Source organism: Peromyscus maniculatus, chromosome 2, assembly GCF_049852395.1.
Source record: "Peromyscus maniculatus bairdii isolate BWxNUB_F1_BW_parent chromosome 2, HU_Pman_BW_mat_3.1, whole genome shotgun sequence".
In the NCBI taxonomy this organism is placed as follows: Eukaryota; Metazoa; Chordata; class Mammalia; order Rodentia; family Cricetidae; genus Peromyscus; species Peromyscus maniculatus.
Genome location: NC_134853.1, coordinates 164,808,957 through 164,878,972, shown reverse-complemented (window position 1 = coordinate 164,878,972; position 70,016 = coordinate 164,808,957). Strand labels below are relative to the sequence as shown.

The following is a 70,016-nucleotide window of genomic DNA, read 5'->3' as shown; positions in this document are numbered from 1 at the left end:
ACAGGGACAGGGGAAGCAGACATGGTCACTCAGACACGAGCACCCCAGACTGTCTCTGTAGTAAGTGTGCTTACACCAGAAAGTCTCTCATGTATTCATTCAATAAACATGTGTCAACACACTCTGTTGTTGGGGCTGTGGAGACAGCAGTGAACAAAAGAGATGAAATCCCTGTCTTTTTTTTTTTTTTTTAAGGTTTTTATTTATTTTTATGTGCTTTGGTATTTTGCCCGAATGTCAGTGTAAAGGTGCCAGATTCACTGGAATTGGAGCTGCAGATAACTGTGAGCTGCCATGTGGGTGCTGGGAATTGAACCTGGGTCCTCTGGAAGAGCAGCCAGTGCTCTTAACTGCTGAGCCCCAAATCCCTGTCTTTTTTGTTGTTGTTGTTGTTGTTGTTGTTGTTGTTGTTGTTGTTGTTTTTCCGAGACAGGTTTTCTCTGTGTAGCTTTGTGCCTTTCCTGGAACTCACTTGGTAACCTAGGCTGGCCTCGAACTCACAGAGATCGACCTGGCTCTGCCTCCCGAGGGCTGGGATTAAAGGCGTGTGCCACCACTGCCCGGCCCAAATCCCTGTCTTAGGAGTGGATTACATTTCAGGATCAAGGAGACAGGGATTAGCCAAATGCTGGAATTGGTTCATGTATTAGAAATAATGCCTCGAAGGAAGAAAATGAAGTTGCTGGGGACCGTGGTGATGTGAACAGGAAGACCAGACCACAGCTGACTAGGGCGGTGGGACCCGACACTTGGCGGAAAGGAGGAAAGAGTGTTGTAGGCAGAGGGAGTGGCCAGTGCAAAGGCCCTGTGCCAGAAACCCAAAGCCAAGGGTCAGCCTCCTGTCACCGCCAGCTCTGGAGAACGCTTCCATGCCTCTTCCGGGGTCTGGTGGCTCCAGGTGGTCCTTGGCTTGTAGACACCTCACCCCCATCTCTCTCATCTGTGCCCCAAACTCTCTTTGTTTCTTTCATAAGCATACTTGTCATCGAGCTAGGTATGGAGGCACATGCCTACAGTCTCAACGCTCAGGAGGCTGAGGCAGGGAGAGCGCTGCAAGTCTGAGGCAGCTAGGGCCACAAGGCAAGTTCAAGGTCAGCCTGGTCTACTCAGTAAGACTGTCTCAACTCCCTTTCCCCTTTAAGTGCTGGTGCTGCGGCTTAGTTGGTACTGTACTTGCTGAGTGCCGGAGGCACTGGATTTGGTCCCTAGTGAGCAAACTGGGAGTGGTAGCCAGTACCTGTTATCCCAGTACTTGGGGTACAGAGACAGGGCAGTCAGGAGTTCAGTCCTGTCTCGGGGGGTGGGGGGGGAGAAAAAGACACTCTCCATTGGATTTAGGGTCTTCGTGATGTTTTGTTTCATTATATATGCAAGAACATTTCTTTCAAATACAGTCCCATGTTCAAGTTCTATCGGTTAAGACACGACTGGCTCTCTGGAGGCTACCCCTCAATGTGAGTGTGAGCCCATGATGGCAAGCCAACCACGGGTGTTGGGGCTGGGGAGAAGAAAAGCAGAGAGGTGGTACAGGAGGAAAGGAGAGTGCCAGCCACACTGGGAGAGGCCGCGTTCATGAATCGCTTGGCCTAGGGGACACATGTGAGGACAGAGATGGTGAGTGGTTTACACATGAGGGATATTAATAGAGTCCTTGGAGGGAGGACACACTGTGCTGGAGAGGGATGCCATGGGAATGGGGCTGGGTGTACCGGAAGGAACCCTGTGACAGCCCCATCACGGGAAGGGGAGGTGCTGGCAGGGCTGCACAGGCCTTAGAGCTGGCTCTTCTCCTACAACCTTGCCCCCCCTGTGAAGGCAGAACTCATGGCTCAGACCCAGACTTCTAGTCTCTCTTCCCAAGCTGGCTGAATCTTCCTGGGCAGTTGATAACTGGACCAGCCCTCTCCCCATCTGAAGAGTCATGTGGGACAATGTCTTAAGAGGCTGGGAAAGCAAGGGGTGGCACAAGACCAGAAGGGCTGATGAGATGGCTGAGTGGGTAAAGGAGCTGGCTGCCAAGCCTAATAACCAGAGTTTCATTCCCCAGGACTCACATGGAGGAAGGATAGAACTGACCGCCACCCTTGTCCTCTGAGTTCCACATGTGACATGTACACACTCAAGATAAATGAATGTAATTAGAAGAAAAGAAAGGGGCCTCATACTAAGAAAAGTGATGACTCCCATTCATGTCCACCCAGAATCTCAGACTATCTCTTTGCTCAGAAATTGGATCTCTGCCATTAGCCAAGGTGAAGTCCCACTGAATGTGAGTGACCACTGCCCGGCCACCACCGCCTGGCCCCTGACCGTTGTTCTTTCTTGGTTTTCCTTCTAAGTGCTGTGCTGCACCCACACTATGCCTGTTTAAATATTTCTTAATTAAAATAATTTTATGTGTATTGGTGTTTTGTCCACATGTATACATGTGGACCATGTGGGTGCCTGGTGCCCACAGGGCCTGGAGATTCCTGGGACTGGAGTTACACAGTTGTAAGCTGCCCTTGGGGGCTGCTGGGAATCGAACTCAGGTCCTCTGGAAGAGCAGCCAGTGCTCTTAACTGCTGAGCCATCTCTACATTCCCCTATCTACACTTTTTTTTTAATAAAAGGAAAAATAAAAGGCAAAAGCAAACAAACAAAAAAGTGAAGGGGGTTTTAAAACTCCCTCAGAAAAAGAGCTCTTTACAGCCAAGGGAGGTGAACATCCGTCCCACATTGTGTAGCCTAATTGAACATCTTCCTCTCCACTTCCTTCTCATCCTTCCCTGCTGCAGACCCACACCAAGATCCTTTGAAAAGCTCTAGAAACGAGCCAATGCCCCTGATAGCTGGTGGGCACTCACATCCTATGAATGTGGAAGGGCCAGTGCCTAGAAATTGTTCTTAATTTTTATTATATTGGGACAGAGTAAAACATGTTCTTCCCCAAGGCCTCTAACAGGTGGCTTGGCACTCTGGTCAATTATCTGTCTTCAATGGTGCTGGGACATGTCAAGGAAACGGTCCTGACCTGGTAGGCTCTGCTAGTGTGTGTTTGCCGGGGGGGGGGGGGGGGGGGGGGGGGGGGGCTTTGACAATATTTCCTATCCAGGCATTCAGTGAAGCCTGGACACATGGTTTGAATGAGAATTACCCCTATAGGCTCTTATATTTGAATGCTTGGCCCAAAGTGGATGGAACTGTTTAGGAAGGATTAGGAGGCATGGACCTGTGGAGGAGGGACATCACTGAGAGTGGGCTTGGAGGCTTCAAAAGCCCACACCAGCCCCAGTCAGTTTTCTTTCTGCCTCATGGTTGTTGTCTCAACATGGAAGCTCTCAGCTGCTGCTCCAGCACCATGCCTGCCTGCCTGCTGCCATGCGCCCCACCATGGTGGTCATGGACTAAGTCTCTGAAACTATAAGCAAGCCCTCAGTTAAATGCCTTCCTTTATAAGTTGCCTTGGTCATGGTGTCTCTCCACAGCACTAGAGCAGTGACTGGGAGGTTAGCACCAGGAGTGGGATATTGCTGTTTTTTGAAGAAATGTGGAAAACTTTGGGACTCTGGACTAGGAAAACTGTTGATTGCTTTACGTGGGGATTAGTGGGCCATCTTAGTAGGAGCTTGAAGGACAGTGGTGCTGAGAGCAACGGACGCTATGGGGGCCCAGCTTAAGATGTTTCAGGGGGAACAGCATTAGCATCTGGGTTAGAGGTCATTCTTGTGACATTTTGGAAAAGAATTTGGCTGGTTTTTGTCCTTGTCTCAAGAATCTGCCTGGAGCTAAATTGCAGTTTGGGACAAATTTCATTGACAGAGGAGATTTCAAAAACATCTCAGCGTTGACTGTCTTGTGGCTGTTAGTCATCATTCTTATGCTGGTCTACAATGAAAAAAGAGCAAGTAGAGAAAAAAAGAAATATAAAACGTACATTTTGAGGAGAAAAAAGCACCAGGAAATATAGTGTTGGAGACAGGTCTTATGCTCAAAGAGATGAGACATTTGAAGGAAGGCCTGATGTGAAATGAAGTAAGGGAGTGGAGCACAAGATCTCAAGTTTCCAACTTGTAAAAAGGAAATGCTCGAGGAAGCTTTTGCTCCTAAATCAAAAGAAAACTTATTCAACAAAGGAAAGGTGTCAACAAATCAAAGTTTAAGCAAATATAAGTCAAGGCGGGGGTCAGGTTCCACCCCAACAGGCAAAGGCCTTGGCTGCATCATCCCTGTGGTTCTGATTTTAGAGTCACAAAAGATACAAGAGGAAAGGGTTTCAGTTAAAGAAAGATGTTGAGGCCAGGTGTGTGTGTGGCAGGGGAGTCCTTGCATCAGGGCCCCCAAAAGATTATTGCATGAAACTGTGAAGGTGAAGCCTGGATTGTGTTGGGCACCCCAGGATGTTGGAGGTGCCAGAAATGTGGTTTACCTGCCATGCTTTTAAATTAGTATTTCCTTACTATGCCCCTCTCTTCCCTTTTGGAGTGGTGATGCATATTCTGTTCCATTGTGTATTAGAAGTATGTGATTTGCTGTTTGATTTTACAGAGGACCGCAATAAAGAGATTGCCTTGAGTCAGACATGATGGTTCGTGCCTTTAATTCCAGCATTCAGGAGGAAGAGGTAGGTGGATCTCTGTTGAGTTCAAAACCAGCCTGGTCTATGTAGTGAGTTCTAGGAAAGACTGTGTAGAGAGACCCCCATCTCAGAAAAAAAGGGGGGTGGTGTGAGATTGTTTTGAGTCTCAGAGGAGACTTTGGACTGACTTTTAAACAGTCTTGAAAGACCATGGGGACTTTTGAAGTTGAACCAAATACATTTTGCATTATGATACAGCTACAAACCTGTGGGAGTCAGGGGGTGGAATATGGTGGTTTGAATGAGAAAGGCCCCCCAATGCCCAAATGTTTGTATGCTTGGTTTGAAGTTAGTGGAACTATTCGGGAAGGATTAGGAGGTATGGACCTGCTGGAGGAGGGACATCACTGAGAGTGGGCTTTGAGGTTTCAAAAGCCCACACCATTCCCAGTTAGCTCTCTCTTTCTCTCTGCCTTATGGTTTTTGTCTCAATGTGTAAACTCTCAGCTACTGCTCTGGCACCATGCCTGCCTGCCTGTTGCCATGCTCCTCACCACGAAGATCATGGACAAACCCCCTGAAACTATAAGCAAGTCCCCAATAATTTCTCTTTCATAAGTTGCCTTGTGTCATGGTGTCTCTTCACAGCAATAGAAAAGTAACTAAGACACACGTGGCTCTGACTGACCTTTCACCTCTTTGTCCAGACAGACACCCAGCCTCTGGCTTTAGTGGAGAAAAGGTCAATTGCTCTCCCTGGAGAGACACTAAGGCAGATGTGTACCTTGGCCTCTGCTCACATAAACAGTGTGTCATTGGTGTCTTGAAGGCTGGAGGCTATCTGTCCAGACGTGGAAGATTAAAATCAGAAAAGGACTCTGAGCATCTGTATCTCCTCAAGCCTGGCAGGGACTCAGAAGGGTCTTGCTCACCTTCCTAAGCCCTGTTGGGTAGACTCATTAAAGACAGCCACGGAGGCACCAAAATGCATCAGTGTCACCCAAGGAAAAACCCACAGGCTTGTACTTGGAGTCGTTTGACCAAGAGCTAGCCCAAGCTTGAATTCTCCACTTCTCTTCTGTTTGTTTGGGTCATATGGCTTCCGGCTCATTTGTAGTGTGTTGTATGAGTCTGAAATTGTGCCTGCCTGAATGCCATCTGGTCTGAATGCTGTCTATCCTTAACAAAGGGCTTTGCTCTCTATTTTTATTGAACAGCATAGAAAGTGTCACATGGGGGAAGGAATGGGGATGTTTTATAGAAGTCTTTGACAGTATTAGGAGGGCTGAAACTTACTGACTCCAACTGACTCAGATGACAAACAGTTCTGCAAACACACCATCTCCCTGCTGCTTTCCGCATTCGGGGTGGATATTTTTTGTACAAGGCTGCTCTCAACTTTTTTGATGTCTTCAGGGAATTATTGGCATAACACACGCATATCCACACATGCATTACTCTGGGTCAGGGCATGGAAGAGTGTACAACTGAAGATTAAAGCTATGCATTGGCTTAGGTTGTAAAAGCTGGTTGAACCGGCAAACCAAGGCAAGTAAGGTTGGTCGCTACATTGTTTTAAAGGCAGGTTAAACAAACAGGCTAAATATACAGCAGGGTATGTATCAGTCTTGAGTCTGCAGGGGCCTCCAGGTGTGTTACTAACTTGGCAGTGAGGTCCATCTTCTAGCCTATAAGAGAGGTCTTCATGATGATGGATAGCCATGTTTAGACAGGATAGAGACGGGGAAGATCGAAGAACCACGAGAAGGAAAAGAAACCCTTCCCTCTGGGTAACTAGGAGCAAAAAACATATTCCTACGATCCCAGCACTCAGGATGCTGAGACAAGAAAGTAGCTGCAAGTTCGAGGCCAGCCTAGACTACATAACAGGTTCAAGGCCAGCCAGGCTATAGAGTGAGATATTGTAAATAGATAAACACACAAAACAAATAAAAAGTTGTGATGCTTCAAACCACCACATTTTAGGCAATTAGTCACAGCAGCTACAAGACACTAACTAATCCAGACAGAGGGTGGACAAGACAGAGATGGAGAGGGCAGTGAGGAGTGTGTGTGTGTGTGTGTGTGTGTGTGTGAGAGAGAGAGAGAGAGAGAGAGAGAGAGAGAGAGAGAGAGAGAGAGAGAGAGAGTTTTATTCCTTCACCTATCTAGACACACCTCTTTTCTCTGCTCCCCAGCGGCCAGCAAGCATTCCTCACTGGTTTTTGGTTTGTTTGCTTGCTTATGAGAAAGGGTCTCATGTAGCCCAGGCTGGCCTTGAACTCCCTATGTAGTCCAGGATGACCTCCTGATTCCACCTCCTGAGTGCTGGGATCACTGAAGTGTGCTACTATGTCTGGGTTTAAATCCTGCAGCTTCGTGAAACTGTGAACGTATTCTAAAATCTTCGAAAGGAAAAAGAAAAGAAAAATCAGGCCCTCAGCTCAGGATCACAGCCTCTGTCCCACTTCCACCTTGTGAACACCAGCTCTTCTCCTCCAGTGTCCCTGGGGTATGCCCCTCCCGCTTGGGCCCGGCTCAGCTTGCCTCCCCAGTGGCTGGGAGCTGGTGGTGTGGAGAAGCTGCCTTCCCGGAGCTCCTGGCTGTCAGCACCTGTGGTAGCCACAGCACGGCTGTGAACTCTGTCACTCTGGCAGCTGATAAAGCCCCACGGTCTGCAGGTCTGGAGCCTGGGCCTCCCACCCTGATAAGTCTCGGCTGTCAGCAAGTGTCAGCTAATGTCCAAGCCGCTGTGTTCCTGCAGCCTCTGCCGCCACCCACTCTGGACTCCACGCTGCCTGTTTATGGCCACCGCTAGACACCTTGAGGTGACCCCAGGGAGCCAGGATGTAGCAACAGAAGCAGGAAGGAGAGGAGGAAGGTTTTTCAGCCCTTCCGCAAGGGGTACACAGTGGTGGAGAGGCAGGCATCCAGAGCCCCTGCCTCCTCTCATTTCCTCTGTTCTCAGCAGGCACTGTGCTGACTGTTGGGGATGCTCAGCAGCCTCAGGGCAGCATGTCCACACACTATTCCTATCAGGACCAAGGAGGGGGTGCTACCTACATCTAGTAGGTAGAGGCCAAGGAAATTTCTAAACACCTACTATGTACAGAGCAATCTTTCACTATAAAATAACTACCCAGCCCCAACTCTCCACTACGCTCAAATAGAAAGCCCCCTGAGCTGGATCACTCTCGAGGGCGGTGAGGAGGGCTGGCATGGACCAGGGACAGGCCCTTTCTCCACCTTTAGCAAATGCAGGAACTTCCTAACACTGCAGCTTCAAGGCCATGATTATTATGGGAAGGATGCCAATCACAGATGCTCCTATTTAGCACTCTGGGAGAAGAGGAGGGGTCCTCACCAACTCCATCTTAAAGGAAAGGAAAATGTGTCTCAAGCGGTTGCCTGGCTCCCCCAATCCCTATTACAGGCTGAACCATGTCCCTTAGAAAAAAAGCTTGTTCAAGTCCCAAGGTCCAGTCCCATAGGATTTGCTCTTATTTGGAGGCAGAGTGTTTTTTTTTTTTTGTTTGTTTGTTTGTTTTTGTTTTTCTTTTCTTTTTCTTTTTTTTTTCCCGAGACAAGGTTTCTCTGTGTAGTTTTGGTGCCTGTCCTGGATCTCTCTCTGTAGACCAGGCTGGCCTCGAACTCACAGAGATCTTCCTGGCTCTGCCTCTTGAGTGCTGGAATTAAAGGCGTGTGCCACCACCACCCAGCTTTAGAGAGGTCTTTAGAGAGTCAAGGTAAAGTGAAGTCATTAGAGGTAACCCTAATCCAATGTGACTGGCATTCCATAAGAGGGACATTTGGGCTCTGGGTATGGTGACACACACCTGTAGTCAAAAACCACTCCTCAGCCTTCCAAGGGTCAAAAAAGGCCAGCCAGCCCCCGTGGGACTTCAGTGTGCCAAGAACTGTGCCAAGCAATTTGCAGTTTTCGTCTTATTTAACTTTCATTAAAAAAACAAAACAATAACAAAAAACAAAAACCTATGACTTCAGGACTAGGGAGATGGCTCAGTGGGAAAAGTGTTTACTGCATGAGGACCTGAGTTCGGATCCCCAGAATGACTATAAAAAGCCAGGCACGGTGGTATGTGCCTATAACCCCAGTGCTGGGGGAGCTGGGACAGGTGGATCCCTAGCCTTTAAACCCAGCACTCAGGAGGCAGAGGCAGGCAGATCTCTGTGAGTTCGAGGCCAGCCTGGTCTATAGAGCAGAGTTCCAGGACAGCCAGGACTACATAGAGAAGCCCTGTCTGGAAAAAAAAAAAAAAAAAAAAAACAAACCAAACCAAACCCTGAAGAACAAGACTGTTCTGACTGCTCAGCAGTTACAAGCACATACTGTTATTATTATTATTATTATTATTATTATTATTATTATTTTGGTTTGGTTGTTTGAGATAGGGTTTCTCTGTGTAGTCCTGGCTGTCCTGGAACTTGCTCTGTAGACAGAGGTTGGCCTGAAACTCACAGAGATCCACCTGCCTCTGTCTCCTGAGTGCCGGGATTAAAGGCATGTACTACTGTAGTAGGATAGGCACATAGGGTTGAGGAAACTGGCTCAGACCAGTTGCTAAGGCATGCACATAGCATGCTCCTTATGCGCCAACCTGGAGTCTGTCTGAGGGCCTAGCAACAGGTGCTGTCGGAGTTTCTGGTCACTGTCAGAGTTCCTGATTGATGTCAGAGTTCTTGATCATGCCCAGCCAAAGAGGGACCACCACACAATGCCACCAGATTGTGACACAGACTGGGTGCTGGGAGGAGGGTATATAAGGCTTTCCCTGTTATTAAATAAACAAGTTTGTTGTTTGCCTTCTGCTGACTCCCGGTGTCTGTGCTGTTGACGCTGCATCTTCTCACCCCCTCCCCAGAGGGAGCCATTAGGGTCCATGCTACCACTGCCAGGCTTACAAACTGTTTTTGAGGAGGATCCCAGTTTGGTTCCCAGTACCCGGGTCAAGTGACTCACAACCACCTGTAACTCCAGCTCCAGGGGATCTATTGACCCCCCTTCTGGACCCCAAGAGCACCTGCATTCACACATGAGCAGAACTGCCTTCCCCACCCCATTCCCGACATCTAATTAAAAAAAAAAATTTAAACAATAAGGGACACTTATAAAAGACAAAAATAAAATAATTTAAAGGGGACATTTGGACATGAAGAAATCTAAGTAAACAAGGGGCAGCCTGTGGCAGTGACAGCAGAGGTATCAGAGCCACTGAAATGCTACTCCCTGATGTCACTGGGCAAACAGACTTCAGCCAGGCCCTGGGACTTCATCACAACACTGCTACCAACAACCCAACTGGACAGCTACCAGGCTGGCCCAAGGCACAACCAGATCGGTCTGATTCAGGGTCTCAGGCTCCCCAGGCATCTCTCATGCCTTCACATTTGGCAGGTCCCTTCAGGCAAGGCTGTGGCTTCCTGCTAAGGTTGTTGTGCATTTGTGGGGCCTTCCTCTATACCCACACAAATGTGTCCAATCATAAGCCAGGCCAGGGAAGCAAGCACCTGTCGAGGCAGGAGCAGGGGGCAACTCATGTGGCCCTGCAGCAGAAGCTGGCAAGCACATGGTCAGGCATAGGATTCATATTTTAAGTCCAGATTCAGATCCTGTCTCTAACACTCACCAGCTGTGTGATTTGGGGTAGATCACTCGGGGACTTCTTGTCTCAAGCATCCCAATTAGTAAAATGGGAACAAAAGCTATGGGTTTTTTAGGATTTATTTTGAGACAAGATTTTATGTAGTCCAGGCAGGCCTCAAACTTGATATGTACCTGAGGATGACCTTGAACTTCCGGCCCTACTGTCCCAACACCTTCCAAGTATTGGGGTTACAGGTGTGTACCATCACATCCAGTTTTACATTGAGGTGCTGAGGATGGAATCCAGAGCTTTGGGCATGACAGATGAGGTACACTTCTAGATCAAAGTCTTGGTTAGATGAGGTGAAACCTGTGAACATCTCAGATCAATTCCTGACATACTGAAGTTCTGTGTGCATTGCTATGTTGATGTCTTTACTGGTCACTGGAAGACTGGGGGGGGGGGGCTGGTTATCGATAGCCATCTGTGACCACTGGCTTTCAACTGTGCCCCCCCCCCCCCCACACACACACCATGTTGCTTCTCAGGACCACAGCTGGAGCCCAGAAGTCTTTAGATATTGAGTCAGGGTGCTGCTGCCCACCCACAACACTCCTCTTCCTACAGTTCTGGAGGAAGTCACATGGACAGGTCACCGGCAGAGTGAAGTGTTGTCAGCAGCTGTGACACGTTCCTGGAATTCTTCAGCCCACCGCCCACGTGGGACCCAGAGGAGCCTGCAAGTACTTGGACCAAAGCCAGAGTTGCGGCCACAGGCAGGCAGGCAGGAAGGAAAGAACGGCAAACTGCCCGGTGCAGGTGACAGGTACGTGTCCACACAGGCACCACCACTCTCCCATGCCTTGCCCAGGCAGGCACCACTCATCAAGCCTGGCGCGTTCCTGTATCCACTACACACCCCAGTGGATAGTGGGTGTGAGAAGTGGGAAGTGGGATAGTCAGAAGTGAGTGTGTTTCCCAGCCCTGCTAGGGAAAAAAGTGTCCCTGGGGACGAGGGTCCCTGGGAGACGCTAGGGAAGGGCTCATTCCTGCTCCCAGGGCTGAGCTCAGCAAAAACCTACCGACACCCACGTGAGTTCTGTACCCTTTTGAAAGAAGGGGACCCAAAAGGTCCCTGCCCTCCAGGAGTCTCTACGTCTCTAAAGACCACCAGGTATGGTGCCTCAAGCCCATGATGCCTGCACTCAGGAGTGTGAGGAGCAGTGGTTGGCCAGCTTGAGATACAGAGTGAGTTCAAGCATGGCTTACAGACCCTGTCTCTCCACCCCCCCACCCCCACACAGAAAAGACTAATAGTTTTTGTTGGTGGTGTTTTGTTACTGTGTTGATGATGAAGGTTGGCTCTCACAGTTAACCACCCAAACCCAGAAACCAGTGGTAAGAAAATAAAAAACAGTACAGTAAAAAGCCCTGAGGCATGTAGCAAAGACAACCTAAAGTTATGTCTAGAAGGGTGACAGCCAGCCACAGAGAGCTGGCTTCTATTTATTGTAATTTAAAAAAGGAACTTGAGCTTTAAAAACATAAACTTATTTTTGTTTTATGTGCATGAAGTGTTTTGCCTGCATGTATGGAAGTCCACACCATATGTATTCAGCGGCCATAGAGGCAGCAGGGGATACCAGATCCCTGGAACTGGATGAAACTGGAGCTACAGATAGTTACCAACTGCCATGCGGGTACTGGGAACCGAACCCATGACCTCAGCAAGAGCAGCTGTCCTTGAGGAGGAGGTAATATAGTTGGGTGAGACAACTTAGGAGGGCTGAGGGGGAGCTCTGGGGACGGCCTGGTCACAGGTGGGCTGGTAATCAGAACTGCCCGTGGTTCTGGACCTGGGGCGGCTGAGAAGAGCTGCTTCAGGCAGCTCTTGTGTCTCCCCCTGGAACGTGGCTTCATCACGGTCCCTGAGGTGGCAGAGTGCCACGGGCCTGAATGGAGAGGAGATGAGCAAAGGACCCTTGTGTGACAGAGGTGAAAACCAAGGCCAGTCAGGCTGGGGATCCCAGGCCCCTCTTGGTCATCTCTCAGGCCAACACACCAGGTTCCAAGATGGCTGCCTCTTCCAAGCACGCGCCCCTCCTACTCCCGTCCCCAGAACGGAGCAGAAAGCGCAAAGGACAGTCAAAAAAGGAAAAGCGCAGCCCAGAAGGTCAGTCCTGCTCCGGCAGCTCTGCCCCCTCGCCTTTCCTGGCTTGGCGCACAGGGGAAGTGGTTGGAAGCAGCCCCGGGACTGGCCACGGGAGAGGTCCCCCGTGACTACCACGTGACCATAGGGCGGTGGATGGTCCCATTGGTCCTGCAGGCTGACCTCATTGCCCAGGATCGCCAGAGCGCTTCCTGGGGTCACATTCCGCACTGAAGAGCCCCCTTCTCAGACCTTGGTTGGCGCCAATGTCTTTTTAGGAACCAAGACTCTAATTTTAGTGTTCCGGCCTTTGACACCTTCTCGAAATAGCTCCCTGGTTTCGCTCCTAAACCTGCCCCTTCCTTGGAGGAGGTGAAGCCCCTGCATCCCCGTGATCCGAGCTGGTGCGCAGTCCCCAGGCCTTGTATGGGTTTCGGTGAAGCAGGCTCTGTCCCTGCCGTGTTTATGCAGCTGGATGAAGAGGGCCTGTCTTTGGCCAAGGGCAGCAACCGGCACCATCAGAAGATCTGCTTCGGCCATCTTGGCCCAGCCTCAGTGAGTGCTCCCTTCCTCCTCCCCTCCCTCCTCCTGCTCCCAGCCAATCTGCCACGGTCAGGCAAGACACAAATCCATGGCCCTAGACCCTGGACATCAGAGCTGCCTAGACAAACCCCTATCTACCTATAGGAGTTGGGGTGGAGGGACCACTTGCGCTAACAGAAAGTTCACCACCCCAATCACCTTTTTGTTCCTGTAGTTTTTTCTGTCACTCACACAGTGACTTACTGGCCTGAGCCCTTGCTTGAAAGTCCATTGCTTCCTGTACATGATTTAATTCCGTTCTCGCAACCACCTAGATTTGTCCCCAAGGGCACACAGCAGCCAGGGATGAAGCAGGAATCTGAATTCAGGAAATACGGCTGTCAGCCATTTTGGGGGAACTGATTTTTTTTTTTTAAATCCTTGCAATTTTCTTCCACCTTTGTCTCAGCACACACACACACACACACACACACACACACACACACACACACCCCGACCCACACACACACAAAGCACCTGACAGCACAAAGCAGCTCAGAAGGGTGGCCTGAGGTCACAGCCCAGACACTCCACTGCGCAGCTCTAAACTCTGGTGGTATTCCCAGAAGAAGGCTGTGGCTTAGCCAGGAAGAGGTCGGTCTGAGAGACTGTCATGTGCCAGAGCAGCCACATCCAGGCAAAGGAGGTGCTTCCCAGCCAGCAGCCTCATTCCCTAGGTAGTCAACATCAAGAACCCCCACCTCCCCACCCCTCTTTGGCAGTCCTGGGGATAGAAACAGACACCTTGAGCAGGCCAGCTACATGTGTAGCCCAGGAGAAGCTCCCTAAAGGGTGTCCAGCTAATGGAGGGATTGGTGGCAAGGACACATGGTGCAGCAGCTCCCAGGAGCGATCCCATTAGGACCCAAGTTCTTCTGGGCAATGGATACATCACAAAGAAGAAAAGCTGGACTGCATCTTCCAGGTTCTTTCTCCTGCAATCAGAGCCCAGACCCCACTTAGAAGAGCTCCCAGGACACAATGAGCAGTGGAGCACCCTCCCAGGGCCCCTCCAGTAGGGCTCCTGCCTTGCCACCCAGTAGGGCTCCTGCCCTGCCACCCAGGAGACAGGGTCAGGATAGGCAGGGTAAGGGAAAACAGCGTGGAAAGGGGTGAGAGGAAAGGCTAGGAAGGGTCAGTATCCTGTCCCTGCTAGCTAGCTTTACTCAGCTAGAGAAGAGAATGACTCGGGGCTTTGGGAAGCCTGGTCAAACCACGGGCCTAGTGGCATTTGCTTCCCAGAACAGACCATGCAGCTTATTGTGAGAATGGATAACAGCTCTTCTGCAAGAAGTCAGGGCCCAGCAGCTCCTCAAGTGCTCCAGTCTCCTGAGTTGGCTCTCAGCACCAGGAGGGTGGGAGCAAGCAAGCAAACAGAAGCCCAGAGAGAACAGAGCAGGATGGTCCGGGAACCACACTCCTAACTCTGTGGGATTGCAGCTCAAACATACCTATAGGGCTCCTGCAGTGAGTAATGCCAGCCAGTGACACATAGCGCCTGGCAGTCAGCTGGGGGTATGGCAGGCACATCCGGACAATGGGGGCCTGACGTGAGTAGCTCAGAGTGCTGGAGGAGTGTCTCTTAGGGGAATGGTCCCATTTTGCCAGATACAGAAGTAGAACAAAGATATTATGGAACACTTAAAACAGTTTTATGGAAAAATCTGATTTTGAAATGTTACTAAAAAGGTTGCGGTCTGGGCGTGGTTCCATGGGAGAGCACTTACCTAGCACACACAAGGCCCTAGATTCCATCTCCATCACTAGAAAGATGAAAACAACAATAAAAATTTCAGTGTTAAGTTTTCCAAACAAGTCATGTCTACAGCCATGGCGAGAGATGGGAAGCAGCCTAAATGAAAGTTATGCTTTTCTTGTTTAAAAAGTACATTGTCGCCGGGCGGTGGTGGCGCACACCTTTAATCCCAGCACTCGGGAGGCAGAGGCAGGCGGATCTCTGTGAGTTCGAGGCCAGCCTGGGCTACCAAGTGAGTCCCAGGAAAGGCGCAAAACTACACAGAGAAACCCTGTCTCGAAAAATCAAAAAAAAAAAAAAAAAAAAAAAGTACATTGTCAGCTCTGCAGTGGTGGCACACACCTTTAATCCTAGCACTCAGGAGGCAGAGGCAGGTGGATCTCTGTGAGTTCGAGGCCAGCCTGGGCTACAGAGTGAGTTCAAGACAGCAGGGTTACACAGAGAAACCCTGTCTCGAAAAAGACAAAACAAAGTACATTATCTCGGGCTTGGGATTTGGTTGGTAGAGTGCTTGCCCGGCACTCATGAAGCCCTTGAAGTCCCAACACTACATAAACCAGGTATGGTGGTGCACACCTGTAATCCACGACTTGGTGGGTGGAAACAGGAGAATCAGAAGTTCAAGGTTATTCTCAGCTACACAGTGAGTTTGAGACCAGCCTGGTATGCAGGAGACCTCTCCCTCCCAAAAAAGAAAGTATATTTTCTTATCTAACTCTCACCATGACCTTGTGAACCCATCTGGGCAGGTCAGCTGCACCCACCTAACAAGCTGGGGAGACTGAGGCCCAGCTAAGTGAGGCCCTTTGAAAGTGTCAGGTAGCATCAGCAGAGCTCAGATCTAAGCTAGGATGTCTTTTATTCCAGGGGATGCTCTCTCCAGTCTACCGCCAAAGCCAGGGGCTGAGGAGAGGAGCCGATTGGCCCACAGCACCAAACCTGCTTTTCCCAGGAGTGCTGAGCTACCACATCATCCTTTCTCCCTCTCCCAGCATCCTCAGAAAAGCTCAGAGTGGAGATCAAGTTACTGAGGTGCTGATGAGGCACATGACAGACATCTCTGGAGCTTTACAGATGCCCCCACCCTTCAGGGCCACTGTGGAATGCAGGAAGGAATGGCCAGCAGGTGTCAATGATGGGTAGATTCCAGAGTCCAGGCTGAGACTGCCCCTCCTCTGAGACCACACCCCATTCACAAGCTTCCTGTGGCCCCTTGTCCCATCTATGAGTTTCCTAACCCCCCAAACCATAATCTCACCACTGGAGCTTGCCTGCCCTTGGAGTCCTGACACATGGGACCTCCCCCAAAGGAAGGGGAGTTCAGAGGCCTCCCATTGGATCCCTCCCTTCCTGGACAGTAAGCTGGCTTGCTGCAGACCCTGTCTGTGAGCCAAATGGACCTCTTAATGTAGGCCCCCAAAGAAACTCAGGGAAACTAAAGACAGCCTTTGACCACTTTGCCATGGGCTGGGGCGGGATCTCACATCTGTATAACCAGGAAACTGGAACATCTGTTTAATTTTATTCGGCCAGGAACAGGCCGGGTCACCCAGGTAAGGAAAAGGCCTTCAGCGCCACCTGCTGGAGATACACTAGCAACATTTTATAGGGGATGTTCCAAGGATGTCTTGTGAGACTGAGGAGAGATGTGAGTAGGCACATGGTGGAGGCATACACAAAATTAGATCACATGACTTGTTTTGAATATGTTGGTAAATTTATCGGGCTTAGACTCTGCAAGGGGGTGTGGGAGGCAGCTGCTACAATCATCTGTACCCATAGAATTTTTTTTTGTTTGTTTGTTTTGTTTTTCGAGACAGGGTTTCTCGGTGTAATTTTGGTGCCTGTCCTGGATCTCGCTCTGTAGACCAGGTTGGCCTCGAACTCATAGAGATCCACCTGCCTCTGCCTCCTGAATGCTGGGATTAAAGGCGTGTTCCACTGTCGCCCGGCACCCGTAACATTTTTAATTATAAAGAGTATTAGGGGCTGAGGATCTAGCTGAGGTGGTAGTGTCTGCCCAGCATGCTGGAGGCCCTGAGTCCTAGTTTCACTTCCTGTTGCTGTGATAACTGCGGAGAAGGACTTGTCCTAGCTGACAATTCCAGTTTGCAGTCCACTGTTACAGGGAAGTCAAGGAAGGAAAACCAAGAGCAGAGAGAAACGGAGGCATGCATGCCTCGTGCTCGGCTCCCTTTCTCCACGCGTATAAAACCCAGCTCATCACACCAGGGAATGGTGCTGCCTACTTTCAAGCTCCGTCCTACCACATCAGTTAAGGTGGTCAAGAGTGTCCCCTTCAGCTGGGCAGTGGTGGCGCATACTTTTAATCCCAGCACTTGGAGGCAGAGGTAGGCAGATCTCTGTGAGTTCGAGGCCAGCCTGGTCTACAGAACAAGTTCCAGCACAGCCAGGGATACACAGAGAAACCCTATCTTGCAGGGGTGGGGGGGGGAGACTGTCCCTTACAGACATGCCACAGGCAACCTGGTCTAGACAGTTCCTCACCGAGACTCTTTTCCCAAATGGTTGGAGGTTGTGTGAAGTTAGTTTAGTTGACTAAACTAAACTAACATATCCTAGGACTGGAGACCACCAAATACAGCCCCCTCACTTTATATGACAGAAGACCCTCTACTTCCTACAGAAGACTTGGGTTTGATTCCCTGCACCCACATTATGGCTCACAACCATCCATAACCCAGCTCCAGGGTCTGAAACCCTTTTCTGAACTCTGCAGGTACCAGGCATGCACGTGGTACATAGATATACATGCAGGCAAAACACTCATACACATAAAATACAAATAAATCATTAAGAAAGAAAACTACACTTTGCTTTTCCTCCAAGCCCCCCCCCCCATTCTAGCTCCTGTGGTTTAAGTGTGTGGCCTCACCCACACCACAGCAATAGATGTTCTCTGGCTTCCTCTGGGATATGTGGGATCCAAGACTCTCTGGAAGCCATTTTCTTCTATTGTGGAGAGACTTGTAAAGTGAAAGTATATCCCTGAGATGGAGAGTGAGACATGCACTCCCACCGACAGCATTTGGGACCCTGGATCCAGCCATGCCTGGTGTTGCACAGCATTTTTCAGGGCAGGGCCCAAATTACCCTCTTTTCTACTTCAGCCACATTGATCTGGGGTCCTCTTACTAGAACTGTGGAGTCTATAAATGGCGTCACCCCTTCCTGCCCACAGCTTGGGGTTGCAATGTGTCTTACATTAATGTGGGCATTTCATTAATGCTTGCTTCTTTTTCTCAATGTCAAAGGCAGCTCCTACACCTCTCCACCTTCAGCCCATTCCACGGTGGCAGCTTCTAGCCTTCCCTCCAGGGCTTCCCTATCCTGACTTGCTGACCAAACACTGGATGCCCTGGAAGGGATAGAGTCTGGGCTTGGGCTGGTCACCTGCAGCCTACCAGGGTGTCCTTTGGACACCAGAGTACCTATTCTCAGGGAGCTGGAATGTTTCTCTAGTCCCTTCACCACTGAAGAAGGGGAAGTCTGTGCTACCCACTCCTGAGAGTGGAGATCTCTTAAGGGTCAGAATGGAGGGTTGTATTTCTGGAATCAATAAATGAGCCTTTTCGGGCACTTAGTGATCCCCATCCTACATAGGAACAGAAATCGAATAATCCAGGGCCACAGAGAACCCCAGAGTCTTTGAGATGCTTCTCTCTGGGAGCTACACTGGTTGGTGTGTAGCCAGTGACCCCATCTCAACAGTTCCCCATTTGGGCTTATGAGCCTGACATGGTTCATGTACATGTCTGAGGCTAAGCAGTTTGGAGGATGCCTTGGGTGGGAGATCAGGTTCTGTCCGAGGTGCTGAAGACCATTGTACATGACATGCTCAGCTCCCAGATCTGGGATACCCACGCCTTAGGGGAAGCTTCCTCTTGGCAAGATTTGTTCCAGTGGCTCAGTGAGCACAGCATCTCCACTTTGGTACTTTCATGTTCAAATACTACCTTCTGCCCATAAAATTGTCTCTAGTGCATTCTGGGTGCTTCTTTGAGTACACATCGGAGGATGTTTTGTTTTGTTTTGTTTGTTTTGCTAGACTGACCTCAAACTCACAGATCTTCCTGCTACTAGCTCCCAAGTACTGGATTAAAGGCACATGCCACCACACTCAGCCTACAGGATGGCACATTTGGTCACCATGTGTCTCCATGTCTTGTGCCCAGCCTCTGACTCTCACTGCATTATTTTTAAAGAGGTTGATCTCTCTCCACCCTCAGCCACATTTCAGAATTCCTGACTTTTCCTCTCCAATGTTCCTGGAAAATTGTTCCTTCCCTCCCTCCCACCCCTTTCCTTCCAATCAAGAACCGGCTACTGAGGCTGTGAAGAGTCACTTCAATGGCCCACATCTGGCAGGATGGAACTCAGGAGGAAAAAGAGCTAACCAACAGCCATGGGAAAGAGAACTGGAAGAGAAGTATGGTGCCCTGGGATCGAGGCATCTCCTTCCTCCCCAGTAACTACAAGACCACTGTCCCCAAGTTCCCAGGAGTGTCACACTCTCCATCTGCTCCTCCACCATCTCCAAGGGCCCAGGGGGTGTCATGTTCTCCATCTGGTCCTCTACCTTCTCCTCTAAGCTCTCAGCCCTCTGATGTGAGTTCTCCATGTCTCCTTTTCTCCCTCTTTCTCTCCATTGTCAGTATGAATATTCTCTTTCTTCTATAAAAATAACTGTTCAGGTGGGTGTGATGGCTCATGCCTGAATGTACTTGAGAGGCTGAGGCAGGAGGATCACTATAACTTTGAGGATAGCCTGGATTTCGATGTAAGACTTTGTCTCAGATAAATAAATAAAACAAAAACGGTTGAGCCAGGAGTTGTAGCTGGAAGTTTTCCTGTGTCCCTCCTGGTCCTGCAGCCACTGAGACCCAAGTAAACACACGGAGGCTTATATCAATTACGAATTGCATGGCCATGGCCTATGGCTCAATTTTCTTGCTAGCTAGCTCTTGTAACTAAATTCAGTCCATTTCTATTCATCTATATGTTGCCACATGTTCCGTGGCTTTACCTGTATGCCATTACATGCTGCTTTCTGGATGGCAGGATGGCATCTCCTCTGCCTCTGCCTTTCTTCTTCCTCTATCTCTCTTGGATTTTCCTGCCTGGCTCCACCCTGCTCTGCCATAGGGCAATGCAGCTTTATTTATTTATTTGTTTGTTTTATTTAACTTAAAGATTTATATACTTATTATGTATACAGTGTTCTGTTTGCATGTATCCCTGCAGGCCAGAAGAGGGAGCCAGATCTCATTACAGATGGTTGTCAGCCACCATGTGGGTGCTGGGAATTGAACTCAGGACCTCTGGAAGAACAGCCAGTGTTCTTAAACTCTGAGCTACCTCTCCAGCCGGCAGCTTTATTTATAATGTTATATTGACTGGACATGCAGGACCCATGGAAAAATGACCACTGAATTTGCTAAAACAAGGCGAAATGGTCCTTCAGGTTCCTGCTTCACAGAGGAGACTGCCAGATATTTTGCAGGACACAGAGAGAAGCGACTGAAAGACTCTAGGTCTATAGGCTGAAGATGGACGCCCCAACATTACAGAGGAACTTTGGATGACTGTCCAGGCAGGCAGTTGTCTCTGTCATTTCCAGAATTTTAGAAGTTGCTTACAATGCATTTCCTGTTTCCTTAGGTAATATTATATCCTTCTGGAGTCTTTGATGTAATTGAAGACTAGATAGTTATAATTTTCCTTGGTTATGATAAAAGATAAGTTAGATATGAAACCTTAGACTCACAAATATAGCATAGAAAGTATATTTTTTTTAATTCACCAAATACAAATAGACTAGATGTTATAACTGTAATTCTTGCTTGATAACTGTTTTGTTATATGTAATTACTATGTTAAAGTTAAAACCTTCCTTTTTGATTAGACAGAAAAGTGGAAGTGCTGTGGGATGTCTTTCTGTATACTGTGAATATGTGTTGCTCTGATTGGTTGATAAATAAAGCCATTTGGCCTATGGCAAGGTAGCTTAGAGGCAGGTGGGAAATACAAGCAGATAGACAGGAAAGGACAAAGGAGAGACAGGGAGAGGCCATTCCGCCATCCAGCAAGCAAGGCACACAGGTAAAGCCACGGAACATGTGGCAACACGGAGATGACTAGAAATGGGCTGAGTTTAGTTATAAGAGCTAGCTAGCAAGAAACTTGAGCCATAGGCTATGGCCATAATTAATATAAACCTCTGTATGTTTATTTGTGTCTGAGTGGCTACGGGACCAGGCGGGACACAGGAAAACTTGCAGCTACAAGGTGTGGTGGCTTATGCTTACAATCCCAGCACTCAGGAGGTGAAGCGGGAGCACTGCCAGAAGTTTAGGCTACAAGAGACTCTGTCTCAAAACCCATAACATCCCAACAGTAACAAGGACCAGTAAGGCGGTGCTTATCACTGAGCCCGGTGACCTGAATTTGATCCCCAGGAACACGTGGTAGGAGAGAACCAAGCCCTGCCACTTGGCCTCCACGTGTATATTATGGCATCTGTGGGCCAACATACACACATACAACAAGTAGACATAATTTTAAAAATTCCATTTCAGAGTTGTCCAAGAGAAAGCAGAAGTCACAAGCTCTCGGGGAATAATTCTTTGGGGCTGGAGAAATAGCTCAGTGGTTAAGAGCCCTTTCAGAGGGGTGAAATTTGGTTCCCAGTACCCATGTCAGGTGGCTTTCAGCTGCCTGAAACTTCAGATCCAGGGAATCCAATACCCTCTTCTGGTCTCCATGCTCACCTACACACACACACACACACACACACACACAAACACACACTCCACATAAAAATAAAGTATTTTTAAAACTCAAAAGAGAAAAACAAACAACAAAAAGAGAGAGAGAGAGAGAGAGAGAGAGAGAGAGAGAGAGAGAGAGAGAGAGAGGAGAGGAAGTGAGCTTCTTATAGATATCATTGGCTGGAGTTTAGTCCTGTGATCACAGAACTGCATGGAGAGCTGGAAAGGTATGTTGTTCAGGGAAGCCATAAGCCCCACTGTCGACAGGAAATCCTGTCAGGGAGAAGTTCAATACTGGGGAAGGAGTCAGTCTTGTCTGGCTGTCTAGTTACTTTTCTATTGGGATAAAAATCTGTCATGGCAGCTAGACCTGGTGGCTGAGGCAGTAGCTGGGAAGAGACATTGGACAACAGAAAAAACTCCCGAGCTAAACCAACCGGTTTACTTCAAAGATGTGTTGACCTTGGGATGGAAACCAGGATACACCTCACACTGGGCGCCATTTGCAGGCAGAAGTTTCTGTTCTGCCAACAACTCCCAAATTACCACACAGAAGCTTATGTTAATCATAACTGCTCAGCCGTTATCTCAGGTTTATTACTAACTTGCTCTTACACTTAAATTAACCCATCATTCTTATCTATGTTTAGCCACGTGGCTTGGCACTATTGTGCCCAGATCGCGACCCCCAGAGAGACCACCAAAGACGAGCATGCCGGAATGCAAAAGCAAGGTTTAATTCTGGATATCCAAAAGCAATACAAGCCTAGGCAGGGACTTCGTCCAATACATCCAACGCAGTGGAGGCTGGAGGAAGCGCCCACCTGTCTGCAAGCTCAGTTTTTAAAGGGAAAAGTCACAAGGTTACATCATTTAGGGGTGCTAGTACAGGTACAATTCTGATTGGCTCGCTTCTAGGGACTTCTAGAAATTACTTCTAAGGGAGTGGTTGCCCGCCACCATTTCTCATTGGCTGCCCTCAGGTGGGGGCATTTCTGTGGTTAGTTACCCTGGAAACCAGGGAGAGGACATTCCATAGTCTGGCAGGCATTACCTCGTGACTATCTTGTGGCTCTGTACTTTTACACTTCCTGGTTTCTGGAATCTGAACTGACTGGTTTCAGTAACTAATGGCCTATTCCTAAAACGAGAAATCTTAGGCCTTAGTTTTAGGGTGAAAGCATTTTGGTCTTATTTCTAAGATGGCTCATTTTGGTCTCACAGGCACCTTTTCTCAGTACAACATTCTCGTCTTGCTTCCCCTGAATCTGGCTGGTGACTCCGGACTCCGCCCTTCCTCTTCCCAGCATTCTTAGTCTGCTAGCCCCGCCTATACTTCCTGCCTGGCTCCTGGCCAATCAGCATTTCATTAAACCATTCAAGTGAGGAATCTTTACGGTGTACAGGAGCATTATCCCACAGCACATGGCAGCTAGACCTGGTGGCTGAGGCTGGGGGCTCACATCTCAAACTGCAAGCAGGAGGCAAAGATTGAATGAGGAGCAGAGTAAGGTCTTAAATTCTCGAAGACCACCCCCAGTGACATACTTCCTCCTAAACTTAACCGAACAATGCCGCCAACCAGAGACCCAGTATTCAAACATCTGAGCCTATGGGGGACATTCTCATTCAAACCACCACAGAAGGAGAGAGAAAAAAAACAAAAAGAAAAAACATTCCCGTTTACAGGGCTGAGGATGTAGCTCAGTTGGCAGAGTGCTTGCTGAACATGCAAGAAGCCCTGGGGCTTCTTCAGCCCCTTTGGACTGAACCCTGAGTTGGCTGCAACTGCCCGATAACTCCAGTGCCAGGGGACCCAATGCCCTCTTCTGGCTTATGCAGGTACCTGCATGCTTGTGGTGCTCAAACATATACTCAGCTCCACGCAATATACATAAAACAAAAAATAATAAAGTAATTGTTTACTTCAAGGTCACCTTTTGCTACATAGTGAGTTTATAGCCAATCTAGGAGACATGGGATCCTGTCTCAAAAAAAAAAAAAAAAAAAGATAATATAAAATAAAGAACAGGAGGGCTGGAGAGGTGGCTCAGAGGTTAAGAGCACTGGCTGTTTTTCCAGAGGTCCTAAGTTCAACCCCCAGTAACCACATGGTGGCTCACAATCATCTATAGTGAGATCTAGTGCCCTCTTCTGGCATGTAGACAGAACACTGTATGTATAATAAATAAGTAAATCTTAAAAAAAAAAAAAAAAAAAAAAGAACAGGAGGAAATGTTAAATTTCAGTTTGAAGTTAATAAATGAAACAAAAGATGGTTTTCAGACCTGAGTTCACAGAACTCCTGAGTTCTGTCCTTGGGCTTTGGGTAAAGAAATGGTATGTAAGACGACCACCCCAAGCGGGAGATACTTACAGAGCACACAAATCCCTCCAGTCATTTTTTTTTAGCAGCACTTCCAGCCATTCTGTGAAGTGGGGAGATGCTATTAGGCCCATTTGACAGGTGGAGTGTACAGCGTGAAAACTTAACTCACCTGTGTGGGGCCACGGGCAGGAGGTCACCCATGACAGAGCTGAAATGGGACCCAGGCTTCACTCTACCAGCTTACTGCCCTCCTATACACATTTGTTGGTGGAAGTTTCTGTCCTGCCAATAGCTCCCAAATAAACACACCAAAGCCTATATTAATTACAAACATTCACCCATTAGCTCAGGCTTATTATAACTAGCTCTTACAACTTAAGTGAACACATTTCTATTACTCTATGTATTGCCACGTGGCTTTTCCTGTCCTCCAGCATGTCTTGCTCTCTGTCTCCTGGCGACTCCACTGACTCCACCCTTCTTTGTCCCCTGCCTGCCCTTCTTCCTCCCAGCATTCTTAGTTCAGCTGTCCTGCCTATGCTTCCTGCCTGGCTACAGGCCAGTCAGTTCTTCACTAACCAATGAGAGTAATATATATGTTCACAATGCAGGATTATTTCCCTGAGAACGCAGCCTGGCGCCTCAGGTTTCATTCTGAGAAGCCACGGCCTCCTCTCCCAGCTGCTTGCCAGTCCTGTTTGCTATCCTGTTACCTCAGTGGTCAAGTTGATTCCTGCAGTTCCTGGGGGTGTCTGAGAGTCAGGGTTTATAGTGTTTCTCGTAAGAGCAAGACAATCATTAACATGAGCCTGCTAGGGAGCGCCTGCCTCCCAGCCCAGGCTCTTAGCCACCTCTCTGTGACCTTTGGCAAGTCACTCTTTTTTTCTTTTGGTCTTGGTCTTTTGCAGGTGGGATTAGTGGTGAGGCTGTCCTCCTTTGGTTTTGGAGGAAACTGAAGACTAAAAGTATGATGGTGATCAAGGCAGAGGTGATTAGCATCTCTCCTATCACAGTCCTGGACTAAGACCAGAGCCAACTCTCACCCTCTGAGGTCGATGGTGATGTAGGCAAACCCCAGCCTCTGTCTGTCAACTCCAGCATAGCAGGGTATTTCTGTTCTCTTGTACCTAAACCATCCCTGGATCTGTTGGTGTACTCACACCATTTCCACCCTGGATGGGCACGTTTAGGTGCCAACTCGAGGTCTTATCCTCCTCTGGTGAGCCCCCCTGGCCCTCTAAGGAGGTTAGAGACCTACATAGTGGGAGGAGGGAACCGAGGATACTGCAAGCTGTTCTGACTTCCGCACTGCTGTGGGATACATTCTAACACACACACACACATAAATGTATAAAAGGATAAAGGAACTTCTTTAAGAGGGAGGGAGGGAGACTAATTGTGCACCCTGGAAAGAGAAGAGGACAACATTGACACCTTCCCATCATAACATTTTTCAGGGGTGAAATGTACCCCCAAGTAGTGTTACCCTCACAGGGCTTCAAAGTTACATCTGAAGACAAGAGTTCCCAAAACAGGTACTGTGGGGTCACTCCCACCTGTACCACAGTAACGACAAGGACCAACGATGGCTGCAGGGCGAGGGACGGGGTACAAGAAGCCATGCAGTGGGTGAAACATTTCAGTTTTCTAGCTGTGGGGAAGATCTGGGTTGTGTAAGGAGCCAGCAAGGCCGAAACAGAAAGCAAACAGTCGGAGGTCACATCATGGGAATGGCAGAGGCCAGAGCCCGCCTTAGACACCTGGGTACGGGCTGTGCATTTATAACTGATGCTGAGGAAGACTCCTGAGAAACTCAAGCATGGCGGCTCATGTTTACAATCAGCACTTAGGAGGCTGAGGCAGGAGGTTAGCCTGAGCTACACAGAAAGACCATCTCAAAAAACAAAACCCAGGGCTGGAGAGATGGCTCAGTGGTTAAGAGCAGTGACTACTCTTCCAGAGGACCTGGGTTCCATTCCCAGCACCCACATGGCAGCTCACAACTGTCTGTAACTCCAGTTCCAGGGGACCCAACACCATGGCAAAACACAAAATGCACATAAAATAAAAGTAAAATTTAAAGAAAGGAATAAAGGAAAAACAAAATTCACAGGCTGGAGACATGGCTCAGCAGTTGAAAACATATACTGCTTTTGAGAAGACCCAGGTTTGATTCCCAGCACGTACATAAGCTGAGTAACAATTGCAGGAACTCCAGCTCCAGGGACTCGGATGCCTATAGTCTCTGGGGGCACCAGTACTTACAGGCACATATCCACACAGATACATACACATAATAAAAAATAATAAAAAAATATTTAAAGTCACAAGCCACGCTAGGCATAGTGGCACATGCCTACTGTCTTAGCAGGTGGGAGGTAGAAGCAGGAGGATTATGTGTCCAAAGCCATCCCTAGCTACATACCAAATCCAAGGCCAGGCTGGGTTACATGAAACCTGTCTCAAAAACAAAAGACAAACAACAAACAGACAAACAAAAAGGCCCAAGAAGGCAGCTCAGTGGGTAAAGTACTGGCCACGGAAGCGTGAGGACTTGAGTTCAAATCCCCAGCACCAATGTAACAAGCTGGGTGTTTCCTAGGACCCACAGGTAACCCCAGCTCTGAGGGTGGGAGACAGGGGCTTGCCGGCTTCTGGCCTCCCTGAGATGCAAGCCCCAGGCTTGGGAAGAAAGACTGAGAGGAACAGGCAAAGAGTGAGGGAGAGGGTATCCAGCGCCCTCTTCTGGCCTCTGTATGCACCTGCACATATTAAGTACACTGAGCCCTCCCCATCTGTCTGTCTGTCTGAGAGGTTTTTGTTGTTGTTTGAAACAGGGTCTTTCTATGTAGTCCTGGCTGTCCTTGAACTCGCTATGTACACCAGACTGCAACTGAGTTTAAAGACCACCTTGCTGTGTAGCCCACACTGGTCATGAACTACTGTCCATACTGAGTGTCAGGATTACAGATGGGCACTACCATACCTGGTTTGCATCTGAGATCTTAACCCCCTAGCAACCTCCCTCCCACATGAAACCACACTGATATAAAACTTCAAGCTTGCTTCAATCCTCCTGCCTCTGCATTCTCAATGCTGCAATTACAGGCATATGTCACCATCCCTGGTGTAAGAGCTTGTAAATGAGAGCTGTAATTTACAGGGCCTCATTTAATTTGAAGCCAATTTAACATTTTTATTGTGTATTATGTGTGTATGATGGTTCACATGGGCCACAATACCTATGTGGGGATTGGAGGATAACTTTTGAGAGTTGGTTCTCTCCGTCCACTGTGGGACTGAACTCATCATGAGGTTTGCAGGGCTGGCCTCAAACTATGTAGTCAGGAATGACCTTGAACTCCTGGGTTTCCTGCCACTGCTTTCTAAAGGATTCCAGGCCTGCAAATGGCTCCTAGCTACCAGCAGCTTCCAGTTTGATACAAGTGCAGCGTTTTTCACACTGTAAATGACACCCTTACCGTGCAGTTCCTGCTCTCTGGAAGAGGCAACCTGGCCTGTATCCGCGTCTCCACACCTCCCAGCGCTGTGGACTGAAGCAATTAAAACCAGGGCTGCCCACAACACAGCCCTGTTCCCCTGTTTACTCTTGAACAGCTGTTGTGGTAGACACACAGATCCTTGGCAAGCAGGCCAGGCTTTCTGGTGAGTCACAAACACAGGGAGCCCAGGGAACCCACTAAACCCAGAGGATGACAGCCCCCAGCAGAGGGCTACTACCCCTCATTCAGTCCCTTTCTCATCCCTGGAGATCTCTCTCTACAATGAGCAGAAGCGCCCAGCACTGTCTGCCACCCTCTTCGCTCCAGCCAGGAAAGCCCAGGGCTGGAGGGTCCAGACCCTTGGGATGGGTAAGGGAGGAGGAGCCTGCAGCACAGCAAGGAGGATGCTCCAGCCTTGCAGCAGCAGCCACATGAGAACACAGCCTGTCGAGGTGGTGTGCACCACTGAAGACCACCACCCTAAAATCTAGTAATGGGGGAGGGTGTGATGAATGTGTCCAAGGGTTCAACCACACACAAATCACTCATGGAAGTTTGAAAGATATTTATTTAAAAAAGAACAAAAAAGCTTTGGTATTTCAAAAGCCAACAACCATCCATCACTAGAAAGTTAAACACCTTTCCCAGGGACCCAAAGTACAAAAGGACAGATCCCTCTGGCTCAAGGTGAGAAAGAGGCAATGTGCAAACCAGCCACGGCCAGGGGAAGCACACCTGCCCCAGGCAGGGTGGCCACCTGGAGCTCAGGCCCAGCCTCCAGACTGTGTGGGGCCCCGGGGTGCCAATGGAGTGGCAGGGATCGGTTGTTGCCACCAACAGTCCTGATCTAAGGTGGATGAAAAGCCACCCAGCAAAACTTCAACAAAAATAAATTAGAAATCCGTTCAAGAAAGAACACATTAAATTAGGAAAAGCACACAATTTTTCCTCAGCCAGTCTTTTAAAGAGGATCTCTTTCCTGGGATAGAAGTCACGGGGGAAGCGGAAGGAGTGCGCTCAACTGCAGTGTTCTCCCTACGGTTGGATTATCGACTGGGAAACTCACACGAGTCCGCGGCCCTCTTCCCCTCCAGTGCAAACTCTTGTACCCACAAGCGCTTCTGAGTCACTGTCCCCCACAAGGCACAAAGGGTTGGTGCTTCCAAAGGCTCCCTGTTCATGCAGCAGCAGGATGCTCAGTGCTGGGTGTCTTGTGCAAACGGTGGCCGAGAGCGGGACTCGAGGTTCACTCAGACACTGGGATCTTCCTGCTCAATGAAACAAGAGGTCACTATTTAGCACCAACCCACAGCCCAGCTACAGAAACATCTGGGGAAAAACCAGGTATGGTGGTGCATACCCGTGATCCCCACACTTGAGAAGTAGAGGCAGGAGGAAAGTGTGAGCCCGTTTCTACTACATAGCAAGTTCAAGGCCAGCCTTGGCTACACGAGGCCATCTCAAAACAGATCAATATACACATTGGCAGGGGAGCAGACCACAGGGACAATGTCTCAGATCCAGCCAAACAGACAGCTCCCGGTCCAAGGCCAGGCTAGAATTACTAGGTAGTGGCCCATGAACCTCCTTGGGTTGATGTGGCATGTTGGCTGGGGCTCTCTCTGGCATGGCAGTGAGGGGCATGGGCAGTTCCTCAGGGAGGCAGTTTGTCTTCCCAACTGAATGGTGAACATTTAAGAACGTACATGTCAAGCAAGAGCAAGGCTGGGCCAGTGGCCAGTGGGAAGAGCCTACTGGCTCGAGGCTGCAGGACTCACCTTTTCTATCAGAGCTGGCCAAAAGCTGGCTACTGGGAAGGCCTTCTCCACACTGCTTTTCCACCCAAGTCTCCACTGGTTCCCTCATCATGAGGAACTCAGACCTGCCTCCATCTGCTGCCTGCTCCTGAGGGCCAAGCATTGCTTTCCTGCGAGCCTGGCCTTAAACCAGAAACCAGATGCCACAGTTTCTTGGTGGCAGGAACTGGCCCATCGCCTGCATGGGCTCAGGGCTTCCTAAATGCTGGGACACAGACCCACCGCCCGGTCTACCTTTCTGTGGCACTATTGGGGAGAGGAGAGGCAGGGAGGGCCTGGCTGGCCTGCTGCCGTGGGCTGACTAAATAATTGCATCACCCGACCCACACTGAGAGCCTGACCACCGAGGGCATGTTTGTTGTTGTTGTTGTTGTTTTTGTTTGTTTTGTTTTGCTATGTAGTTCAAGTTGGTCTCAGACTCACAACCTTCCTGTTTTAGCATCCTCAGTGCTGGGATAACAGGAGTACACTACCATAACTAGCTTGCTGTCAAAATGGATTCCTCTCCTGACACTGAGAGCTGTGGGCACTGGCTTGGAGGAGATCCCATTATTGCCTAGGCTGTCCCTGGCCAGGCTGCCCTGTTTGGACACAACTGAGAAGGGCAGGAGCTGGGGGCTTCAGCAGAGGTAGCCTACCTTGCTCCTGAAGAGGGGCTTGGCTCCAGGCCCACAGTATTCGTTATAGATGAGTTTAAAGAGGAAGAGGTGGAAGAGGGTGATGAGGGAGGTCACACTGAACCAGAAGAGGAAGGGCAGACCGGGATCCTGCTGGGCCATGTGCTCATCGTGGGCCAGGATGGCCTTGAGGTGCAGCGTGTGCCGCAGGTCCTGCAAGTGTGTGAGGTCGGTGGAGATGTACAGCAGAGGTGTGATGGGCTGTGTCACCATGACAGAGAAGGTGTGGCCCCCGGGTTCTGAGGTCAGTTCCACGGGGTCCCGGAGGCAGCCTGCCTCACAGGCATAGATCTTGACGGGCTGGCCTCGGGACTCCACGGACACGTGCAGGTAGGGTTTGCCCTCTGCATCCACCAGCACAGCCAGGTTGATGTGGTCGTTCTTGTAGCGTATTCCATGCAGCGCATAGCTGTTGTGGAGCACCTCAGGGTCGGCCTGGAACTGCAGGTGGTTTTCTGTGAACTGCAGCCCACCGAAGCTGAGCACCATGCCTTGCAGGATACCTGGAGCGCCAACCTTCACCAGCCCCTTGCAGCCTCGCTTCTGGAGGGTCAGCTTCCACAGGTCAGCCAGCTGCAGGATCTGCGGCACCGAGGAGAGCTGGCCTGGCCACAGGTTCTCGGCATGCATGGTGGCATGGCCGCTGAAACAGTGGTCTTCATAGTTGAGTGTTGCTTCCATTTGGTCTCGCTCCCTGTGGCTCAGAGAAGGGCTGAGCAGCGGGGCTGGAGAGCAGGAGAGCATGTAGTACAGCGTCAGGTTCACGGTCAGGCCAGACGGCGTGTGGGCATCTGTAATCTTCTTCATCTCCACACCTGTAACACCACAAAGGCTGCACATTAGGGAAAGGCCTGGCGGGAGGCAAAGGAAATGGAAGACCAGGACGAAGAAAGGTGGAGCTTTGGGTCCAGTAATAAAGGACAGCAATTTGGTGCCCTGGGTATGGTAGAGCCATCCTGACTTCCTAAGATGAAAATCTTCACTCATCTTGGTGGGATTTAGAATTGTCACAGAAACAAACCTCCGGGCACGTCTATGGAAGAGTTTCTACATTAGATTGAGGTGGGAAGATCAATCTTAAATGTTGGGGGTCCTATACCACGGGCTGAGGTCCAGGACTGAGTATAAGGAAACAGCGAGCTGAGTCCCAGCATCCAGCCCCCACTACGATGGGCTGTGCCTCTGAACTACAAGCCAAAATAAACCTTCTTCAGTCAGTTGCTTTTGTCACAGCGATGCCAAGAGTTAAGTAATAGGACATCTAACATGATACACTTGGGTCAGGTCTTATCATCCAACCAGGTGTCATTTGTGTCCTAGCCAATACTGGCTGGTTCTTCTATCACTCTCTCCAATAACTATAGCTTAAAAAATTATTTTATGTATGTATATATGTAAGTGTCTCTGTGCATAATTTATGCACAGAGCCCTGGGAGGCCAGAAGACGACCTTGATGCCTTAAGACTGGAGTTATAGCCCACTGTGAGCTGCCCTGTGGATGCTGGCAGCAGGTCCTCTGGAAGAGCAGCCAGTGCTTATACCCACTGGGCTATTCCTCCTGTCCCTACTATAGCTATTTTAATATGTGATCTTATTCAAATTTGTTTCTTCGTTTGGAGATGGGGATCTCTCTATGTAGCACAGGCTGGCCTTGAACTCACATCGTCCTTCTGCCTCACTCCTGAGCACTGAGGTTATAGATGAAAGTACCTTAGTCTGGTTTAGTGCTGTGGCTTTTAATGACATGGCCTCTAGAGTCACAGGGCTGATCACCCCCTCAGCGTCTGGATATCTGACAGGCATAACTGACCTCTGTGAACTTTCATCCCCAACCAAGGCTCCCCTAGTTATTTCCAAGCAACCGTTCACACCCTCAAATCAGGGAGCTGTCCACAGTCTCAATTCCCACAGCCAAACCACGGCCCAACAGTCCTACCTCCCCAAACACCAAAGTGCACCACTTCTATCCCCACGTCACAACCCGGTGTCTCCACCTCCCCTGGGCTCCCCAGGAACCGCTTACCCGTGTCCATGCCCCTCAGTCTATACTCTGACGACTCCCACCTTCCCGTCTCAAGAAAACTCCTGTTCTTCCTCAAGGCTTCAAGCTCACACACCACCCTGTTGCTGCTCATCACCAGCTTAACCTGCTCCTGTTTAGGGCAGTCTCCAGGCTGAGTGCCCACCTCCCTGTCACGTGACTCAGGCCAGGGAGCAGAGAGCAGACAGCAGACAGCAGACAGCAGCCCCCAGCCCCCGCTCCCACCAGCACTCCACTGCTCACTTTTCTCCGCGGCACTTTCCATTCTAAGAGCTGTCTCACTTAAAATGTTCATGCTCCCGCACCCCCATCCCCTCCAGACTAAGGCAAACACTGCTTGAACAAGAACTCCTTTTGCTCACTTGTCCAACAGCCTCCGGCAAAAGCACTTGATGAATAGATACCTGTTGAATGAACTAAACTCCCTCTGCACAATCACACGGTGCCGATAACTGTAACCCTGGAAACCAAAACTCAGTACTACGATTGCACTTTCTGTAACAGTTGACAGGAAAGGTTTTCACTTGCAAAGAACAAATAAGAGTATTAAAACAACAACAACAACAACAAAATAAAGTTTTCATTTAGCATGCACATTCCAACGCACTGGAAGAAGCCTCCAGTAGTCTGGTAAAAATAGCTGCAGCCACAATGGCAATCTCAAACATTAGAAACTGAGGTCAGGCCCAGGTAGGTTGTGGTGGGCAAAGCAAAGTGTAGGGAGTGAGGGGTGGGGTCGGGGGTGGGGTATCCTCCCTGAAGGTTTATTCTTTACGAACTGACCCCCTCCCCACACAAAACAAAACCCTCCATCTGCTCCCTCCATCTGCTCAGGTCAGGCCTCAAGGCCAAGAACAAACAATAAAACTGAACCTTTACACCCAGATTTTCATTAAAACCCCATAAAACTTACTGTCAAGGCTCAGAAAGCTAAGACCATAGAGCCTAGATCATACAGATTCAAAGGTCAGGAAGAGATTCAACCCTTTACACAAGCCCAAGTTCTAACCCTCGGTGCGACCACTGCAGAGCATGGAGAACATTTCTAAAGTGGACCGTATGCACACTGGTGCAGAGTGGAGACTGTGTACCAAGCCCCCATCAAGGCCTCACCTGGGCTGAACAGCTGGGCCCAGAGGTGCTGGTGATCCTGAAGCAGCTCCGAGGCGGGCATCTCCAACAGCTCCAGCATTTCCTTCCTTGCCAAGTCCTGCAGCGCCTTGAGCTCCTTGGCTCCTTTGCTTTTGAGCACCTGGGGGTGGATGGGACCCGAGACATGCACCACCCACAGCACCGTCTCATCCAGCTGTGTCTTGGGAGCCACCTGGAGCCGGTTCACTAACTTCTTAGAGGCCACCACGACCAGGTGCACCAGCCCCGATGGAAGGGGTGTGGACCGGCCAGAGTAGAGGAGAAACTGATGATCTCCGACCTTCTCCAGAGTGCTGGTGAAGGACTTGGGGACTGGGCCCGCGGTGGGCCCCACAGTCTGCAACGCGGCCACACGCTCCGTGGGGTTGTTGAGCTGGATGCGCTGCAGATAGACATGGGGTCGGCCTCGGTGCGCTAGGAAGTCCTCCTGCAGTAGCACGCAGTCACGGCCCGACCCCGCGGAGAGCCCGGAGGCCGGAGCAGGCCCGGCGACACCAGAGGCAGGGCCCGAGCCCGGGGTCCCCAGCTGCAGGCAGCGCACTCGGCGCAGCAGGCCCTCCCGCAGCAGCAGCACGGCCTCTCCAGCCTCAGCCAGCACATTCAGCGGGCGCAGCTGCACGAAGGGCACGAAGTCCGGCGCCACCGCAGGCTCCCGCTCCCCGGGCGTCACCCACAGCCGGTTGTAGGTGGCGTCCAGAGCCAGAAAGCCGTTGGCCACCAGGGCTGGCACCCCGGGGCCCAGCGGCACCGCCTCGCCGCGATCACGCAGGCCGCGCCACGCACGGGTGGCCGCCTCCAGGCAGGCGGACAGCTCGGCGGCGCCCGGCTCGCTGTGGGCCCAGGACGGCAAGCGCAGGCCGCCCGCCGCCCGCCGCGCTCCGGAGCTCCCGAACCAGAGGAGCAGCAGCAGGAGGCCGAGCAGGCAGAGGAGGCGGCGGGCCCAGCTGCTCGACAGCAGCCCTGGCAGCCCCTTCAGGCGCTGCTGCAGCCACATCGGGCCCGCCGCCCAGCCCGCCCGCCCGGCCGCCGCCACTCACTCCCTGGCCCGCGTCACCGCGACCAGTTCGACGCCAGCCGCAGCCGTCCCGGCAGCTACCGCCACCGCTTCCTCCTTCTTCTCGGTTGCCTCCCAGCCGTCAAACGCTGCCAGCCGTAAAGCGTCGCCGAGTCCTTTGCGACAGACGGAAAAGCGGCCGGGGGCGGGGCTTGGAGGAGAGGTGGAGTCTCTGGGGGCGTGGCCGGGACCCGGGGCGGGGCGGGGCGGGGGAGAGGCAAGGCATTAGGAGAGCTGAGGGGTGGGCAGGAGTCCAAGTCTCCCGTTTAAAAAAAAGAAAGAAAGAAAAGAAAATCACAGAGCAAGCCAAATCCAACATGTGTTGCGCCTCGTTTGCTGCTGATGGTTTCAACAGCCCTAAAGTTAAAAAATAAAAACGTACTGTTTCTGTGAAACTATTCCTGAGTAAAGAAAAGACAGCAAGCCCCAGTGAGATCCTCATGTCTCTACCCTCCAGTGCTGGAATTTCAGTACACACCACTGAGCCTAGCTTTTCTGTGAGTACGGGTAAATGGAAGGAAGGAGGAAGGAAGAAAGGAAGGAAGGAAGGAAGGAAGGAAGGGAAGGAAGAAGAGAAGGAAGAAGAAAGGAAATGGAGGAAGGAGGGAAGGCAGGGGAGGAAGAAAAGAGTACTTAGTGAAAAATGATTTCCTAGGAAATACTTTGTTGACGTGCCCAAATCTGCCTGACTGCGTGTACACCAGAGAGGGACCTCATAAATCCAGCCCAGGACTGCCTGCTTCCTGAGCGCATCAAGTCGTTTTCTTGATGTGAATACTGAGCTTTAACTCATTAAATAACATGAGACATTAAGATTTTATACTTTGACAAGGCCTGCAGCATCCATCTAGGGAAAAAAAAATTCAGCTGGGGCACTCCAGCAGACAATGGGCGATTGTTTCCACTTTGGATTGGGGCAAACAATGGGCGATTGTTTCCACTTTGGATACTGGGCAATCCAGAGCCAGCCAGACAGCTGCAAATTTGTAGCCGACAATTAAGCGGTTATTTGAGGTGGCTTGTAGGGGACCGTAAGCAGACGGAAAACTGTTTGCTGAAGTTGTGAGCCAGTGTCCCATTGGAAGAGTGCTCATCCTGTTTTGATTGTATTTTACTATTTTTGTTTATTTATCTTTGAGACAGGATCTCTCTTGTGTTGTCCAGGCTGGACTTCAAACAACTCTTGGGCCCAAGGGATCCTCCTCTTTTCTTACCATCCCTAGTCGCTAGGATTAAAATCGTGCAGGATGGCCACCAAGCGTGATAACCTGAGTTCTGTGTCCAGGACCTACATGATGGAAGGAGAGAACTAACTCCTGCAAGTTGTCTTTTGACCTCCAAATGCACAGGGTGGTATGTCCAAGTCAGAAGATGGTGTGGGATCCTTGGAGTTGGAGCTACAGGCACTTGTGAGCTGCTTGATGTGGGGTGCAGGCCTCTTAACCCCCAAGCCATCCCACTAACCCCTCTTTTTAATTTTCAAAAATGTGTGATTATTGTGTGTGCATGTGAGCATGATTTACGTGTGTTTGGATATTTGTACTACACAGGTCTGAGGACAATTCTGGGAGGCCACTTCTTTCCTTGTCCTTTAGATGAATTCCAGGGGTCGCTTTAGGTTGCCAGGCTTTTGAGGCAGGCCCCCTTACCTACTGAGCCATCACCCTCCATCCTATTTTTGAAACTGAACCCAGAGCTTGTTGATTCTGCTAGAACGACTGGCCGGCAAGCCCCAGAGACCCTCCTGTCCCTAACCCCCGGTGCTGGGATTTCAGTGCACACCACTGAGCCTAGATTTTTTAAATGAGTACTGGAGACCAAACTCAGGTCCTCCACTGAGCCACCACCCCAGCCCCTATGAGTATTTTTGCTACAAACACTGGTGTAATGGAAGTATATCTTGACCTACTTCTGTCCGTGTTTCTTGGGAAGCAGTTCATCAAGACAGATTTCTAGATCAAAGCCTTATTTATCACGTATGCTCCTAACGCCTTGTCATCCTCAAATACCCCAAGACCTGGGAGTGCTCAAAGGCAGGAGTCAGCCACATAGCCACAGCAACTAACCCCATGGGCCTCAGTTTCTCTACCTATAAAATGGGTATCATACAATAAAGTAGGCTTGCTCTGAGACTTAAATTGGACAAGTGCTTGAGGTTTAACACACTGCCTGGCTCATAGGAAGTGTTCACTATTAGCTTAGTGCCAAAGGCATCTTCCCTCCCGAGGCCCCAGCCCTGGTGCAACCAATGTACTTGTTTCTAGGACATTTTTCCAGTCTATTTGCTTTGCAGATATTAAAATATGCATTTTATTTTCCTAGCCAGAAACTGTAGCGTAAGATGTATATTTGCTTGTTATTTTTTTTATTTAAAGAAAAGGCTGAGAGAATTCTAGTATTCTATTAGGGCTAATGCCCGTGGGAAATGACAGCCCATCGGACAACCCAAAGTGTGGTCATCCCACTGAGGCTGTGGCTCCTTCACAGGCCGACAAAGGAAATGGGACACACACACACACACACACACACACACACACACACACACACACCCTTCCCCATCCTGCAGTTGTCCAACACCTTCCTAATAAAGTGGAGTCCTGTGCCTTTAACAGTCCATAGCACGCATAGCACGTACTAGAAATACCAGAAGCAACATCTGGACAGCAGCCACTACCTCTGCTTAAAGAGACAGGCCATCCTGGATGGTGCTTGGACCAGGTTCAAATTCTAGCACTTTGGTGAAACAAACAGGAAACAGACACCAAAAGAGTAAAGCAAAGCTTTGCCAGCGTGAATTTTTCCTCCTGAAGAGGCAGGCAGTCTCTAAAACCGATCCCTCTTAATTTAGAGTCTGGAGAGTGCCTGGGAATGTTTTTTGCCCAGGGCATATCACTGTTGAGAGTCTCCCTAGACTCGGAACTGTCTGATGCTTCCTTACTGTGGTCCCACATCAGTTGTGTAATGCCAAGCTGATGCTTCTTCTCTGAACGTCAATTTCTCATTTTGCAAACGGAAGCAAACTGCCTGACTAGAAAGTCAATTATGAGCATGGAATGAGAACATTAAAAATGAGCCAGCTGAGCTGGGTGGTGGTGGTGCACGCCTTAATCCCAGCACTCAGGAGACAGAGGCAGGCAGAGCTCTGTGAGTTTGAGGCCAGCCTGGTCTACAGAGTGAGTTCCAGGACAGCCAGGGCTACACAGAGAAACCCTGTCTTGAAAAACTACCCCCCACCCCAAAAAAAAGAGCCAGGCTGGCTGACTCTCCCTCCCTTCATCCTTGCATTTCCTCTTCTAAGGATCTTAAGGGTCTGGAATCTCAGTCTGCAGCCTTCTGAGCCCAAAACAGCCGGGGGTGGGGAGTGGGGATGGGGGGATGCTTGGCACCAAGTCCTGACCCCAGCTGCAGCAGCTTCCAACCCTGGGTCCCAGCTAGGAAGCAAATGTTCTAGGTTCTGTTCCAGGCCTCTTCCTCTGCCTTGTCTTGTGACCTTGAGCTTGCTGCTGGGTAGTCCTGGGCCTCAATTCTACTGTGTGAGTAAATAAACCTCTGTACAATAAACTTCTGCAGTTTTTCCAGGCTGTTCCCATTTTCCCCAAAGGGTACATGGTCCTCAATTGTACAAATATTGTATATCTTTCTCAAGAAAGAAAGAAGGAAGAGAAAAAAAGAAACAAGAAAAGAACTATCCAGAAATAATATGACACAGAAATGCTGTGTAAATTATGTACATTTTTATACCACAACCTGGAAATGATCTTTGCAATCATTTGTCTGTAATTTTATTTATTTTTGGTGGTGGTGGGGGGCTGTTTTGAGATAGGGTCTCATGCAGACCATGCTGGCCTCAACTAGCTGTGTGGCTGAGCATGTCTTGAACTCCTGATCCTGCTTCCACCTCCTGAGTGCTGGGATTCCAGCTTGGCTGAGATGCCTGGCGCTTCCCTTTCCTTCACTCTTTTTCCCTGATAGCATCTGGCTGTGCAGCTGAGGCTAGCGTTGGACAAAGGATCTCCTACCTCCACCTCCTGGGTGCTAGGATTTAGGCACATCTCACCCTACCCCACCCAGCATTGTGGGCATTACCTGGCCACAAGGCTGAGAATCTGTTTTTAATGAGTGAGTCTTACTGAAGAGACAGCCTTTCCCACTTAGCATTCTGTAGGTACATGTTTCCTGGCCGACACAGGAGTGCCCATGAAAGACCACTTTTCTTGAACTCCATGACTCCTTCAAGCTCCTTCCCCACAACCCTGCCCTAGAGTCTAATCTATGGGAAGGAGGCTCCAGGGTCCCTCTTTGAGCTCTCTTCCACAGCTGGGCAGGATTTTGTCCAGATGTGGATGTGCACAGCTGACATCTGGACCAGGAGCCTTTGCTCCGGAAACCTTTGGTCCGTTTTTACATTGGGTGTCTGTGAAAATGCCTTGAAAATTTTCACTCCATCCACCCACCCATCCACCCACCCATCCATCCATCCACCCATCCACACATCCATACCACAATTAACCTCTGCAGCAAGATTTTCTTTGACTCTTTTCAGACATCACCCCCCCCCCCCCCCCGCCCCGGGCAGAAAAGACGAATTAAGGGATTTCCTTTTGGGAGCCTGGGCTAGACTTTCTATAGTTCCAGCATCCTCAGAGGTGTCAACACCCGCGCCCACTGTAGGCTCAAACCCTCACCTCTGGAATTTGGGGAAGACATAAAGAAAATGAAATCTCTGAGGTGCCCTACAGATCCCACCATCTCTGTGCAGATCCCATTGAATGTTAAGCCCCACTCTTCTAGACAGCAAGGCCTCGCCCTCCTAGCCTACTTTTTCCTCTGGATAGCGTCGCAACCCTTGGAGAGAGAGAGGGGAAGAGCATGGGCCGGCTGGCCACAGGACCCAGGGACCATAAAGACCTGCCCCACGTCTGGAGGACCTGCGCGCCTAAGCAAGAAAACCCTTCCCCGGGGCGGGCGGAGGAGTGCGCGGCACCGCCCCCGGGGCGGGCCCAGTGCGTGGCAGCGCCCGCCGGCCCCGTCGCGAAGTTTCCAGTTCAGCTCGAGTCTCAGTGCCCGCGGATCGTACCCAGACCTGGCTATGCGGCCCCTGCTGCTCCTGTCCCCGGTGGCCTGGCTCCTTCTGGCCCAGGCGAAGGACGACGCCAAACTGGAGGGTGAGGGCGCGGTGGGGGAGCGGTGACCGGCTGCCTTGCCGAGGACCGGGGTGTCCAGGCGACCTGGGCTGGGAGGGCGGGGGAGTTGGGTTGCGGTCATCTGTCCACTTGCCCGCGAGTGACTCCGACAGATCATTTCCTCTCATGGGGCCACGATTCTCACGTTTGTGCAGCGGGCAGGAGAGGAGACAGCAGAAGCACCCCCACACACCTCCACCACCATTCAGCGCTCAGAGGAGCCCATGATAATTCCCATAATAAGTAGCAAGGCTCCTGTTGATCGTACAGGAGCTGCTGCAGCCCGGCCTCACCAGTTAAGCACGTTTGCTACTTCGGGAGTGTTTGCTTATATCATCCCCATTTTCCAGCTTCACAAACTGAGGCTCCAGAGTTGATTGGTTTCCCCCACAGCTTGTGAGCTTTGGAAATGGCTTCATCCCCCTCTCTGGGTGTGTCTGGTTCCTGAGCCCAGCTCCGAGCTCTTGTTATCTTTAGGGTGAGGGAGGGGCTTTGGAGTGAAGGAGGTAAGCGAGGCATGCAGCTCAGAATGGTTGGTCTCAGGTCGGCCGGACTCCTGGCCAAGTGCTCATTCTGCTTCTCCAAGGGCTACTGGGTTTCTAACTGTGTCCCACTATCCTGAGTGAGTGCTCCTGTCCTCCCAACCCTTCTGGACCGTACCACCCCAGCAGTTGCTCTCTGAGTCCCCGAGACAACCCCCACCTAGGTCAGACTGTGGACCACCCAGACAGGCAAAGCCAAACTGACCACATTCTCCAGAGCATCCTGTTCCCCTCCGCCCATCCTGCTGGAGGACCTGGGAGCTGGCCTGGACATGGTGGATCATAGGATAAAGGAATCAGGATGGGTTGGAGAAGCTGCCCACATACCTGACATGCATGTAGCCCAGGATTTGATCCCCAGCACTGCAGAGACTGAGCATGGTTATGCATGCCTATAACCCCAGTACTCAGGGAGGTTGAGGCAGAATGGTCAGAACTTCAAGGTCATCCTCAGCAACATAAAGAGTTGAAGTCAGTCTAGGTTACTTGAGACCCTGACCAAAAAAAAAAAAAGAAAAGAAAAGAAAAAAAAGAAAGAAGGAAAGAAAGAAAGAAAAGGAACCTGACTTTGAAACTCATATGCGGGGAACCATGGACTTTTGCATGCCTGATGATTCTGTGCTAAATTATACATACACAGGGTCACACGCCTTCCCTTAGTAACTTTGATGATGCACAGTCTTTGAGAATATTGGTGTTCATGACCTCCATGCCGGGTGGCAATACCTCATTCCTAGAGATCATGAGAGATGCCTCAGATGAGGCCAGTCCCCGAGTCCCCTTAAAGCCAAGGCACTGGGCATTTTCTCTCTGTGCTTAGATTAACTAGTTTTCCTGGAGGGTCTAATCCAGGAGGGCAGGAAGATAGATGAGAGAATATCTGATAGGGAAGTCTGACCACAGGGCTCAACTGGTAATGTGTGCAAAGGCCTGGGTCCACTCCCTGGCAGGAGCCTGGAGTCCTGTAGTTGGCCACTCCCCTCCGTCTGCTCCATCTTACCTTCTCCTGCTGCTGATGCATGCCCTTCTCCTCCAGACCATCCCAGTTAGAGCCTCAGCTGCTCTCTAGGAAGTCAGAGTCAGACCCTGCTGATGACGGGGCTTCAGGTGTCCTGACTCAGCAGTGCCAGGGGAAGGGCTGTGCCTGAGGGTACACAGCTCCCTCTCTTGGCAGGGTACCCCTCTGTGTCAAGAATTGAGGCATCACCTGACGGACACTGAGCTCAGCTCTTCAGATTTCAGATACTTGTTGAGTCCTCACTAGAGTCTCTGAAAGAGGGGGCTCCTTTATCCATGATTTCTGTGGTGCAGATGAAGAAACTGAGGCACAGGGAGGCTAAATTACTGGCTGAGCCATCTGTCCTTACCACCCTGCTCTGCCATCTCTCTTTCTTCTCTGAAGACCTGGGTCACAGTTTGTCCATCTGGGGAAATGATTGCTGGACTTTGGGCAGCAGGTTGGGGAAGGCTAAGCTTACAGGGTGCCAGGCCCATGTAGCCCTGGAGGCTGTTGAGCATACAAAACAGGCATCAGGGAAGTGGGGGTGGTATCCTGGTGTAACCTAAGCCTCCTGTTGACACTGTGTGGGTGGCCCAGAACTCTTGTACACCTGAGAGCAAACTGGAGAGGATACCTGTACTGGAGGAGCCTGAGAAGCCCCAGGAATTCTGGATTCTGTGTTTAGTCTGATGCTCTACCCTGCTGGGTACTGTGGCAGGTTAAAAGTGTGGATGTGGGACCAGGTGATGGTGGCACGCGCCTTTAATCCCAGCACTTGGGAGGCAGAGCCAGGAGGATGTGGCTGGGCATGGTGGTGCACACCTTCAGTCCCAGTACTCCGGAAGCAGAGGCTGGTGGATCTCTGTGAGTTCATGCCAGCCTGGTCTACATAGTGAATTCCTAGGTAGCCAAGGCTATGTAGAGAGACCCTGTCTCAAAACAACAATAAAAGGAATGTGGCTGTGATGTGTGCATGGTGGTACAGTGCTGTAATCAGTCACAGCCCTTGGGAGGCTGAAGCTGGAAGAGTGTGAGTTTGAGGCCAGGCAAGGCCACTTAGTAAGACCCTGTGTTCAAAACAAAAAACATCCAGGCATGATGGAAAAATGCTTTTAATCCTGGCACTTCGGAGCCAGAGGTAGGCGGATCTCTATGAGTTCAAGGCCAGCCTAGTCTATACAGTAAGTTTCAGACCATCCAGGGCTACATAGTGAGACCGTGTCTCAAACAAAACAAAACAAAAATGCTAGCCAGTTCACTTGTTTCACTTCCAGGTCTGTGACCTTAGGCATATCCTTATCTTCTCTGTGCCTCAGTTTCCTCTTCTGTAGAAAGAAGGTAAAAGTAGTACTGCCCTTAGAGGGTGCGTTTGTTTCTTTGTTTTTGAGATAGAATCTCATTTAGGCCCTGCTGGTCTTGAACTAGGATATAGTGACGAGTGACCCTGAACTCGGGATCCCCCTGCCTCCATCTCCTTCATGCTGGAATTACAGGTGTGTGCTACCATGCCTAGCCCCTCATGGAGTGATGAATTCAGCGATGAACATAGCTTGCTTCTTGCAGCATGTGGCATCTTAGGACTCAGTTGAAGGCCACTCTTACTAAAATCAGCGTCTCCTGTTGCTCCCCAAACAGCAGAGTGTACTATCCCTTAGTGTGAGAGAGGGAGGCCTAGGGAAGAGCTGTAGCCCTAGGGAAGAGGGTCAGGTTTGTATGGGTACATCAACTACTGGTCCAATCAAGTGGGCAGATCAGGAGTGAAATGAAGGAGGGCTTCCTGGAGAAGGTAGGCAGGGAAAGAAGTGAATGTTGAGGACAGGTCAGTGGAATGGAGAGGAGGCAGGAGACTGGGTTCCTGGGAGGCATGAGGAAGGTCTGAGAAGCCAGGGGCCTCTGCTTCAGCCCCATCAGCCAGTTTCCTGAGGCAGACGAAGAAATGGGGTTTTCTTCTTTCTCTCTCTCTTTCCTCCATTCTCTTCTGCATTTACTCCCATCTGTGGAGGTCAGAGGACAGCTGGCAGGAGTCCAAGTCTGTTCTCTCCTTCCACCATGTGGCTTCTAGGGATGGAACTCAGGTCTTCAGACGGGCGCCAAGTACCTTTACCTGCTGAGCCATCTTGCTGGCTTCGGGGTGTTTGAAAGCAGGGCCCTGAGAATGGAAGACTTGTTGCCTCGTCCCTCTTCTGCTCCCCTGTCTCTGGCCTCCTCCCTTGGAGAACCCAGAAAATCAATCAGTCTCTCTCTCTCTCTCTCTCTCTCTCTCACACACACACACACACACACACACACACACACACACACACACACACACACACACACGTATACACATGCTAGCCTATGACACACTTTTGCCCCCGTTTTGGCAAGAGGGCCTCAAAGAGCTAGTGACTGGTTCTTCTCACCTGCAGGGAGACTTAACCTTTCAGGCCAGAGTTGGAGGCAGCCCTTCCCCTCATGTGAACATCAGCTTTCTTCTCTGGGCCCCCAAGTGGGTCAAGTGGGGAGGTTACTCCTCCACAGCTGTTTATGGCATCATCCGATCCTCCCCAGGCCCACCCTGCTGGGTCCTGCCAATCCCTGCTTGGCCCCCTGGCATTGATCTCTTGTTACAGGGACAGCCTCCTGCCTAAGCAGCCTCGGCCAGCTTGGGAGAGCTGGGCTCTTTTGTTCTCTCAGCTCTAACTCCTTACATCCAGTGGTAGGTGAAGGGGAAGGCCTTACCTGCCTGCCGCTGGCCTGGCTGGGTTTTGGGGTTTGTTTTGTTTTGTTTTTTTCTGTGTGCGTGTGTGCAGTGTGTGTGTGTGTAGTGTGTGTGCGTGTGTATGTGTGTGTGCATGTGTGTGTGTATGTGTGTGTGTATGTGTGTGTGCGTGTGTGTGTGTGTGTGTGTGTGTATGTGTGTGCAGTGTGTGTGTGTGTATGTGTGTGCAGTGTGTGTGTATGTGTGTGCAGTGTGTGTGTGTGTATGTGTGTGCAGTGTGTGTGTGTGTGTGTGTGTATGTGTGTGCAGTGTGTGCGCGCGCGCGTGTGTGTATGTGTGTGCAGTGTGTGTGTATGTGTGTGCAGTGTGTGTGTGTGTATGTGTGTGCAGTGTGTGTGTGTGTGTGTGTGTGTGTGTTGTTCACCTAGGTAAATGGGGGTCCTGGGTGCAAAGGGGCCACTGAGCAGTATTAAGATCAATCCACGTGAGTCTATTAAATGGGTAACAGAATTTATTAACATATAAATTGAGGAAATACACTCATGATTATAGAACGGAGTAGACAGCAGAAGTCGTCCTCTGATCTGACCAGAAGTGACTTCACCTCCCAGCCAGGAGCCGGGAGAAGGGGCCTGTGTCCCTTCTCCAGCTTCTTATCTGAGGTCACGTACAACCGCAGCAAGCACCACCTCCTTTGGGCCGTACAGCCCAGGGTCATGGGCGGAGCAAATACCACTACAGGGTAGTGGGCCTGTCCCCCACCCTCCAAGGGCAGAAGTCGGAGTGGGATTCACAGGACTTGATAGTAGGGAAGGGGGAGGTGCTGTTATGACTGGCCCTGGGATTCATGCAGTTTGCAAGGATCTAGCCAGGCAGGCCAGCTCCCAACCCCCAACTCCTCAGGCATCACAGCCTCACAGTGGGGTCGAGAGGGCCTTCTGGGGGCTCCCACAGACCATGTCTTGGGAGCTGCTTCTAGCACATTCTGTTGCAGGGGTGAAGTCACACTGCAGAGCGGGGAGAGGTCCCTTGTTAAGAGGGTATTGACAAAGCCAGGCTTGTTGAGTGTGGTTGAGTGTGGTAGCCCATGCCTGCAACCTCAGCATCTGGGAGTGGAGGCGGGAAGATCAATGAGAAGTTCACGGGCAGCTTTGTTACCATTTAGCCGGATATGGGGCTGGGTTACATGAGACCCCTTTTCAAAATGAGAAGGAGGGAGAGGGAGGAAAGAGTACCAGCTGCTCAGACCCACAGACATGGACTGGTGAGGGGATTTCAAGTCGGTTTTCCATCCCAGGCAGCTGGGATGGAACTGGAAGCGTGGCATTGGGAAAGTCGGCCTCGTAGGCTTGGGGGAGACCAGAGTGGATGAGTATGTCCACCCTCAGTGTATGCATAGAGAGCAAGTGGCCTCGTGAACTCTGCATTTGCTATTCCTGCTCTAATGCCCAGCGCTGGCCAGAGAGACCCTCCCATGGTCAGCACTCAGGGCATCTTCCCCTCCACCCCCATGATGCTTGCACCCTCTAAAGCCAGAGACTTGGTTTCATAAGGCAGGGTGCAGACGCCCTGCCCTGGGTGCTGCCTGTCCTGTTTGTCAGTTTCCACATACAAGGAGCCCAGGGAATAGGGAAACAAGGGTTATGTCCCAGCTCTGCCCTTAACCCACTGGACAGCCCTTGGCACAGCCTGAGCCCTTGTCTGTAGAGTTGTGACGAAGAAGGCCACTACTCGAGACTCTCCTCCGTCCCCATTCAGCTCCCCATGTCCTTCTCTGTCCGCAGACAACCTTCTGGTCCTCACTGTGGCCACGAAAGAGACCGAGGGCTTCCGCCGCTTCAAGCGTTCAGCCCAGTTCTTCAACTACAAAGTTCAGGTGAGGGCTTCGTGGGTAAGGCAGAGACAGTGTGTGCGTGTGCGTGTGCGTGTGTGTGTGTGTGTGTGTGTGTGTGTGTGTGTGATGGTGGGGGGATCGAGGGGCTAGGGCTTCCCACAGTTAGGGCTCTTGGGCAGACTCAGGTCCCAAGAATCAGGTCCCAGGAATTAGAATGAAGGTCAGAGTGTGAACAGATTCTAGGAGGCGAGAGGGAGATGTGGATTACCTGGATGGTAGCATGCAGAGGCCTCTCTTGGAAGGCTAGTGTGGATGGCAGGACCGGGGAACCATCATTCCCACAATCCCCTGGGCCATCTTGGAATGGATATGGTCCGAAGACCTCTGGAATGTGTACTCTGTCACAAAGAAACATGCTTGTCTGCCAGGCATGGGCGTCATGGCCTCTGTGGGCAGTTCATGGGGCCCAACTCTGCAGGGAGTCAGCCCTCTTCTCGGAGGACCATTCTGAGTCCTTCTCTGTCAGGCACAGTGTTGGGCACTGGGAAAAGAGATGTACTCACACTGGCCTCATCGTGGCCTACACAGAGCTAGGTATGAAGCCAGGAAGGAAATGTATCGTCACGAAATCATGGGTCGTGATAAAGCAGGGTATTACTTCAGACGTAGCTGGATCCAGGGTCCCAGGCAGCAAAGAGCTTTATTTTTCTGTCTCCAGAGGCAGGCTCCCTCCACTGTGATAAGGTGACTCTAGCCCTAGACTTTTGCACCCCAACTTTCCAGCCTTAGCCATTCATAACAGCCTTGCCTTAATTTTAACACAAGAGTCCCAGGGAAGACTGTGATAGGCCATGTTTGGGTTACATGCTCAAAGCTCTAGCTATGGGAGGGGCAGAGGAATGGGGGGTAGTGATTGGTTGTCCCTGGTCACATGACCACCACTGGCATCACCTGGAATTGTTTCCCTACAATGGATTGAAAGGAAGCAAAGATGTTCACTACCCAAACTGGTGGAAGAATATTTCTCTACCAAAGCTGGGGGCCTCTCTCTGCAGGCACTGGGCTTGGGGGAGGACTGGAGCGCGGACAGCGGACCATCAGCAGGTGGAGGGCAGAAGGTTCGGCTGCTGAGGAAGGCTCTGGAAAAGCATGCAGACAAGGAGGACCTGGTTATTCTCTTCACTGACAGGTGGATGTGCTGGGAATTCCTGCTTGCGTCCCTGGAGTGCAGGGTGGTATTGGGGTCAGGGGGTCCAAAATAAGACCTGGACATCACGTGTAAGGGAGGCTCCCTCTAGCTAAGCTTATCTAAGAGACCCCAGGATACGTCTCTCTGATGCAGGCCAATACTCCTCTTGGTGAAAAGATGGGAGGTATGAGCTGCCAAAAATGACAGATGAGCCATGTTCGAATATGACAAGGACATGGATTATGGGGACTGTGTCCTGCCCAGCATGGGCATGGAAATATGGCAGACTGAGGGAGGTAGGGCATGCAGATCTATCTCCTGGATGGTGGCTGGTGTAGAATGTGAGGGGCTCCTGATCCCTGTGTCCTTCTGTGGGTGCCTTCTCTGGACCTGCTTCAACTTCTTCTTCTCGCTTTGGCCACAGTTACGATGTGGTGTTTGCCTCGGGGCCTCGGGAACTCTTGAAGAAGTTCCAGCAGGCCAAGAGTCGGGTGGTCTTCTCAGCTGAGGAGCTCATCTACCCCGACCGGAGACTGGAGGCCAAGTATCCAACAGTCTCTGACGGCAAGAGGTTCCTGGGCTCTGGAGGTAAGAGGCCATGTGCAGGGTGTGGGGTCCAGGACCTGACCTCACTGCGGGTCATGGGTTCCAAATGCATACAGTCTCAAAGAGAGCCTCTGAGGGATGTCTTCCTCACCTTGTTGAAGGGCCATCCAGCTGTGCTGGAGAAACTGGAGTCACCCCTGACTCCTTCCTCCTTCATCTTCCACATCACTTCTGCTTCCCAAAGATCTCTAGAGTCCAGTAGCTCAGCCAGGGCTACATGAAACCTTGTACCTCCCCCCCCCCAAAAAAAAAAAAAAAAGATTTTAAAAAAGACAGGACTAATGAAATTACTCAGTGGGCATAGCTTCCATCAGGCCTGACAATCTGTGTTTGATCCTTAGAAGCCATATGATGGAAGGAGAGAAACAACTCCTGAAAGTTGTCCTCTGACCTACACACACACATGTGCACTCACACAACTCTGACACATACGCACACATTTATACTCACACAGCTTACACATACACATACTCTCTCACACACTACACATACACACACACACACACACACACACACACACACGCACGCATACTCTCTCACACACATAACACACACAAATAAATGTGTAAAAAAATTAAACACAAAAAGCGGCTGAGGCTGTAGCTCAGTTGGTGGAACGCTTGTCCAGCATGCACACAGCCCTGGGTCCCACGGCCAGCACTGCGTAGGGGATGTGGTGCCACCTGCAATCCCAGAATTGGAGAGATGGCGGCAGGCGGATTGTAAGGTCCTCCTTGGTTAGCTAATGAGGGGCAGAGCTGTCCAGAGTTGTGAGAGACGCTTTCTCAAAAACGGTTTAAAAACCCCTGTATCTCTTCAGACCCACACCCACCACCCTCTGTGCCTCCTCGTTTCCTGATGCTGAGCCTGGCCCTCCGTCACTGTCTGGAACTGTTCAGGCACTTCAGCCCTCAGCCCCTTCTGGTCCTTTCGGAGAGTAGAACCCACAGGCCCCACCCACGAGTCTCACTGACCCGGAGAGCTAACGCAGTGGCCATGGTTGGCGGTGGGGGGAGGGGGGTGTCTCTGGGGTGCGGTGTGTGTGTGTGTGTGTGTGTGTGTGTGTGTGTGTGTGTGTGTGTGTGACTAGCCCAGGGGTCACGTGCCCTGTTTCTTCCCTCCTTGCCTGTGCAACCCCCACTTTATCCAGGGGCTCCTCTGGGCTCTCCTTGCTTGTCGGGGCTCGGACCCTGGAGTGCTGGGTGACATTTTTCCAGCCTCCCCTCTTCTCCGATCCAAGCTGCTCAGATGACTCTGTAAAGGGGATCCAAGCGGGGATCCTTGTGGATCTGCTCTCTAGGGGCACTAAGTGGGTTCAGTTCAGTGAGTGGTTCCATCATCTTGGGAATGCTCATCCAGTGCCATTAGCTAGCTTGTACCTCACCTCCCCTCGGTCAGAAGTGAAGAGGTAAGGTTTATGAGTGGAGTCGGGGAGGTGGCGGGGAATGGAGGGAGCTAGCCCAGAGGCTGGAGGAAGCTAAGTGTGTCTCTGTCCCTTCTACCACCCTCAGGCTTCATTGGTTATGCCCCCAACCTCAGCAAACTGGTGGCCGAGTGGGAGGGCCAGGACAGTGACAGTGACCAGCTCTTTTACACCAAGATCTTCTTGGACCCGGAGAAGAGGGTAAGAGGCGGTAGGTGGGCTGGGGCGAGGGGTCTGGAGAATCCTGACCCCGGATCTCACTGGCCAGGCTGCACTGGGGACAGTCGTGGGGTCTGAGCCACTGGGTTGGTGTGTCCGTCCATTCGGGCTGTTGTGACAAACTGCAGTAGACTTAGGGGCTTTAAAATAAGACGGTCATTGCTTACTGTTCTGGAGTAATGGGTGCAGTGTGGTTGGGTTAAAGCAAAGCCAAGGGCCTGTGTTGTGGTTCAGTGGGTAGAGGTGCTTGATGCCAAGCATGATGACTCAGTGCAGTCTCCTGGACCTGCACGGTAGAAGGAGAGAACAGACTTCTACAAATTGTCCTCTGACCTCCATATGTGACTGTGGCACACACACTCACACAAACATAAACGCACACAAGGTAAGTTAACGTATATCGCTGGAGAGATGCTTAGGGGGTAAAAGCACTTGCTGCTGTTGCAGAGGACCGGGTTGTGTTCTCAGAACCCACAGGGTGGCTCACAATTTCTGTAATTTAGTTCCAGGGGCTCTGTTGCCCTCCTTTGGTCTCTGTGGGTACATGCACATGGCACACACTGCACATGGCACACTTGCATACATGCAGGTAGAACACTCAAACACATGAAAACTAACGAACAAAGCTACATCTGATGGTGTGTCTGTAACTCCAGCATGTGGGACCCTGGAGGATCATGGATTTGAGGCCAGCCTGGGCTACATAGCTCAGAACCAGCCTGCATATTCTAAGATTTAGTCTCAGAAACCAAAAGTTAATGTATTAAGGAGTGGAAAACCAGACTGTTAGCATTTCTCATTGGAATAGTGTGAAGCTCAGATTCATACCTGTACATAGGCCCCGGGACTGGAGACTGACGTATAGTAACATCACACCTCAGCGTGTGCTGTCATGTGGCTGTCATCTGTATGGCTGAACCAGCTGTTTCCTTAGCTTCCTTCCAGTCTTGAGATTTCCTGCTTCTCTCAATAGAGCCAGGATATGGCAGGCTGAGCCAGTGTGGAGACAGGCTCCCCGATGCTGGGTGTGCTGGGGACCTGGTCTCGGCTGGCTGGGGCCTGCCCCTGCTACAGCCCAGGCCTTCCTTCCTGCAGGAGCAAATCAATATCAGCCTGGACCACCGCTGCCGAATCTTCCAGAACCTGGATGGAGCCTTGGGTGAGCCATAGCGCGGGGAGGGGGTGGGGCCAGAGAGAAGAGGGGGTGAGGTCTGAGAGGGGAGGAGGGGTGGGGCCTGAGAGGGGAGGGAGGGTGGGGTCTGAGGAGGAAGGGAGCTAAGGCGGGAAGCATGAGGAATGAGTTGGAAGGAGTTGAGGATTCCTATCAGGGTTGGACCGAAGAAGGAAAACCAAGTGGATCCTCCTTGGTCATTGTGCTGGGCTGATGTCAGCCTCCTGCCCGGATCCCAGAGACCCTCCAGATGTTGTGGGGGCAAAGTTGTGTCTCTCAGAAGGTGGGGGAAGCGCAGATGTTCCGCTTAGGGGGAGGCAGTGATAACTATGGCAGGCACCTGGCCCCAACCCCACCATGCATACCACGCCAGTACAAGTGACCCCTTCTCCTCAGGCCCACGGCTGGTGATGACTGCTTTGCTACGGGTCTTCCTGACTGACCACGTGTCATACACACCCCTCTGGGTGGGCACCTTGTGTCTGAAGCTGGGATGGTCTAGTCTTTGCTGCCCCTCCCCCACCCCACTTCTGGCTCCAGTGAGTCACCACACGAAGGACAGGGGTCACTGTGGCCTCTGTGCTCATTCCATGCTGCTGTGCCAGATGCTTGCTAGCCACACATTTACCCCATGAAGAAGGGACGGCTCAGTGGTTAAAGGCGCTTGCTGCCAAGCCTGAAGACCTGAGTTTGGGCCCCAGCATCCGCATGGTTGAAAGAGAGAACCGACTTTGGCAAGTTGTTCTCTGACCTCCACCCCAGACACTAAATAAATCAGTGTAACTTTTATTTTATTTATTTTTATTTTGAGACAGGGTTTCTCTGTGTAGCCCTTGTTGTCTCAGAATTGACTCTGTAGGCCAAACAGGCCTTGAACTCAGAGATCTGTCTGCCTGCTAGGATTAAAGACGTGAGCCACCCTGCCTGGCTCAATGTAATTTTTAAAGTGGTTAGGAAATCTTCCAGGAGATGGGAGTTTGGTTCCCAGTACCCATGTCAGGCAGCTTACAACCACCTGTAACTCCAGCTCCAGGGGATCTGATGCCTCTGGCCTCCGTGGGCACTGCACTCATGTGCACAGACACACAGACACACAGACACACACACACACACACACACACACGATACACACACACACACACACACATACACATGATACACACACATACACATGATACACACACACATATACACAAATAAGAATAAATCTTTAAAAACAAAAAGAAGGAATTTAAGATGGGGAAACTGAGGCTTAGAGGGGTGAAATGATTTTCGCGGAGCCACAGCCCGTGAGGCCCCAGCCTTGGCCCCTCTGCTGCTAGATAGGTCTGTGTTTTCTGGCCCCCAGATGAAGTCGTACTCAAGTTTGAAATAGGCCATGTGAGAGCGCGGAACCTGGCCTATGACACCCTTCCAGTGGTCATCCATGGCAATGGGCCCACCAAGGTAAGGAGGGGCCCAACCTTGGGGGAGTGTGGGAGGAAGCCAGAGTCCCAGTTCTGCTTCTGTGGTGACTGCATTCTGGGGTTAGTGCCACGGTTTGGGGTCCTCTGACACAAGCTTGACCTGGTGTCCTGTTTCTCCACTGTGGTGGGCAGTGGTACCCTGTCCATCCCTGCTGGATCACAGGACCCATTAGAGGCCACTGTCCCCATCTAGGCTTTGAGGACGGTTCCAAAACCATCTTGCTGTTGTGATATGGCATTTATTCACTGAGTGAACGTGTATTGGATACCTGCACGAGGGACCAATCTGTGATAAATAAAATGGCTGTCTGTACTCATGGTGTTGTGGGAGGGGCTAGAGCAGATGGTGGCTGGGGACAGCAAACCTAAGTGGTCCTGGAGGACTGGTTTATGGCTCGTAGAAAATTTGTCAGTCCCCAGCCTTAGAATCCTGTGGGCAGGAGAAGAAAGATACCCTAGGGGAAATGCTGATCTGTGCTGGAGGTGTAACTCAGCCGGCAGAGGGCTTGCCTAGCATGCCTGAGGACCTGGGTTTGATCACCAGGGACCACATAAACCAGGCATGGTAGTGCACACCTGTAATCTCTGAACTCGGGAGGTAGAGGCAGGAGGATCAGGAATTTAAAGTCATTCTTGGTTACATGGTGAGTTCAAGGCTAACCTGGACTACTTGAGACTCTTGCTCCCCAGCCCCCCCCCCCCCCCCCCCCCCCCCCCCCGGTGCGGGGGAACAGAAGAAAAAGGAAAATGCAGATCTTGGTTCCACCCAGCTCTGCTGCCTAGAATCCTGTGAGGCCCCGTCCCTAGGAATCTGGGTTTTTTTAAGCCCCCAGCTCCCTCTCCAGCAGCCAGGGGTGCTTGCTCTTCTGGGTGAGGGAGCATTCCCTCCAAGACGGAGGAGGGATGAAGGATGGCAGGCAGGAGGGAGATGGAATTTGCTAGTTTGAGGGTGTGGCTGGCTTGGCCTTCCTAACTGCATTTGACTCCCAACAGCTACAGCTGAACTACCTGGGCAACTACATTCCGCGATTCTGGACCTTCGAGACGGGCTGCACCGTGTGTGATGAGGGCCTCCGCAGCCTCAGGGGCATTGGGGTGAGGCCAGGCCTGAGCTGAGGGAGACAGTTGAGGACAGTGCCATGAGATGGGGGAAAGGGGAGGTGCATTGGTGAGAGGTAAAGAGGCTATCTCTCTCTCTGTCTGTGGGGACACCCAAGTGCCTCTTCCGGGAAGCTCCTCCGGACTGCACAGGCTCCAGCTTCCTTCCTGATGTCCCAGTCCATTTCTTCTCCCTAGCCCTTGACTCTCCCCTAGCCTCCTCCTATGCTGTGAGCCCTTGTCAGCCTCTATGGCCCAGCTTGAACACCACCCCAGCCAGGATCTGGTGTCATGCTCTCCACTGGCCCTTGTTAGAGCCTGGGAACTGGTTGTACCTTTCTCAGACAGGCCTCGCCATGTGTCCTGCCAGCCCCACACCTGCATGGCCTGCTTTGATGCTCCGCGACCTGGGCATCGGGCTGCCCATGGCCGTGTGCCTCCACCTCAGGTTTCCTTGGGCTGTGGTAAGGTGGCAGGCAGTGACTAGGCCCTGCACGACGCCTTCTGTCCTTCCCTCTGCAGGATGAAGCTCTGCCCACCGTCCTGGTCGGTGTGTTCATTGAGCAGCCCACGCCATTCCTATCCCTGTTTTTCTTGCGGCTGCTGCGCCTACGATACCCCCGGAAACAGATGCGGCTCTTCATTCACAACCATGTGAGTAGAAGCTGCCGTGTGGGGCTTGACTCAAGAGCTCAGCCTTAGAGATCCTAAGACCTCTGAGGATCCCATTGAATCTGGGCCGAATGGAAGTGGGTAGTGGGCTGTGTCCCCAAATCACTAGGCTGACCAGGTCAGGCGGACTGTGCTTGAATCCCAGCGATGTGACTTTTCTTGGCGGTGTGACCTGGGATACCAACCTTAAGCTCTCTGCTCCTGTCTTCTCACTTATTAAATTAAGATTGGAATTGAGGTAATTGTGGGGGACCCATCCCCACCTTTTCCCCCAGGGTACTCTTAAGGAGTAAGGAATAAGAGATTTAGATAGAAATATAGAGGGGAGAGACAGATAGAAACACAGGATATCCTCGGGAGGGCCTGGATCCTTATCCACCGGCCCCTTCTGTCTCTTCTAAAGAGCTATTTATAGAAATGCCAAGGGTTAGTGCAAAAGACCTCCCCTAGCACAGCCAAGCACAGACCCTTCCAAACACCTGGTAACCACACACATAGTCAGTCCATCCCCTTATGCAGCCCAGCTGGGTAAGGCAAGCTCAGATCTCACTAGGAAACCTCTGTGGGCTCCCACAGGTAATCACACTAAATTGCTGCAGGGGTTAAACAAGTTGGCCTGTGAAGTACAGAAGAGTAAGGGGGTGGGGAGGATATGTCTAGCTACCGAGGAGGCCTGGGTGTGAGGTTTGTAAGTTCAAGGCCAGCCTAGGCTACATAGTGAGCCTGCCCCTCTCCCATAAAAAAACATTTTATGGAGGACTATGGATGTAGCTTAGCTGTAGTATACTTGCCTAGTGTGTGTGTGTGTGGGGGGGCCTTGGGTTCTAAATATTTTAATTTTTAAAATTATGTGTATGTATATGTTCATGGGCACGCGAATGCAGGTACCCGTGGAGGCCAGATGAGGGTGTTGGATTCCCTGAAGCTGGAGTTGCAGGTTGTTGTGAGGTGTCTGACATGGGTGCTGGGAACCAGGCTCAGGTCCTCTGGAAGAGCAGCAAGCACCCACTGTTTGTTTGTTTATTTATTTATTTTTTTTGAGGTGGGGGTTCTCTGTGTAGGCATGGCTGTCATGGAACTTACTATGTAGACCAGGCTGGCCTCAAACTCAGAGATTCGCCTGCCTCTGCCTCCCCAGTGCCAGACTTTAAGGTGTGAATCACCATGCCTGCCCAGCTCAGCAAGCACTCTTAGTGGCCGAACAATCAGTCTCTTCAATCCCAAATCCTTAGGTTTTATCTATAATAGTAAGGAACGAAAGCGCTGTCCATTTACAGGTAGCACACAGTGGGTACCCTTGCGCCTCAGTTACCTATCTATTGCTGTGACAAAACACCATGATCAAGGCAACTTATAAAAATAATAGTAAATTGGTTCCAGAAGGTTAGAGTGCGCGATGGTGGAACAGAGGCGTGGTGCCAGGAACAGCTGAGAACTCACATCTAGAATGAATCACAAAAGAGCAGCCGGCAGAGAGAGAGGAGCACTAAGGATGGCAGGAGTCTTTTGAAACCTCAAAGCCCACCCCCAGCGACACCTCTGCCAACGAAGCCACACCTCCTAATCCTTCCCAAACAGTTCCACCATCTAGGGACCAAGCATTCAAACGTATGAGCCTGTGGGGGCCGTTCTCGTTCAAACCTCCACACCTTGACTGCTGCCATTTTTGTTTCCTGTCTCCTTAATGCTGTGGGTTTGATCTGCTCAAAGTCAAGTTGGTTTCCATTGCTTTAGCACCTTCAGGGAAAATGGGTACAAGTCCTGAGCCCTGGGCTCTGAGGGGAGCAGGCCTGGTGGCTCAGTACTCCACTGGCTAGGTAAAGTGCTGGCTCCTCTGCTTTGCTGTGTCTTTGACTGGCCAGATCTTCCCCAGACTCTGGGGCCCTTTGTCTTCTCTGAGTCCTGCTCAGCTGTCTTGTCTGAGTCTCCCCTGTATTCCTTCCAGCCCCAACAAGATGTCCTGTCCCAGGGACCCACAGTCTCCCACTCAGCTCGGCTCCCTGCCTGGCTTCCTCACACTCACCTCTGATGTACAGCAGGCACCACAGACGGAAAGACAATGGGACCTGCCCTCTCATGGCTCACAGTTCCCCTGCAGGAACTTCTGCTTTGTATAGAAAGAGAACAGTCACAGACATGAGGACCTACTATGTGCTGGCTCTGACTCACTGCCTGCTCCCAGTGACCTGAGGGAGGGGACATCTTTCCCTAAAGTAGAGACAGGTGAAGGGCCCTGTCCAGGGTCATGAGCTCTTTGTAGCAGAGCAGATGTTGGTCTAGCTTGTGGACCTAACCTGTGATCCTTAGGCCACGTGCATCCCAGGATAGCATTTGTAGATGATGCTGATGTGGTACCACAATGTCAGTAGGTTGGACATCCCTGCTTAGGTTTGGAAATAAAAAGCCTGTTCACTCCATGTCCTGGGGGTTGGGGGGAGGCAGGTGCAGACTGTCCATGTATGCATCTAGATCCCCTGGTACATTGGTTGACACCATACCCCCAACGATCATCAGAGCTTCTGGATGTGGGGTCCTTGGGAGGAGGAGCTGTCCTGACCACAGAGCTGGGAAGAGGCCTATGGGGACTGGCCGGGGAAGATGGGTGTGAAAGGGTCACCAGAGAAGGACAACTGACAGATTGAGGGGAACAGAACCGGCTCAGGACACCCCGAGAGCAAGTTCTCAGCACGAAGGATATTTCTGTCCCTGGAAGGACAGAGGGCAGGGATAAGGGACAAAGACAGGAGATAGAGGATGAGGGAGAAGGGGAAGAGACCAAGGGATGGGATGTTTGTCTCGGAGGGGACAAAGGACTGCCTCTGGATAGAGAGGAGACAGACGTGGCTCATAGGCAAATGACAGTTTATAAAGGTACAAGGGGAAACCCCGTGTTAGGATGAGGTGTTTCATTTTAATTGAGCATGTTAATTAGGTGAGCCAAGGGGGCTTTTGATTGCTGGACTTCAGTACTTTGATAGCTAGATGTTGGTAGTCAGCTTCAGGAGGAGGAAATGGCCAAATAAGAGGCCAGCGTTAGGAATGTAATCTAGTGGGAATGGGGGAGAGGGGCAAGGCCTGCCAGAGCCATGTTTGCCATGCTCCGGCTGGCTAGAGTCCCTGCAGAGAAGCAGGTGGCGGGAGTGTGCCAGAGACAGAGCATCCCCTGGCAAGTGACGGTACTGCTGTTTCCGGAACCTGCACCCTCATCTGCACCTTGCCGTCCACCTCCAGGAACAACACCACAAACTTGAAGTAGAGCAGTTCCTGGCAGAGCACGGCAGTGAGTACCAGTCTGTGAAGCTAGTGGGTCCTGAGGTACGCATGGCCAACGCGGACGCCAGGAACATGGGCGCGTGAGTCAGGCTTGGGGGTTCTCTTCATGCATGGTGGTGGGCGGATGGTGGCGGGCGGATGGGCCGTGGCATTGGGAGCAGCAGGCTGGAAATTCAGAAGGCTCTGTGGTCTCCAGCATAGCCCTGTCCCTGTCTGCGTTCAGGGGCTCCCCTGTGAACTGAGGAAGTAGTCTCTGTCAGGACAACTTGGGGACGCCCAGATAGTGTCATGTGGATTTAGGAAGCAAATTAGGGAAGGCGGGGAGGCTGGAGGGCTAGAAGTAGACCAAGGCCGACAGAGACAACCTCTGATTAAAAGTACGATGACTCCAGCATTCGGGAAGCAGAGGCGGGTGGAGCTCTTGAGTTCAAGGCCAGCCTGGTCTACAGAACAGTTGCGGGGCTTCACAGAGAGAAACCCTGCCTCTAAAAACAAACAGACTAAAAATACGATGTCTCCCTAAAGGGTCTTACCTCCTGAGGCCAACCACCTGACTGTGGGAGGATAGATCCGACTCACAGAGTGGTCCTCTGACACCCTTCATGCTGTGGTGTGCTCACACACTAATAATAATAATAATAATAATAATAATAATAATAATAATAAAACAGAACAAAATCAAAGACACAAGAAGCCACTGATACAGGGCTGGGGATGTTGGTAGAGTGATTGCCTAGCATGCATGGTGAAATCTGTGTTTGATCTTCAGTACCACATAAACTGGCCCTGGTAGTAAACACCTGAAATTAGGCAGGAGGGTCAGGAGTTCAAGGTCATCCTCATGTACATAGCTAACTTAAGGCCAGCTTGGGCTACATGCTGTTTCAAAAAAAAATTAAAATTCCTCTGTCTCGCCAGGTGGTGGTGGTACAGGCCTTTAATCCCAGCACTGGCAAGGCAGAGGCAAGTCGATCTCTGAATTTGAGGCCAGCCTGCTCTACAGAGCAAGTTCCAGGACAACCAGGGCTACACAGAGAAAAAAAAAAATCCTCTGTCTTAATCTGGGGCTGGCAAACGTCCCTTAAAGGGCTGGATAGTTACCAGCTCTGCCAGTCAGCGAGGCGGGTTCTGTCGCCCTTGCTGAGCTGTCTGCCCTTGTCCCATAAAGATGGCCACTGATGTATAATGAATGAGCAGGATTGTGTTCCAGAAAGATTTTATTTCGGGATACTGAAATTTGACTTCCTCGAAGGAAAGCATAATTTTCTTTTGATCCCCCACCACGTGCGCGGACACACACACACACACACACACACACACACACACACACACACACACACACACACACACACACTTTCCTAGTCATTTAAGAACAGAGAACCATTCTTAGCTTCTGGGCAGAACAAAGGTGGCAGTGGGGAGCTTCGGGGCAGGGACTGTCATTTTTCTGAACCCTGGACTAGTTGAACAAAAGGGACATTTTTAGGAGGTTTTTGGCATTTTGAGGCAGGGTTTCACGTAGCCCAGTCTGGCCTCAAATTCCCCGTGTATCCAAAGCTGGCCTTAAAGTTAAGATATTCTTCTGTCCCTAATGCCGTGATTACAGGTGTGCACCATCGTACCCAGCAGCATACTTCAAAAAATTATTATTATTAATTATATTATTTAGGAGAAAAGTTCAAGACAGGGTTTCTCTGTGTAACAGTCCTGGCTGTCCTGCAACTCACTCTGTAGAGCAGGCTGGCCTCGAACTCAGTTAACCTGCCTCTGTCTCCCGAGTGCTGGGATTGAAGGCGTGCGCCACCATCACCCAGCTTATTCTTACTATTTTTTTTAATGTGGGGTACTAGAAATACACCCAGGACTTCATACATGCCAGGCAAGTGCTCTGCCCCGATGGATACCCCCAGCTTCCGTTGCTAGCTGCCCAGTTGCTCTCAAGACATGCAGCACGGAGCCCCATCCGGTGGGATGTGCTTCCCCCAGATCAAACCTTTGCCATTGCCAAGTCCTTGACCTGAGAGCTAAGAAGCCTGGGGTCTGGGTATTAGGGCTGGAGGAGGACCTTTGAGGTCCCAGTCTGCACCTGAGTTCACAGGAGTTCTAAGGCCCTTTGCCGAACAGTAATGACAGATATGGTGTCTCTGGGGAAGTTCTGGGACCAGCCTGAGATACTGTGATGACCTCCTCCTTCCTCTGCCCTTCATCCCTTTTCCTCTCACAGAGACCTGTGCCGCCAGGACCTGACATGCACCTACTACTTCAGCGTGGATGCTGATGTGGCTCTGACGGAGCCAGACAGCCTGCGGCTCCTGATTGAGCAGAACAAGTAAGAGTGTGTGGGTGGTCCCCGTGCAAAGCCTGGCCAAATAGGAGCCCCTGACTTTCTCCCCCTCTTCTTGGGCCTCCCAGCCTGAAAACTCAGGCTGACAGACCGGTACCTTCCTGAGTCTGTCCCTAGCATAGGAGGGGTGAGGTTTCTGATGAGCCGGGCCTGTCCTGCCCCAGTGACAAGGGTAGAGATCCCAGTGTGCAAATCACAGGTTGCTCGGCCCCTCCCCTTCCCATCCTCAGTATTGTCCGCCCCTGCCCCCTACTCAGGAATGTCATCGCCCCACTCATGACCCGCCATGGGAGGCTCTGGTCCAACTTCTGGGGAGCACTGAGTGCAGATGGGTACTACGCCCGCTCTGAGGACTACGTGGACATTGTGCAGGGGCGGCGTGTGTGAGTACCCATCACCTCCCTGTTCCGGTTGCCCTCAAGCAAAGAGGACTAGAGTCAGACATGCAGAAGAAATCCTAAAAGTTGTCTTGGGCTCCCAGGCCCAGGGTGGGAAGAGGAGGTTAGCACTGTGGAGTTCAGGATTTCACTGAGCAGTAGAATATGTTTGCAAGGCCCTGGGTCTGGGCCCAGCACTGAAACAAGATAAAAGACGGATTTGTAAAGACAGCCTAGATCTGGCAAGATGGCTGGGTGAGTAAGGGCACCTGTTGCCAAGCTTGACAACTGGAGTTTGATCCCTGAGTTTGACACACAGGATAGAAGGAGAGAACCAGCTCCGAGAAAGTTGTTCTCTGATCTCCACACATGTCCTATGGCTTACACTCTCTGTCTGTCTGTCTGTCTGTCTGTCTCTCTCACCTGCATGTATACAGAATAAAATAAAAACATAAAAAAATGCAGATTAGCACCCTAAGATGAATGCCCCCCCTCAAACACCGGCTATGACCTCAAGTTCAATAGACTTGGACTCCTGATTCTCCTGCCTTCCTCTCCCAAGTTCTGGGGTTATAGACGTGTGCCACCACACCCAGCCTGTTCATATTTTTGATACATCCTTTTCTTTCTGGCTCCAGGCTGTGAGTCCTCCTGCTAGACTGTGACCCTCTTATTTCCTCTCTCTCCTGTAGCGGCGTCTGGAATGTGCCTTACATCTCAAACATCTACCTGATTAAGGGCAGTGCCCTGCGGGCTGAGCTGCGGCACGTAGACCTGTTCCACTACAGCAAGCTGGATGCCGACATGAGTTTCTGTGCCAATGTCCGGCAGCAGGTCAGTGTGGCTTTTGGGAGGTCCTTGTGCCAGGAGTGTGGTCCTCCAGCCTTGACCAGCACACTGGGCTATCTTGTCACCGTAGGCCCAGGAGCTCTGAGGGGCCAACATGGACTTCTGGGCACTGGGTGTGAGGCCGGTCCTCAGGTCTGCAGGGACCAGGTGTTGCACTGTCTGTTTATTTTTTGTGTGTTTTGTTGATGTATCAAGATAGAACCTTTAGCCTACAATAGACACGAACTCCTGATCCTCCTACCTCAGTCTCCCAAATTCTGGGAATAGAGATGTGTACCACCACATCCAGCTTTTTTATAAATTTGATATAGCCTCAGTGTATCCTGAGAAGTATGTCCAAGAGACCTTCACATCATCTTCATCTTTTTGGTGTGTGTAATGTTTTTTTGTTTTGTTTTGTTTTGTTTTGTTTTCTCTCAAGACAGGGGTGTCCTGGAACTCGATCTGTACACCAGGCTGGCCGAAAACTCAGAGATCTGCCTGCCTCTGCCTCCCTAGTGCTAGGATTAAAGGTGTGGGCCACCACTGCCTGGCTTTGTATATTGTTTTGAAACAGGATCATACTGGCTTTGAACTCATGATCCTCCTGCTTCTGCTCCCTGAATAATTATACCTTATTATAATAATAATATGGTCGTGACACCTGGTTCCACTATATATTTGTTTGTGATTTTTTTTTCTAGTGTTGGGATCAAACTGAGTGTCTCACTCAGTAATGTGATTTTTTTTCCTCTGTGTGTGTGTGTGTGTGTGTGTGTGTGTGTGTGTGTGTGTGTGTGTAGAGATAAGGAGCTTCATGGAGTCGATTTTCTCTCTCCACCTTTAATGGGTCCCACAGATTGCACTCGGGGTGTCAGGCTTTATCCACTGAGCCTTCTCACCTGCCCTGATGAATTTGTTTTAATGCAACAGTATGGTTCCGCTTTTCCCGTGACCAACATGTCAGGATCGTAGCCCTTGGGGGTACTCTTGTTCTACAGGCTTGAGGCTCTGGCTTCGATCCCCAGTGCTGCAAACAAGAAAGGGGGAGAGAGTCCTTTTCTTTTATATTCAGTCCTCCAGGAAGCCTTCCCTGATTGCATCCCCAGGGGTGGAGCTGTGCTGGGTGCTGGGACGCACACTGTTCTCATAGGTCTTTAATCTTGTAAACTTGAATCTGGTGGTGGAACACTGCACTGCCCCTCCCTGGGGTCTGCAGGGTGAGGAGGCTTGTCTAACCATCTACTCTCCACAGGAAGTGTTCATGTTCCTGACCAATCGACACACCTTTGGCCATCTGCTGTCCCTGGATAACTACCAGACCACCCACCTCCATAATGATCTCTGGGAGGTGTTCAGCAACCCTGAGGTGAGACCTGGGTGGGTAGACCTGGACTGGGAGTCACAGAGACTCCAGTTCAGTGGTCTTGTGGCCAGAGACGCCTGCGTGACCTGTTCACATCTTCACCTCCGGCAGTGCTATTCTCGTATAGAGGGAGCCTTAGACATATCGCCCTCTAGTGGTGCAGGGAGCGATGACTTATTTGAGCCTTTTTAACCTTTGGGCCACACTTACTTGGATTCTAAAATTGTTCTTCCCTGACTTGGCTTACCTCTGAGGATGTCTCAGTAATCAGAGGAAGCAAGCAGCAGTTGTGACAGTGTATGACAGTACGCCTAAATGATGGGGTGTGTAGCTGACATGGGCATTTGTACATGCCTATACACAATCACATACAGACCCACAAATGTACATGAAGGTGCAGATGTGAGATCCTGTATATCCAGATAACACTCTCACACCCAGCAGGAACATATGATAACCTGCTGGCCTCTTTTGTTTTGTTTTGGTTTTTGGTTTTTGGTTTTTTTCGAGACAGGGTTTCTCTATGTAGTTTTGGTGCCTGTCCTGAATCTCACTCTGTAGACCAGGCTGGCCTTGAACTCACAGAGATCCACCTGGATCTGCCTCCTGAGTGCTGGGATTAAAGGCGTGCGCCACCGCCCGGCCTGCCAGCCTCTCTTGAGTTCGTACCTACTCATGTTTTGAGGGACCTGAAGGCTGGAGGCTCCCTGGGAGCATCCCAGGCTATTAAGCTTAAGGTGACCACCGCTGACTCAGGCCAGGCCTGGGAATCCCATTCCATGTTGCATTCTCTACAGGACTGGAAAGAGAAGTACATCCATGAGAATTACACCAAGGCTCTGACGGGAAAGCTGGTGGAGACGGTAAGGGGTTCATATCCCACAGTTGCTGCCCTGGGATACATGGGGGTGGAGCTTGAATGTGAGGGCAGATGGGAGAGGAACTATTCAGTCTGTCTGCTCTGGCAGTGCTTGGGGTGAATTGACCTCTCCCTCAGCAGCACTTTCCAGCTGAGTTCTGTAGACACTTTTGACAAGAACTGCTTTTGACAAGGACGGAACTGCTGGGCATGGTGGTGTAGGCCTGTAATATCAGAATTCAGGAGATGGAGGCAGAAGGATTGGGAATTCAAGGAAGAGGAGGAGGGACCATCCCCACATGCTGCCTCCGAGCCAAGAACGAGGGGTGGGGGCTTTGTTCTGTCACTCACATCTGCAGTCCCGTGGCTGATGGTAGCTGTGGCTGTAACCATGGCTGCAAAGTCCATCCAAGCTCTGTCCCTCTTCAGCCCCTCACTCAGTCTAACCAGCATCCACTGAGCCCTCCCTCCTCGGGGACACTCAGTGAGTTCCCCTGAGGCTTGGTGAGGGGCTGGGGGAGACTTATCAGGAGCTCTGTCTTCCCTCTTCCCAGCCTTGTCCGGATGTCTACTGGTTCCCCATCTTCACGGAGACGGCCTGTGATGAGCTGGTGGAGGAGATGGAGCACTATGGCCAGTGGTCTCTGGGTGATAACAAGGTAGTGCCATAGACGCCTGGGAGGCGGCAGGGAGACTGCCTTCACCCCGGATGCCCTTCTAGGCTCCTCTGGTCACCTAGCCAGTCTGCCCAGGACTCTTTACTTTCGGGGTGCAAGCAGGCAAGAACACGAGGTTTAGAAACTGGGAGTGTTGGTCTTCAAACAGACATTGCTAGTTGTGTGGCCTTGAGCTGCCTTACAGCGAGGCTCAGAGTTTTCACTTCCAGCTTGGTGTTTGAATACTTCAGCTCCCTGCCCCAGGCAAACATGTGAAATGGGGAGACATGGGCCAATGGGAGACAAAGGGCATTGGGTACCAGGTCCAAGTTCATTAGACATCTGATGCAAGTGGCATGGCCAACATTTGTTCTCAGAAGGAGGAGTCCCTTGCCTACACACAACTTGGGAACTTTCGGCATTGCCTTTAAAGATGCACAAGTTCCTAGATTTGTGTGCCCCCAATTGGCTGATCTCTGACCCTACTGTGCTCCTGGTTACCTGCCTAACCTAGGTATTTCGGTGTCTGGGCAGACAGGGACAGTCCATGGACCCCTGAGCCTCAGTGAATAGTGGTGTGTCCCCGTCCCCATTCCCCTCCACCCCCCTCCCCGTTTCTATGCCATTTCTAGGAGGCTTCAAACACTGTAACTCAGTGGCGGAACACCTGCTTAGTGTTGCAAGATTCTGGGTTCGGTTCTCAGCACCAAGATAAACCCCAAAGTACCCGTTCATTGTCTCCTAGTTTATCCGGGTCCTCTGCTGGGGCCTCACAAAGCTGCAAAATTCGGGTCTGCTGGAGTTCTTTATCTATGGATTGGGGTCTCATTATCAGTTCATGATATTGTTGGAGCAAGTCAGTTCCCTAAAGCTGGAGAACTTGGGACAGCTAGGTTCTCCAAGGCCAGCAGGCACCATGACCTGTCTGCCCAAGATTCTCCTTTAAAAGGATCTGACTACCCAGGATAACCTCTCTGTTGATTAGCCCCAAGTTGGGGCTTCAGTGACATCTGCAACCCCTTTCCTCTTTGTCATACAATGTCCCAGGGCCAAGGGGAAGGAATGAGTCAGAGGCATGGGAGTCTGGGTGTCATCTTGGATTCACTCTCTGTGGTCGCTTCCAGGACAACCGTATCCAGGGTGGCTATGAAAACGTCCCCACGATCGACATCCACATGAACCAGATCACCTTTGAGCGGGAGTGGCACAAGTTCCTGGTGGAGTACATCGCCCCCATGACCGAGAAGCTCTACCCTGGCTACTACACCAGGGTGGGTCTGCCTGGAGGCAGCGGGATGGGGGGTGGTGGGCACAGTTCCAGCTTTAGGGAGACAGTAGACGGTTTGGTCCCCACAGTAGAGTAATATCTCCACACTGTCAGGTGAGGTACGGAGGGGAATGTGTGTGTGTGTGTGTGTGTGTGTGTGTGTGTGTGTGTGTGTGTGTGTGTGTGTGTGTGTGTGGTGAGCCTCTGGGTGGGGCGTTAAGAGGCACTTAGGGGTCCAGTATGCTGCCCTAGGCTCTGACTGTGCCTCTTGTGGGTCATTCCTGTGTTATTTATTTATTGGGACTGGGAATCGAGTTAGATCCCCAGCTCTTTATTTTTGTTGCTTTTTTTTTTTTTTTTTCCAAGACAGGGTTTCTCTGTGTAGCCTGGAACTCACACTGTAGCCCAGGATGGCCTCTAACTCAAAGAGATCTACCTGCCTCTGCCTCCCGAGTGCTGGGATTAAAGGCGTGTGCCCGGACACCACTGCCCAGCTTCAGAAATCGGTCTTTTGAGACAAGGTCTCTCTCTGTAGAGCAGGCTGGCCTTGAAACTTGAGATGTTCCTCCTTGCTTGGCTTCCCAAGAGCCGAGACTACAGGTGTGAACCACCAGGCCTAAATCCTGGTTCTCTTTTTTCCTTTTTGTTTTGAGACAAGGTCCCACTGACTCGCTCAAGCTGACCTAGAACTCACTTTGTAGCCCAGGCAGGCCTAGGACTCTGGACCCTCCTGCCTCAGCTTCACAAGTAACTTGGATTCCAGATGTGCACCTCCTGGTTCAGCGTTCTGTACCTTTATCTGTTTGTAAATTTGTTTTCTTTTTAAAATGTATTTTTAAGTATATGTAGCTGTTGCTGGAGGGCTTCTCTCCAGGTTCCCCAATCCCCGCAGTCCCACAATCCATGTATAAAATAATCACTCAGACGCTCATATTACTTATAAACTGTATGGCCGTGGCAGGCTTCTTGCTAACTGTTCTTATATCTTAAATTAACCCATTTTTATAAATCTATACCTTGCCACGTGGCTGGTGGCTTCCCAGCGTCTTCACATGCTGCTTGTCCTGGCGGTGGCTGCAGTGTCTCTCCCTCAGCCTTCTGCTTCCCAGAATCCTCCTCTCTCCTTGTCCCACCTACTTCCTGCCTGGCAACCTACTTCCTGCCTGGTCACTGGCTATCAGTGTTTTATTTATATAGAACAATATCCACAGCATGTAGCTGCGTATACTTGAGTATGGGTGCTTGAGGGATCAAGAGAGGTGCTGGATCCTCTGGAACTGGAGTTACAGAGAGCTGTGAGCCACCATGTGGGCACTGGGAACCAAATCTAGGTCCTCTGCAAGAGCATGAAGTGCTCTTGACCTCTGAGCCGCCTCTCCAGCCCTGTGCTCTGTGTATTTAAACCTCATCTTCCTTCTCCCACTAGTCTACCAGAGAAACGGTTCAGCTGGCCGCAAGCCCTTTCCATTCCCTACTGTCTCTCTGGTGGCATCATTGACGAGTCTGTTCTCATGCATGCCCAGCAAGCGCTCTACCCAGGGAGCTATACCTCCTCATCCCCCTTTTCCTGGCCTTTCAAGGCAGGGTCTTTCTGTGTAGCCTAGGTTTGGCTAGAACTTTCTATGTAGACCCAGGCTGGCCTTGAGTTTGAAGCGGTTCCCTTGCCTCACAGGCATGCCTGACTTTTTAACTTCATGTGTGTGAGTGTTTCACCTGCATGCGTGTCTGTTTACCACAGTGTACATTTCCATGAGGAGGACAGAAGAGGTTGTCAGGTTCCCTGGGACTGGACTGGAGTTACTGATGGTTGTGAGTCACCACGTGGGTGCTGGGAATCTAACCTGGGTCCTCTGGAAGAGCACACCTTCTCTAGTGCAGCTGGGCTCATTCCCAGGGAAGCATTAGTCTATATAGTGGCCGGAAAGGGCAAACGGAGTTGGAGTCATTCCTGTCTCAACCTGACTCCTTTCCTTCCTCTCTTCCCATCTCCCCGTCCATCCATCCGTCCGTCCGTCTGTCCGTCCCTCCCTCCCTTCCTCCATTCTTCCTGTAACTCTTATGTGCCAGCTGCTGTCCCAGGCACTGGTATTAAGTAGCCCCACGCTCTGAGAGTGAACAGCACAGCAGAGTAGATCGATGGGAGCTCACTGTACGCTCTGCCTCGCCTTGGCCCTCCCAGCCTCTCTTGACGGATGTCGGCGGCTTTCCTGTCCCCTGCCCTGTCACAGGCCCAGTTTGATCTTGCCTTCGTTGTCCGCTATAAGCCTGATGAGCAGCCTTCGTTAATGCCTCACCACGATGCCTCCACCTTCACCGTCAACATCGCCCTCAACAGGGTCGGGGAAGATTATGAGGTGAGCCAGGGCCTCGGGGCCCCGAGGCTGGTGGAGGGAGGAGCCAGGCTCTGGTGAGCCAGGGTCTCGGGCCCTGAGGCTGGCGGAGGGAGGAGCCAGGCTCTGGTGAGCAAAGGGCCCAGGGGCTTGGAGGAAAATGGTGCCCGGTGTGTGGGAAGAGCTTCCTGGAAGAGTGTGATCAAGGCACAGTTCGGCATCGTAAGTGTCTTCACAGGAGCCGGAGCACAAACTCCAGGAGGTCTGGGCTGTGGTTCTGTACCCTGCCTTCTTTCTTAGTAGCCCTGTGCCCTCTAACAGGCTTCTTGGCTTCTCTGTTTTCATGAGTTGTGAGAACAAGTGAGGGGACCCAGGTCATGGCTTATAAGAAACCCCAGTACATACTCAATGAGTGACAGCTACTGGTGAAGGAGTCTGGGGTTCTCCTTATGAGAAGGAAGAAGGCTTTTTTTTTGGGGGGGGGATTGTGGGGACTGTTAGCCTTGGCATAGGGCACAAACATGTGACTGCAAGAAAGAGCTATGGAAACCAAGAAGGCACTGAGGTCAAGAAAAGCCATTCTGAGGGCCTCAGCTAGGCCTCTGCATAGGGCCAGTTAGTGAGCTAGCTTGGGCCTCCATCCATTCCTTATGCAATTAAAAAAAGTTTGGCTTGAGAGAGAGCCTTACACTGTAGCTTTGGCTGGACTCAAACTCACAGAGATCCGCCTGACTCTGCGTCCTCAGTGCTGGGATTAAAGGCGAGTGCCATCAAGCCCAGCTACAACTATTTTTTTGTAGTTCTTTTGGACTTACTTGGCCCTGGACTAGGCACTGTGAAGGACACCCATAAAAACAACTGTGTTGGGACTGGAGATGTGTGGCTCTGTGGGTAGCATGATGGATTGCCTGTCGTGTACAAACCTCTGGGTTCGCCGGGCGTTGGTGGCGCACGCCTTTAATCCCAGCACTCGGGAGGCAGAGCCAGGCGGATCTCTGTGAGTTCGAGGCCAGCCTGGGCTACCAAGTGAGCTCCAGGAAAGGCGCAAAGCTACACAGAGAAACCCTGTCTCGAAAAACCAAAAAAAGAAAAAAAAAAAAAAAAAAAAAAAAAACAAACCTCTGGGTTCATTCCCAAACGGCATAAAACCAGGCATGGTGGTGCACACTTGAACTTAGGAATGAGAGGCAAGAAGATCGGAATTCAAGGCTGTTCTCAGCTACCTAGCAAGTTTGAGGCCAGCCTGGACTACATGAGAACTCCATCTTCAAAACCAAAACCAAAACAGCTATTGTTACAGGGAGCTCACCAGAGATGGCCAGTCAGACATAGTTTATAGTTAACTGGGAGTCTTTATTCCAGATGGTTGGGATTACACAAGTGTTCAGGGACCTGGGTGGTACCCCTAAGTGTCCAGAACATGGTTGTGTTTTGTTTTGTTTTGTTTTGTTTTGCGACAGGGTTTCCCTGTGTAGCCCTGGCTGTCCTGGAACTAGCTCTGTAGACCAGACTGGCCTCGAACCCAGAGATCCACCTGCCTCTGCCTTCCATGTGCTACACCCTGCCCAGCATGAGAACTTGGGGTTTTTTAAAGGCAGAAGCCACATCCTGCCACCTCACGTGGCAGCTGTAGGGAGCTTCACAACGTAAGCAGTTTGAGAGTTGGGTAATTTTCCATGAGATTCTCCATCAAGGAGATCACATTCTAGTTATACCTGGAATGGCCTCAGCAAGAATATAAGCTGGAGGAGCCTCTGCACTGTTTTGCTCTGTTGAACTGTGATTTTTCAAGAACTTAACAGTGGGAAGTTATGTGTGGTGTATCGGCACTTGGGAGGCAGTGGCAGGAGCCTGGTCTATACGGCCTGGTCTATACAGCCTGGTCTATCTATACAGCCTAGTCTAAGCTATATGTATGAATGTATGTATGTATGTATGTATGTGTTTGCTTTTCAGACAAGGTCTCATGTATCTCTGGTTGGCCTCAAACTTGCACTGAACTCCTGATTCTTCTGCCTCCCTCCACCTTTTGAGTGCTGGGATTACAGGCCCTGCCACACCCGGCTAAACTAAACTCTGTATATACTCTTATTTATTTCTGTCAGCTGTCTCTAGACGCAGAACCTGAGGCTTGGGGGAATCATAAACTTGGTAAAGAGTGAAGGATGGAGGTGACCTTTGCCCGGGGCTGCCTGACTCCAAGGTCAACCTCTGTTTCTCCTAGTGCCGTTCTCAGGCAGCTGATGCCTGTCACTCCACAAGGCATCCCCAGACCTCAGTGCCAGTAGGCTCCTTGGCTGTGATAGAGCAGAGGACAGGGAGCTATGGAGAAAGGGGTGTGAATGTGGAAAGAACTCACCGATGCTTCCTCTCTCCCAGGGCGGAGGCTGCCGATTTCTGCGCTACAACTGCTCCGTGAGAGCCCCAAGGAAGGGCTGGGCCCTCATGCACCCTGGACGGCTCACACACTACCACGAAGGGCTTCCCACCACCAAGGGCACCCGCTATATTGCTGTGTCCTTCGTTGATCCCTAACTGGCCGGTGCCTGCCTGCTTCTGTTAGATTTTTCTCTTCATTGACAACTACTGCCCAGCAGCCCCCGGGACCTCTGGGCCCCAAGGAACCCAGTCCAACCTCCAATTCCTGAATTCCTGTTGCTCTTGAAGCTGCCAGTTGGAAAGATCGGGCGTAGACCAGAGATGGAGCGCCCCTCTGAGACTGGGGCTGCCCATGGTGCTCCCACCAGTCTCAGGAGACGGTGGTAATGTTCGTCTGCCTGGAGTTCCCAGGCCTCCTCCTTCCTCTGACTTTCTCTGGGGTCAGACTTCTGCTGGAGCTGCCCGGGAGACTGTAGAGTCAGAGAAGCTATGCCCAGAATACCTGTGGAAGATCTCGCCCCTAGGATTCTGTCTCAGGTGTCAGTGCCACCAAGATCTGGGCATACCCACCCCCAACTCCAGCCCTGGACTTAGGACTGTTGAAGCCCCCTCCCCCCCAGTCTGTGTCGCCGGAACCAACAGTTGTCTCTGTTGAGACTGTGACTCAGAAATCCTCCCAGAGGGGCAGGAAAGACATCTGTGCCACAGCTTGGTTCCCTCCTGACCCTGCTTGGGGGTGGGGCACGATAGGTCCACACTGTACTGGGTCAGCCTGTCCCGATGCCTCTGGAGACAGGGGCAGAGATGAGAGTTCTATTAAACGTTGTTCAAACCACTGTATGAGCGAAGCCTGGGGTGGGCCAGTGTGCACGTGACTGGCAGACATCCACAGGGAGGGCTGTAAGAGCCCCTGGCTGGTAGGTCAGGCTGTTAGTAGACTCTAGGACTCCCATTTCTCAAACCCAGTGCCGTGTGGCCTCCAGGATGCATTAATGTATTCTAAAAGTCTCTACTAGGAACTGGATACTGGTTGGGCCATACTCTTTCAGCTGCCAAGACCTGCATTACCTGTCATTGCCTTTATAGCCTTTTCTAACCCTTCTGCAGCTGCAACTATGATATCAAGTACAGAACTTTGGGTGGCCCCCACCATCCCCTGGGCACAGTGGTTTGGTTTTAGGGCATTTGCTAATAAGATCTAACATCTAGCCAGGTGAT

General features: G+C 50.9%; 2 protein-coding genes and 1 long non-coding RNA gene across 3 annotated transcripts; 1 reads left to right on the top strand and 2 right to left on the bottom strand.

Moving 5' to 3' along the window:
- Positions 1-27,824: 27,824 nt before the first annotated feature.
- Positions 27,825-34,101, bottom strand: Kiaa2013 (KIAA2013 ortholog). Its single transcript, XM_076565639.1, has 3 exons — positions 32,923-34,101; positions 29,730-30,583; positions 27,825-28,542 (listed from the first exon to the last, which is right to left on the bottom strand). Exons 1-3 carry the CDS (start codon positions 33,953-33,955, stop codon positions 28,525-28,527), a joined length of 1,905 nt encoding a protein of 634 aa, XP_076421754.1. The 5' UTR covers positions 33,956-34,101; the 3' UTR covers positions 27,825-28,524.
- Positions 34,102-39,014: 4,913 nt separating this feature from the next.
- Plod1 (procollagen-lysine,2-oxoglutarate 5-dioxygenase 1) lies at positions 39,015-69,634 on the top strand. The gene is made up of 19 exons (XM_006989049.3): positions 39,015-39,180; positions 45,226-45,317; positions 46,331-46,464; positions 46,889-47,052; positions 48,582-48,694; positions 49,808-49,871; positions 51,232-51,329; positions 52,343-52,444; positions 52,970-53,101; positions 56,351-56,472; positions 58,617-58,721; positions 58,994-59,119; positions 59,806-59,947; positions 61,197-61,310; positions 62,105-62,170; positions 62,721-62,825; positions 63,947-64,093; positions 66,318-66,443; positions 68,799-69,634. The coding sequence occupies exons 1-19, from the start codon at positions 39,105-39,107 to the stop codon at positions 68,952-68,954; spliced, it is 2,184 nt and encodes a 727-aa protein (XP_006989111.3). The 5' UTR covers positions 39,015-39,104; the 3' UTR covers positions 68,955-69,634.
- On the bottom strand, positions 60,769-62,081 carry LOC121827471 (uncharacterized). Its single transcript, XR_006069805.2, has 2 exons — positions 61,977-62,081; positions 60,769-60,971 (listed from the first exon to the last, which is right to left on the bottom strand). It is a non-coding gene; the product is annotated as an uncharacterized LOC121827471 (long non-coding RNA).
- Positions 69,635-70,016: the final 382 nt, after the last annotated feature.

Bases quoted from the DNA above. Each gene is read 5' to 3' on its own strand.
- Kiaa2013 (XM_076565639.1), bottom strand. From the start codon at position 33,955: ATGTGGCTGCAGCAGCGCCTGAAGGGGCTGCCAGGGCTGCTGTCGAGC. The intron at 30,584-32,922 runs GTGAGGCCTTGA...GTGGTGTTACAG, and splicing joins GGCCCAGCTGTTCAGCCCAG to GTGTGGAGATGAAGAAGATT.
- Plod1 (XM_006989049.3), top strand. From the start codon at position 39,105: ATGCGGCCCCTGCTGCTCCTGTCCCCGGTGGCCTGGCTCCTTCTGGCC. The intron at 59,120-59,805 runs GTGAGTACCCAT...TCTCTCCTGTAG, and splicing joins ATTGTGCAGGGGCGGCGTGT to CGGCGTCTGGAATGTGCCTT. The intron at 66,444-68,798 runs GTGAGCCAGGGC...CCTCTCTCCCAG, and splicing joins GGGTCGGGGAAGATTATGAG to GGCGGAGGCTGCCGATTTCT.